At 42.9% G+C, this 69,861-nt stretch overlaps 2 protein-coding genes across 10 annotated transcripts; one reads left to right on the forward strand and one right to left on the reverse strand.

The window, feature by feature from the left end:
- Positions 1 to 15,641: 15,641 nt before the first annotated feature.
- zbtb10 (zinc finger and BTB domain containing 10) lies at positions 15,642 to 38,935 on the reverse strand. 3 transcript variants are annotated; one of them, XM_069175920.1, is made up of 5 exons: positions 37,933 to 38,933; positions 29,668 to 30,694; positions 23,819 to 23,884; positions 20,804 to 20,979; positions 15,642 to 19,038 (listed from the first exon to the last, which is right to left on the reverse strand). In XM_069175920.1, exons 1-5 carry the CDS (start codon positions 38,650 to 38,652, stop codon positions 18,757 to 18,759), a joined length of 2,271 nt encoding a protein of 756 aa, XP_069032021.1. In that variant the 5' UTR covers positions 38,653 to 38,933; the 3' UTR covers positions 15,642 to 18,756. The 3 variants fall into 3 exon arrangements, with proteins under 3 accessions (XP_069032021.1, XP_069032023.1, XP_069032024.1); XM_069175923.1 differs by lacking the exon at positions 15,642 to 19,038 and adding an exon at positions 27,263 to 27,300 and having other exon boundaries at positions 20,874 to 20,979; positions 37,933 to 38,935; XM_069175922.1 differs by lacking the exon at positions 23,819 to 23,884.
- A 1,964-nt stretch (positions 38,936 to 40,899) lies between these two features.
- tpd52 (tumor protein D52) lies at positions 40,900 to 60,206 on the forward strand. 7 transcript variants are annotated; one of them, XM_069175818.1, is made up of 7 exons: positions 40,900 to 41,021; positions 53,018 to 53,148; positions 54,018 to 54,166; positions 54,625 to 54,726; positions 57,100 to 57,141; positions 57,835 to 58,017; positions 58,931 to 59,010. In XM_069175818.1, exons 1-7 carry the CDS (start codon positions 41,003 to 41,005, stop codon positions 58,938 to 58,940), a joined length of 636 nt encoding a protein of 211 aa, XP_069031919.1. In that variant the 5' UTR covers positions 40,900 to 41,002; the 3' UTR covers positions 58,941 to 59,010. The 7 variants fall into 7 exon arrangements, with proteins under 7 accessions (XP_069031919.1, XP_069031917.1, XP_069031918.1 ...); XM_069175819.1 differs by having other exon boundaries at positions 40,902 to 41,021; positions 57,835 to 57,883; positions 58,931 to 60,206; XM_069175816.1 differs by having other exon boundaries at positions 57,835 to 59,024.
- Positions 60,207 to 69,861: the final 9,655 nt, after the last annotated feature.

Here is a 69,861-nt window from a genome sequence, read left to right on the forward strand (position 1 = left end):
TAAGTAAGTCAAAACAGTCATGACAAGTTAGAGAAAGATCAAAGTTCCAGTAAAAAAAATAAAGTGACCCAAATTTGCATTGAGACAGTAAACAGAAACCCTCCATGCTCCAACATGACCTCCACACTCGTACTTTAAACCGAGCCAAAGTTTGTCTTCTACTTCACATCAACACTGATCATTGCCGATGGATACAGATCGGGCCGTGTGGAATTGTCCACTATTAATGTTGTTTTCCTGGAATGTACATTTGGATTTCCCACCTGGACACCAAAAACTTGTGTCACTTTAAAACTGCACCGAATCTACGCTGGTTTCTGTAATTACATAATAAAATAAAACCATAGGCAAAGCACACTAAATGTCCGTAGTGATGGATTACTCATCTCAAGCACAAATTTAAACCCGTGGCTCTGAGCGAAAAGGGGAGAAATGTATTTATAACTTCAAAAGGATACGGCTTTGTAAAAGGTTCAACAGATACGTAAAAAAAAAAAAAATGTTTGGGGAATAATAAGCAAAACAAGCTAAAACACAGCTGTGGCTGAAAAATAATCAGTATTAACTAGCTGCATGTCACCATAACTTCTTTGCTTCATCACAGAGTTGATTTTTAATGCAAGAAGGTAGAGTGTTGTTTGAGTACAGTGAAGAAGTAAATGTCTTTAGTCTCATTAGGTTGGTTATAATGGGTCAATGAACACGCTGACCTTAAGGATCATCCTTCGATTGTTATAATCCCTCAGACAGCTGGGACCCCGAGACTCACAGATGCCCAGGCGAGAGAGGCTGAGGACAGAGTTGAGACTGATGGGGCAATGTGTGTGTGGTGAAGAACCTGTTACTGATACGCATGTGAATGTGTACATGCCTGTGTGACGCAGGTTTACGTGTGACCGTGAGAGTGTGTGTGTGCGTGCGTGTGTGTGTGTGTGTGTGAGAGTGAGTGAGTGAGTGAGTGTGTGCGTGTGGCGTGGAAGGTTTTATGCTCTGCATCCTTTCTTTGTCAGGTTGGCAGCTGACTGTGATTAATATTTCATGGCGAACAAATGGAGAACACAGGCAGCCCAGTGTGTGTGTGTGTGCGTGTGTGTGTGTGTGTGAGAGACATTACCCACACTGACAGACACTAATACATGAACAGCGCTCTCCACCTTACAACACGTATGTTCAAATGCTTAAAGTGAAAAATGCGTAACAGTCACATGCAGAGGAGTGACCACATTACGACACCATATCCACACGTCATCACTCATGCAGTGAAAATCACAGGTCAATGTATGATTGGGATATGTAGTGTTATTAATTCACGTTTACTTTGTGTTTTCTCAAACTGCGATTTTTTTTTTTTTATCAGTCTGATTATTTCATTTGTTTTGTTTCAGTTTACAGACAACGAGAGATAAAAGGTATCAATTCAAATATGCCTTCATGTTGCCATCCTTCGAATCAGCATCTTGACATTTGTGTCTGGAGCCATCAACATGTCAAAGTGGAAGTTAGCCAGATAAAATGTTCAGAACGGTCCGAGGTTTTTTTCTTAAAATAATAACTTTTATCATCATTATTCAAAACTGTGTGCGATATGAACATCCGACATTGTAGCACCATATATACATAAAGTATATACGCATTATAGGTCTTCTTAAAGCAAAACACAGTCTAAAATTATGATTTAATCACTTAATTATTAAAAATGATACCCAGCACTGGACGGACTGCGCTGTAAGCTTAACATGATGGGCTTCTAAAATTCTGATTAGAGATTCCCTCCAACATCCAATGGACATTGGCAAACATGACATTAAATAATAACTTCATGAAGGTGATTTATTTGACAATTTGAATGCATTCAAAAAAACAATTCCACTTTAAGAATAACAAACCCTTTGCTAACTTCTGTCAGTCTCTTTCTTCTCAAGTGAGTAATCACTTCACAGACCAGGGCGTCTCAGACAGGAGATAACTCATTTAGGAATGAAAATTAATGCCAAAGTTAAAACAGCTATCTCTGTTGTTTGCTGTTTTTGTACAAGTAACGACTTCAAAATAAAAATCTTCATCCCATGTGAAACTTCTCCCTGATGAGATGGCTTTGATGAGCGCTTTGAAGTGGAGGAGTCGTGGTAATAATGACGGTGATGGTAATTGATAAGGGTGAGCTGAATGGTAAATGGCTGTTCATCGGGGATAGGAAGTGCTGACTGTGAGCCAGACTGGATACTGCCCAGCCTCGGGCTGTGTGATAATAAAAGGGAGGGGTTGGAACAGCAATGATAAGAAAAACTGGCACTTGTGTGTGTGTGTGTGTGTGTGTGTGTGTGTGTGTGTGTGTGTGTGTGTGTGTGTGTGTGTGTGTGCGCGTGTGTGTGCGCGCGTGTGTGTGTGCGCGTGTGTGTGCGCGTGTGTGTGTGCGTGTGTGTGTGCGCGTGTGTGTGTGCGTGTGTGTGTGTGTGCGCGTGTGTGTGTGTGTGTTTGTATGAGTGTGTACTGGTTTTGGTGTTTGTGTCTCTATGTCTGTGAGAGTTGGTGTACACTTCCAGTACATGATGTGCCTCAATAAGTGTGTCCTTGTCTGTATTAAGCGCTTGTGGTGTGTGTTGGTGGTTGTGTAGGCTTGTTGGGGGTGTGTGTGTTAAGGTTAAAGTGAGTGTGTGTGTGTGTGTGTGTGTGTGTGTGTGTGTGTGTAGCAGGTGGTAGAGTGCTCGAAAAACAACACACTGTCATTGGCTAAGGAGAGAACTGGGAAAGAAGAAATTAAGGGGTGAAGAGAAAAGGAACATGGGTTGGGTATGCTTACATTTTTGTTTTATTCTTGTACCGATTCCAATGCCTTGACTTAAATGCCGGTTTCCGAACGCTACTTTTTTTAATACCAATTTTCTAAAATCCATTTCAACAGAAGGATTGCATTCTACATTATAGCACCAGTCTTTGTTAGTCATGCATTTTAGAGGCGGACACTGGAACCGAAGTTTGTTTTCTGTAGCTACAATTCACAGATATCGTCTAAACGCCTCATATTCAAGCGCTAGATGGTAGTTTACTGATGTTCCCTAAATGCCTCACATGTAAGCTGCTGACGCTACAGTTTACTGTAGCCTCCAGTTACTGCAGTGCAAGCAACACTGACATTATGGAGCCAAAGATTTGTTTGAAAAAGAGTTAAGTAATTCATACTAATGCAAGATTTACCTTAAATGAACTACTTGGCCCGCTATTTTTTTAAATTGTTTTTTACTACCCTACTTGGCTTGAAAGGAGAGTTTTACATATTTTGTTTATTATGATTTAGTTATAAAATGTAATTTTTTTTTTTTCCATATCAAGGATGCCTAAGGAACGGAAGGGTTGAGTATGCTGCACAGATTGTAAAGTCCTGAGTCAAGTTGAAAAATGGGATAGTGGGTAGCTTAAGGCAAAAGCAGGAAATAACAAACTTTCCATTAAGGTAGTGTTGAAAAACAACCAGAGAAGTGGATGGCAAGAGAGAATGTGACTCGAAAAGATACAAAAAAAAAAAAAAAACTAATGTCAAAAAAATGAACAAGTTTTTTTTTTTTTTTTAAAGGGAGCAGCAGCAGGATAAATAGGAGGAGAACAGCCTGGGCAGCTATTATCTGACCCTGTGTTACTGTCTACGTGTGTGTGTTTGTGTGTGATGCTCTGCTGCAAAGTAATGGAGCTGGCAGGGCCGAATCAATTCGAAAACCAGTAAGGATTTTCCCATAAGCTCGAACTAGTAAAAAGGAGGCGTTCCTCAACATGCATCTGTAGATGTTTGTGTGTGTGTGTGTGTGTGTGTGTGTGTGTGTGTGTGTGTGTGTGTGTTGTGTTATTGTTTACTTGTTTGTGTGTGTGTGTCTTTTGACCTTTGTGGGGACAAACAGCTCAAAACCATCATAGTGAAGACATTTCTGCATTGTGAGGACGGTTCTCACAACTTCAATTGCAAACGGCTGTTTGTGTAAGACTTGGATTTAGGGTTGAGGTCAGAATCAGATTTAGGTTAGAGAATAATAAATCACTGAGGGTCCTCACAAAGATAAAAAGACACACTTGTGTGTGCCTGAGGACAACAGCTGGCATGGTGTGGGCACATGGGAAAGGAGCTAGTGGGCTTTTAGAGGAGAAACAAGTTGACTTATAAACGAGTGACTCAGCATTCAGTAAAAACCTTGTTGTGTTTTTGTCGCTCCCATGAAAAAAAAAAAAATCAACTTTATTACACATGGCTTTTGATTTTACCCAAAACTTTACTACATAAATCCCACAGACTGGCTGAAGCGCACGAAGTTACAGATGAGTATAAGACTGAGATCCAAAACCACACATTCCAACACAAATGGGAGAATTTGAGAGAAAACGCAGATTATGTTTATGACGACATTTTTTGTGTGCTTTCTCTGAAAATTAGGAAACATCAACAACACACTTTTTATGTCAGAAAGATGGAAGGAAATTTTTTTTAAAAACTACAGTAAATATAGTATTGGACGGCAGGTTAGTGCAATTTATTTAAGCTGTAACGTGCACGGTGAAGTCGTAGCTTCGTTTCTAAGGTTGTGTATCCACTGTTGCCAATGATGGCAAGTTTACATGCCAGAGTAAATCATGTATGCTTCCATTGCTTGAATTTAATAAAATCAACAGTAAAATCATGCGCTTTTCAACAGTTGTTCTCAATTACTCATCTAAAGTGTTGTTGTTCGATTTCAGAGTCGGTCGAGCAAACTGTGAACATATTATTTCCACATCCGGAAAACAAAAAGTGGCACAGCGTCATTCCAGCAGCACTAAACATATGATGCTCACACCTTGCAATTTCGCTCCTGTTCCTTTCTCCAACACTCAGCCTTGGTTGCCTTTTTACCTGTCACCCTGGCAACACATAACCAGTCAGTCGTCAATGACTTTCTGTTGGACAATGAATCTTAGCCAAAGTTCAACTGCGAACTGCGAATCCAAATTTCTGGATATTTTCTTTCTTCATTTCAGACAATCTGATTATTCCACAGCCTCCGTTAACCAATCAAACTGCTGCTGCCGGAATCTAAAATGGTTTATTACCAGGCATCTGTCAGATATCATTTCAGTGACTTGAGTAGCCTTCACTTCTCCAGCTCCAGCATTTAACAAAACCAGCCTCGCAATATGTGACTGCTTCGCCCCACTCAATGAGCTCCTCGGGCATTCTGCTGCTGCAGGTCACAACCATCTGGGCCTGAGGCCACCTTTTAAATAGGCAGTATCTGTGCATACAATAATGGAGCCCTCTTATTCAATTCAAATGGAGCGAGTCCAGCAATGCAATTCTGGTGCCAGGGTAGTTTGACAAAAAAAAGTTGTACCTGGCTCGACTTTTGCTGCAATGCACCTCGGCATTAGCCAGCAAGAAGCTGCATTGGCCGATCACACGCAAGCAAGCGACACTACTCTTCGATGCAAACACCACATTCTGCTGTTTACCCTCGTGATCGCCGAGAGGAAAATTAAAATAGGTTGACGCCATGACAACTTTCTGATAACCGTGGGTAACATGAAACCCTGTGCAGTGTTTTGATATCGGTATGCGTGTTCACGTATCCGGGTGAGTCAGAGAGATAAAGTTCTCGTTCTGAATAAGAGGGCAGGAACACAGCTTCGTGTTATTGTTTACTTTACTCATGCTGTGAGTGTGTCTGTGTGTGTCTCAGCCCAATGTGTGCATGTTGTCGGCCTTTCATTTCTTTGATTGTTCTACTCCGTAATTGAAAAATTGGCTGCCGTACTACAGTGAACAACTGCAACAGGAAGCAGTGGCACGCAGGATAACATTGGCCTGAATGTAGGGCTTGGTGACCCAGGGGACACTGAGCCTGGTGACTCACACACACACACACCTACACACACAATTGGGAGCCAATAGGGCCGGACAACAGTCTCTTTGGTGGGTCTTTTAAAAACCAATCAAGCAGACATCTTGGCTCTCATCATTGTTGGCGGCTACAGTACTGCCGCCTTTGTTACCAGACACAACTACAAGTAACACAAGAGGGAGGGTATCACAGGATGTAGGGTGTTGTGTCAAAAGTTGGACATAGAGAGCGGGGAGTCATCTTGACTTGCATTCATAAACTAACGCAGAAGTATGCCCTTAAAAAAAAGGTTTAAAAATAGCCACATTGAGTAATTAAGTCTCTTTGCTTGAAGTACAAAGTTCATTTGTTGAAACGGTGTGAAACAGGAATACAAAAGGAGAAGAGCTGTAAACCCAGTGAGTTTACGGATTAATATCAGTTAACAAAAGTAACCAAGTGTCTGCTAATATTAGCCACTATAAGCTAATAGTTACACCACATGACAGCAAAATCTCAGAGTGCCCTGTAGGTCAGGCCTTTGAAATGAGTTTGATGAGTCGGAATATCTCGTTGGGATTCTTCTCTCTTCTTTTTGTCTTTAGGTTTGTGATTATTTTACACACAGACATTGGCAGCGGCGGTCTCGCCACACAACACTGTGTCTGTCCGTCTTCAGAGCAGTCAGCCAGGAGTTTTGAGAGAGACAAAATTGTGAGTGAGTACAGCCTGAGTGCATTAAATGTGCTCTCCGACTCTGCTAATACTCTGGTAATTACAAACGATGGGATTTTGTCTTAATTTAAGGGAAAATACAGACAGTGATGAATCTGTACAGTTCCAATTATTTTAAGTCCAGTTACATGTTGGCATAAGTATTTTAATCAGTGCACGTCAGGTCTGCGGAACATACAAGAATTTATGCTTGTCCAGAAGCAACTACATAATTCAAAATATATGAAGAATAGTTTCCAGTAACCATGAATATTTATTCAGGTTTAAATTACAATGTAGTATCAAGTGCATTCTTATTTCCATATAATTAGTACCAGGGTATGCTGTTCTTTCCACAAAACCTCTGAGGAAATTAAGCCCCGTGAAATTTTAAGAATATTTGTATCTTAGTGATTATAAAAACTACTTTTTGGAGGGATTTAATAATTAATATTTTTGCTGATGAGCTCCATCGATGGGGTGAAAATGAAGTGAACGAAGGTCATCGGGGTAAAGTCTGAATGGTTGATGTCACAGCTCACTGGTCCGTGTGCGTTTGTGTGTGTAAATGTGTCAGCAGACCTTTTGTCGTGTTTGGAAGGAGGAGCACATCATCTTATGTAATGCACACAACCTTGTGTTTATGTGCGCGAGTGCGTTTTTAAGCGAACGGATGAACAAGACATCAGCGACACCTTTAGCCACAGTAAGATCCCAACCGCCCATGGCTGAGAGCACACGCGCACACACAGTTAACACGCATTCCTCCTGCCCGGTCTACCGAATGCTATTCATTCAGTACACAATACGCACACACACTTGCATGAATACAACAATAACAAAGAGCTGAATGCACACCGGTGACTGTATTAACACTTGAACATTAAAACTCTCGGGGCACCAGCATTTGCATGAACAATGGCACGCACACACAACACACACACACACACACACACACACACACACACACACACACACACACACACACACACACACACACACACCCTCCCAGCCTGCCTGATCCCTCATGATGTTGTTTTGTGTGCGTGTGCGCGCGTCCTCCCAACGTGCACAAACACAGACACACTCTCTCCCACAGTCACGAGCTCACATCTGTTTGGATTTGTTTTCTGTCTGAAGCAGCCCCCCCCCCCCCCCCCCCATCCTTCCCTCCTTACTTTCTTTCCTCGGCAGCCGCAGCAGGCCAAAAGAAACTTTACTCAATTCACTCTCAGCTGTTGTTGAGTTGCAGGGGCGGGCACATACTCAATACACGAGGCTAACCTGCCCGAGGCCTTTCAGATCGACTGTTCTCTCATCCTTTTATAAATAGCGTCACATTTTTCAGAGATTATTGAAAACATCGCTCTCATGCCCGTGTGCAAAGGTCCCACAGGAGGAACAATCAAATCGACCAAGAACTCTTGAAAGTATTATTTTAAGACAGACATGACAAAATCTTATCACTGCAGTTTGCTTATGACTGCAGGTTTTACTATTAGATTTTTTTTTTTTTTGGGGGGGGGGGGGGGGGGGGGGGTTAGATTTTAGGGTTGCAAAAAGAGCTTTGAAAGTTATTAAGTGATAATAACATGTTCATATATGAAAAAAATGATTTGAATTGGAGGTAAGTATACTTTGGGGAATGTTTTTTTTTACACTGGGACCCTTCAAACATGATGGACTCAACAGGAAAAACGTACGGCAACATTTCATTTATCACTTAATTATTTTAACCATGTGTATTCCACTATAAAGCATACAAATTGTTGCTATAGTTACCTACAGTTCAAAGGTTAAACACTTTTAGTTGTCCTAGATTAGAATTTTGAAAGACACAAAACTAGCCAGTGATTTTTCTGTTGTCATGGTTTCAATCATATTCATTTCCATAAATCAGACCAATTTAATTTCTATCGCAGATGTATTGACGGATGTGTTGTCCGATATGAAAACTTATTTTTACAGAGCACTATGCAACAGAAGATGCTTACGGTCATGTAGAAATTGCTCTGTTTGTGTTTTATATTTGTAGTTATTTGTAATAATTATAAAATATAGATATCAAATTTTCCAATATCAATGTCAGCTTTGGTCCCAAAAACTCAGACAACAATATCCAAGTCCACAAGGCACATTATTGTTGACTGAAGTATATTTTTTTTTCTATAGGTTTCCAAGCCAAGTCTAGAAAGTAGAAATGCTTAGTAGCTGTAAACGGTGTGGAATGAGTTAATTTCTCATTAATTTTTGCTTCCTCCAGCAGTCAGATAAAGCTGAAATCAACATGAATGTGTATTCTAGCGTAACTTTAATCAGTGAACAACACTGAACAAGAAATCCGTCTTCACACACCACCGCTTGAACATAATTAAGAGATAACCAAAAAAAATAAAAAAATGTGTCCAATAAATTAAACTGAATGACTACTGTTATCATTAGTGAACCGGCTCTACATTCATTATCCTGTCTAAGAAACATTTTAGATGTGTCATTTCCTGCATTAAGATCTGCATATTAAGAAGGGATGTTATTTGGAACTTCTGTCAGCATTGCTCAGACAGAGTTAATAAATTAACAAATTAAACCTGAGGCTGTTTTTCTTCATCTTTTACTCCTTTATTTCGAGCTGTATGATACATGCACCAGCCAGCCATGACTTCTGATTAAGACTACTGGTGTGTATTTCTCTACATAATTCACTTTCTAAGACAGAAAGCTGTAAAGCCACTGAGCATTCAGACGATTCCAAAATTGCCAATTTAAAAAAAAGTATTTTCTAAAAAAAATCTTAATTTATCTTTTAATAGTCAGTACCAAATATCAATAAACAAAAAGCAAATGTATGCATAACTGGGCCCACAACAGGACTCATGAAGAATCTCTGCTAACAAGGCATTTCCGATGTCACCATTTTGTCATTCTTTTGCTCTTAACTTGCTGGAAGGCCGTGCGTTGTGGCTCATCCCCTCATAAAAACCGCCCACACATATACACAAACAAACACACACACACACATCATCAGTGTCCCATAACTTTCCAGATGTCTGAATGGTTGGTATAGAGTGTCTTGGTTGTATATATGAGGGTGAGTTTGTGTCTACGTGTGTGTGTGTGTGTGTGTGTGTGTGTGTGTGTGCGAATATGACGGCTGCTGCTGCTGCTGCCGTCAAGCTCCTGGCGTTGACACAGTAAACTGATCCTATGGGGTCTGAGAGGGGAAATGTCTCCCCGACACACACACACACACACACACACACACACACACACACACACACACACACTCCAGAGGGAGAGGAGAGCACTGGAGGGGCGGCACTCACACGGAGATTGAGTTACAGCTGAATTAGATCTGAGCTGTGGGAACCAGCACCTTCTCTTAGACACACTCTCTCTCACACACACACACACACACACACACACACACACACACACACACACACACGTGTTGTCACTTCTTGACACCATGGACGAGCTGGGACACACGCTGAGATGATACGGTATGTGTACACATTCTCACACATACACACGCACCGACAGATGCTTATAAACAAACAGTCAGGAACAGATGCAGGCAGACCCTCAGGAAAACACACACACACACAAATATGACATCAAAGAAAAACTATGTCATCCGGCAAAGAGAAAGCAAGTATGAACATGACACGGCAGAGTGTGTGTGTGTGTGGCTGGATTAACAGACGTAATCACAAATAGAGATCCTCATCTGTAACCATAACGGATTAAAAACACAAACACACATTTCTGCCACTTGTGGATAGACGAGAAAGGGAAGCCTGAGGTGGTAGGTTTAGATCCGGCACAAACACACCCTACACGGTGTGTTATCGTGTGTGTGTGTGTGTGTGTGTGTATAGTGTTGGCCTTGACTGGGACATGGTGGCCCTAAATAAAGCTATAGGCTGAAAAGAAAAGGACAGGAGAGAGGCCACAACACCACGAGCCAGTAAACTCTCCACATCTTAATTGCCCTTTCGTTTTCACATGGTAATGCCTATCCTTGTGTTTGTGTGTGCGTGTGTGTTTATTTGTGCGCCCCTGCCAGGTTCACACAGCAAAGCCCGCCAGTCCAGTAGTGTGTGTGTGTGCCTCCTCCTGCCATAAACACACGCACTCTGCGGCCCCGAGCTCCAAGCTCTATTGTGCACACAGCCGGATGGAAGGCTGGATGGAGGCTTTCCACCCCCACAAACACACGTTTTATTTCATCAACCGATGTTTCCCATCATACCCCTCACGCTCAGCCACTCCTTCCTGAAGTGTTCTGACATTTTAATGAGTAAATGAGTCCTTTCTGAGTGGTCTTTTTTTTTTTTTTTTTTCTCACTTCTTCCATATGAAGATCATCTTTCAAAAACTGACCGTTTCATCTGAATGCATTTCAACAAACTGTAGAAGAGCAAAGGTTGGCTGCACTTTTACTTTTGCTCCCAAGAAATGAAATGCTTTTACTTTTAAAGCAACATATATCATGTTGGAAAAGAAGGAGGGGGAGAAAAAGTCATAATTTTGGCCAGCCTTGAGATTCTTTATAAACCCTGCCAGGGCACTATGGAAAAAAAAATCCATCCACTGTGAAGGATTGAATAAATGCTTTATCTTTATAACTTTTAATATAGTTCTTTTGAAAAAAAAATCTTTGATACGCTTAATGTTTATGGAAAATTAAACTCACAACAGTTAAAAAAAAAAAAAAACTTAAATATCCAGCAGTTTAAATACTGAATATTTGAAGTGGTACTCCAGCATTTCCTTTTGAAAGGTTTGGAGAATTGCAAGAGGCTGATGAGAAAAGGAACGATACCAACTGGTGCCGCAGCGGCTGAGATATCCTGATTTTTAGTTCTGGTTTGGGTCAAGCTTCGAAAGTACTGGATCCTATATTTGTCAACACGCGAGACAAATGCAAACTAATCTTTAGAGAAGTGGGAATGACAAGACAAAAAGTCAGAAATGTAAAAAGTTTGGTTGGCCGTGACAGCGGTTCAAATGCACCACCAAACCTTACAGTATCATATCCAAGTCAGTTCTAAAGCAGCAGTGTAAATGCCGGGCCATGTGCAGCACAGTATTAAGCTGTCCTGCTGGGAACACTTTCCGCATGGGAGCCAGATTTGTCTCAACACCAGAGCGAGGTCACAGCAGGTCACAGAGGAGATAATGGTGATCAGGGAATTATCTATTCCATTAATGTTTGCTCTCCCTTTGATTTTGAGTGGCTTGCTGTGCAGCATCAAGGCATTCCGGAGGACCAGCAAAGGACTGATACATCGCCATGGTCAAAACCATGCACACGTGCACGTTTCATACCCACACAATGGGTGGCAATGGAGTTCCCCTGCAGCCGTGACCGTATGATTACCATTCTTTTTTTCTTTATTTTAATGTCCAGCCTGCTTCACAACACTCTAAACATCCGCTTACTACAAAGCACTCGCACACACACTTGCACTATGCCGCCATCCGTTTAGCCCCGTCCCTGGACACAAGCTCCAGGAGCACCAGGGGAGGGAAAGGGGAGTGCAAACAAACTCTGCCCAGGTCCGGGGCTCCGGTTTCAGCCTTCCGCCCGCCGTGGCTGGAGGGCCATGGGAACATGAAGCGCCAGGGGCCCTGTGTCAATAAGGAGCAGTGGTTGAACACAATAGGGGCCTGCCTGCAGACAACACTGCTGACAGACACCCACACAAAAGGGCCTGTGAATGGGAAGGAGGCACACACTCACATGCACATGAACACGCACATGCAGAAAAAAAAAAAAGAATAGGGCAGTGTGTGTTTGCCTACAATGCCAATGTTTGATGCCTTGTGGTGTGTGTGTGTGTGTGTGTGTGTGTGTGTGTGTGTATATATATATATATATACACTCATACATACACCAGCGCTCATGCCCACGAGGGCATAAACACACTGCGATAAACTTTCAGTCCAGTATGTACCACAGAAAATGCAACAAACTCACATCATCACTTTTAATGCATTCTTTGCATTTGTTTCAGTCTGTTTTCATCCCAAGTTTCAAATTGGTGGAATTTACTGCATTCAGCCCGTTAGATAACGTTAGATAAGTTGTAACGGAAAACTGTACCATCAAATGCTTTTACCCTAACCCCATAGATTTTATGGAATAAATGAGTTTACACCACGACCTGAGAAGCACTAATGTTTCTCAGGTCTGGATACAACGATAAAAGAGAAAAACAAAGACGAGCTTTAGCTTTTGCCGCTTAAGCAAGCTTTATAAAGGGATTTTATCTGTACTCATTCATCAGCCAAAGAACTTTCAACTAAATTTAGGAAGGGGTCAAATTACTCATTTTATTTGAAGAATTCCGACATTTAAAACACATTAAATAAAAATCTTGATGGCACGCTATTTTTTTCCCCCAAAACGGGCAAGGGAATTATTGCATCACCTCAAGGAAAAGCACAGTCACCAGGCTAACTACTGATGAAAAGCCACAACCCCATATTTCATCTATGCGTCAATCAATTGCTCCATCAGCAGTTACACTGAATAACTGGAACAGTGCAGGAGGAGGGTTTGACTTTTTAACTGAAGGAGAAAATGTAAAGTCAAGTGCTGCCACCTGGTGTCTGCAAACATGGATGTGAACCGGGCCCCACCAGCAGGTGGCAGCACTTCAGCTCTCAGGGTGAGTTCAAGGAGTAAATCCTCTGAAGCTATTAGTCTGTCCAGCTTTTGATAACAGAGTCCAGAACATTTCTGGGCAGGACTGTGGCAGTAAAATCAGGTCATGCATGATTAACTGATGTTGGATAATTCCAGATAAGAGGACAATTTGCCTCCAGTGTTTCTTGTTTTTCCTCCTAAGATGCATTGTGAGTAAATCTGACAGAAGACAAACCACGCAATAAATTGCTGACCTGAAGCGGAGCAAGGATCCGTACCAGTCTGAAAATATCATCTCCTCAGGAATAAGTTACCCTGACTGTCTGCTGTTAGTCACCTGTTCTCATACCTTAATCACAGGTGTGTTGGTCTGACCTATGTCAGTTCCACGCCGTTGGTTTGTAATTTAAGCAGTTCGTGGACACTCTTATTAGTTTTAATTGCACCTTTTCTGAAACATTACTGAATTTTGTGCAGCACAAAACTTCACATGTCCGGCAAAAAGCATTTCACTCAGAACATTTAACTTAAGGGCACGAACACACTAAGACAAGAAAAAAAAAAAAAAAAAAAAACAGCCTGCCATTTTATCTCAGATGGGCCCGAAACAATCGATCAACACATAGTCATTATTCTCTGAATATGTAGCCATGCCAAAACACTAGAAGACGTGTCATGAAGAAGAGGGAATCAAGGAAAGAGAAAGAAAACATGATAAATACCTTCAAGAAGTGACATCGCAAAATTGTACTCTGCCCTGCAATGAATCCTAAAACAAGCGGTGGCATCCTGTGTGGGTGAGGGATAGAGGGACAGAAAGCAGACATGATAAATAATTAATCAGATGACTAGTGTCTTCATGATAAAGTAGCAACGAATCAATTGTGAACTCACCAAGTCAAAGAGATCCCTGTGAAAATCTTGGATGCTTTATCCTTCAACATCAAGTGAGGGCATCCTGTGACTGTGAGAGTGGCAGTAAGCCCGAGTAAAGATCAACCAGATGATCACTGATGAAAAACAAACATTCCAGAAACTGTAAAGCCACAAAAAAAAAAGAAAAAAGAAGAAGCTGTCTCAGACACACTTTCATTTCTACGTCCCACAGTTGAACACAATAGCCTGATAAATAAAGGAACAAAACAACAAACACCACCAGCTCACTGTTAATGTTGATTAATGGTGGCTTACAACAATAATGACGTTCTTCCAAAAAAGTAAAGTTACATTGAAAGATGTTTTAGCTCACAGGGGGAAACTTGCTCACAAATGTTTACTCGTCGGTCTTAACCAATATGCAGTTTTAAACAAGCGACTGAGCAGCGTAACGTTGACGTCATAACAAGCTGGCGAACTACACCCGCCTTCATTAAAGTAGCAAACGAGCCAAATTGTGTGTGAGCCAATTTTGGGATATTTGTTTTATTAAGATTGTTATCAAAACACCGTTGCTAAAACCAGCAGTTTTTTTGTTTTGTTTTTATACTAGTTGCATTTTTTTTTTTTGCTCAGTTTTATTTTTCACAGCAGCTTAGCCTGATGCTACCAACGTTTCTCACTAACCCGTTATTAACTGCATGTTTTCTACACTTCCTCCACGCTCAGCTTCAGTTTTCTTCTTATCCGGATCCTGCAGCAAACATGTCGTTTTTTTTTTTTGTTTTTTTTTGGATGAAACATCATTTTTGTTTGAGGCCAGCAATTTCACCACGGTCCGCTTGAGTTTTGTCTTGCACGTTTTCGTTGTTTTGACGCACTGATTAATGACAGTCAAAAGGGGGCGGGGTCTAAACACGTGATTGGTCGAGCCGATGTACCTGTTTTACGGGCCGGTCAGAAAAAAAAAACAAGACTGGAAAATGCTCAGTGTACCAGATGGCCACATCAATTAAATATCGTGTCAAAATAACACAAATTGGAGAACAATTGGCACATCATTTTATTTACCTAATATATTTGTTTTTAGAACATATAAAAATGTGTTGACATGCAACACTGTTGTGTTTCTGCTGTGACGTCCTCACAGGAAGCACGTTGTCTCTATTATCCCTGTCTTTTTCATCTGTCTCCCTCAGTCTAAATAGACAGTCTGGTTCATTTTCCTCTTGTATGATCCATTTGTTGTCCCTCTATCATAGTAATAATAAGTCAGCCTGCTTTTGGAAGAGGATACCCACTGGTACTAGTTTGGTAAACCCACAACTCGTAGTGTACACGACAGTTGTGTTTTTCTTAAGGTAACTTGATCATAAACTGAAACTGGCTTACAGTCTGAGGTGCATCTCTTTTCTATGGTTTTGAAAAGTATTCTGGGTGTTTAAATGATGATGATGATGATGATGATGATAAAGCAGGTATAGATAATGGATGGATGGATGAAATAGGTTAATCCTGACATCAGATCTCATTGCCGGTCAATAAGTGGACAAAAAGGGTAAAGCAATATCAAAGTTTTATTCTTAAAATGTAGTATAGAGAGGAACAGTAGTACAATTCAGACAGAAAAAAGGAGAATGTAGTTCCATCTTCGAAAAACCTTTGATAAAAACGTAAAAAGAGTAACCTGAATTTTGCTTTGTGTTCGGAGGGCACTGAGGCGCGGCCCGAGTTTTGCATCACTGTTAAAGTTCGAGAGAAATTGAAAAATACAACCTTTTGCAACAGCGTAAAAAAATACAGCTGGGGAAAAAAAACCTCTGCTTTACATCTGTAGTGTTTTTGCTTTTGTTTTTCGTGTTTTTTTTTGTGTGTTTTTTTTTTTTTGTCCATATAACAAATACAGCATAAAATCTAAAATGATACATCATAGTTTTTGAGTTTCATTCATTACAGTAAAATCAGTAGGATGGTAAATAGTATCAAAAGAACAAACAAGACAACAGGTTGGTGTGATGAACAAGCACACAGCGTGAACAGAGATAGAGAGAGATAGAGATAGAGAGAAAGATAGAAAGCGGATGGTTAAAGTTTACGGAAATAAACCACCACGGCAGGAGGTTTGCAGCTGACTGTCAATGTGTTCCATTAATTAAATCCACTAGTTAAATAATATATTCTTCATATATATATATATACACACACATATATATATATATATATATATTTATTTATCTCATTCTCAACATATCTATATATATATATGTATATATATATATACACATATATATATATATCCATAATATAACCCCCTCGCACAGTGATTTGAAGGTAAAAGTGACACGAAGAGGATGAATATCTCTATGAATTAAAATATATCTTCTTCCACTGAGCGTAAAGGGATGTGACATATCTTCTGTATCATTAGCACTTTCAGTACATACTGTATATTCCACTGCATATGAACAGATACTGCTGTTCCAAGGTTTTAACCCGCAAACAATCGGTGTTTCTTTAGAAAATATGTGCTTAATGAAATAACAAAGGAGAAAGGAAACATCTGTGGAAAGGACAAAATTAAACAAAATATGTTTCTAGAGTAAAGTGAATGATTCTGTAGCATAAAAACATTTAAAAAAAAAAAAATCTCAACAATTACAGACACGAGCAAGGATTTTCTACACTAAGCAAGTATTCACCTGGCTTTTCTCATACATTATATTTCAACAATAATTAAAAACAACAATTTTGGTTGGACAAATAGAAATTAACAGTCTTGATTGCATTTTGGAGTCAATATATAATATTAAATAACAAAAACAAAACGTCTAATAAAAAAAAGTTGCGCATTGGAAGAAAGACAACAGTTTTTAGTTCCATTCAGACCCGCTTTTGGGGAAACACAGAAACAAAAAGAAAACTCTTTTCATGAACGCAAAAGTAAGTGCATGTCTATGAGGGCGCCATAGAGCTTCACTTTTTGTGGAACAAAGTGTTTTCTACCTGGCAGACCTAAAACAAACAAAAACAAATGTTTATCAAATTAAACTGGTGACATTTCTGTATACCTTTTACATACGAAAAATGGAGTTCTCTTAGACTTAAAACATCACACACCATGATTTCTGCACGCTTCTATGCCCCTCACAACCAACGTTCAAGTGATTCAAAATATATATATATATATATATACATATATATATATATATATACACACTGTATTTTAAACCTCAGTACCAAATATAAACAAAAGCATACAGGTATTGATGTCCACTTAGGTCCTCAAAATGTCAAAGTACTGCCGGTAGTTCTACAAAAAAGAGAGTGAGTGAGTGAGTGAGTGAGTGTGTGTTTGTTTTTGTGTGTGTGTGTGTGTGTGCATGTGTGTGTGTGTGTGTGTGTGTGTGTGTGTGTGTGTGTGTGTGTGTGTGTGTGTGTGTGTGCATTAAATAAAATAAAAAGCTTAATAACAATGGCAAAGCATACCTGATAGTCGCCGTAGCACAACAGTGTTCTATAGTTTAAGCTGATTACATATGCATAACTGAGTCAGTTTAAGCTTTATGATTATAAACATCATATATAGCCTGTAGGTCCAGTATTCTGCAACAAGCATTACAGCACCAAACGTTTCATCATTTGGCAAAATTCAAGCTTTAAGTGAAAGTCAAATGCTTTTTGTTTAATAATAAAGTGTTACTGTGACGCCGTGATTTGTATAAAGCTAGCAATAACATTTCCCCTTGTACTTTCATTTTTTAAATTTTTTTTTTATATATATAATTCATCTTTTTTCCCCCGCTTAACAACAAACCCATTGTTGTCTTTTTTTTTTTTTTTAATTTTTTTTTTTTAAGCATATTCAGTAGTTTTTGTTTCCTGCTAAATCTTGGTGTGCGGTCTGTTTGGCACAATATCACAGCCCTCTTAAATTAAACATAAATATGGCTGTGATACATTAGAGTCACAAAACAGATTTTTTGGTTCCAAGATTTTTGCAGGGAAAGAAAAAGAAAAGAAAAGAAATATATAATATTTAGCGCGTCTAAACGAGATCTACAGAGCAAGTCAAAATCTTCCCGGGGAAAACGATGCTCTTCTTCCGTGTACTTCTACAAGCACCAAGCAAATATACTTTCAGATTGAGCAGACAGCAGCAGCCTTTACTGTGCCTCTGCTCACAGACAAAACAGAAATACAAATTATAGCATTTTGATAAGACCATAATAACCTCTCTTCATAAATTAAATAATTAACATTTCTTTGTTTAGATGATTGGCCTACCTCAACTCAAAAACTACATCACCCTGCCCAAGCCCCCCCCCCCCCTCCAAAAAAAAAAAAAAAGGAAATAAAAATACATCACCAAAAACCTGATTCATCATATTATTTGTCGTTAGGATCGTTCTCTTGCGGGCGCTGGGCCCAGAGTTGGACACATTTGAATAATAATAAAATCTGTACATCTTGGGAGTTCCCACTCTAACAAAGCTTTTGTTAAAAAAAAAAAAAAAAAATCCATCTTTGTCATATACTTGCACAATTAAGTAACCTCGAGGTTTGATAGCACTTTGGAGTTGATTGTTTACCAGCTAGTTTTTCGTATACATATATATTAAACATCAACTTTTTTTTTTTTTTTTTGACTTTGTTTCTCAAGCTTGTTAAAAATTCTTAGTCCTCTTCTGGGGCAGCACCAGCGTTGCCCTCACCCCAATTTGATTGGTCGTTGTCGGTAGGTTCCTCCCCCTCCACGTCCTCCCCTTCTTCACCGTCAAAGTCTTCGTCGCGTGGAAACTCCAGGCCCTCCAGGCCCTCCTGAGTGGCCTGGTGCGAGTCAGCGCAGTCCGCGCACACACCGTAGCGCCGCGAGCCGTGACGGATACCGACGCTGGCGGCGAGCATGAAGATCTTCTTGCACACCATGCACTTGTATTTTTTGTCCTTCTTGTGCACCTAAAAGAGAGGGACATGAAGCGAGAAGGAGAGGGTCGAGATTTGATTTCGGTTATTTTCCGTTTGGAAGTTTGGATCCACTGGTTATTCGTCAACATGGCTATTAAGGAAAAGTTGCGACATTCGTTTCATTATTATAATGCCATTTGTTAAACCCCGACGAAAACGACAAAGTGGTTTTACGCGAGGATAACGTGGCAGATATAGTAACTTCTGGGTGTCTCTGCCGGTTGCCTGGCGACCTCCTAATGAAAGAAGGACTGTAGGGAATTACTGGTGTAATTACTGCGAGAAACCAGTCGGCCCCGTGTACATCGTCACACCAAGTTTTACATTTGTGTTTTTGTGAGAATGAAAACAACAAAATATAACCCGTTGGTGAGTTCAGAGCTGCTGATGCACCCATTTTAAAAAAGTTTAGAGAGATCCGTGTGAGCCGTTTTCCATCGTTTCCCGTCATTACGCTCAGCAAAGCGAACAAGCCGCTAGCAGTACCGCCAAATTTACTGTGCAGACATAACGGTGGCGTCAATGTTTAAAGTCTCAGCAAGAAAGCCAATAAGTATATTAACCTCAATAATAAATTATTCCGTTATGTAGCACTAGAGTACAGTTTCTTTTTTTTCTTTTTTTTTTAACCATTTCCAGACTTACTTTGCACTCTACTTGGGCTTTATTTGACCCACTTCATCCTGCTGCTTTGAGATATATTTCAGACTCAGGCGACAGGAATCATTACTGCACATTGTACGCTCTGGTCAAACAGTTTACGCTTGCTATGCGCAGGCTGCAGCACTGGTATATATATATATATATATATATATATATATATATATATATATATTAATGTGTAAAGCTATTCTAGGCAGATTACCCATTTACGTTTGCTGCAAATGTGTATTTGCACAAAATACCTACGACGTCCGATCCAACAGTGAGCTCGGCGTACAGGCGTCATCTGTGCACAGACTGGAAAAGGGAGTCTATATTATTGCAGCCTTCGGTCTTGGAATGACTTGAAGGCAAAACTCAATCTGGCCTCTCATCTCTTCAACCAGTTTTAAACAAACGCTAACAGTGGTTTTTACAACAAAATGGACTAGAAAGCATCATTTGTTTTGTCATACATTTCCGATGTACATTCAACCTTTTCTGTGAAGCATTATTGCTCCCGTACCACCTGTAATGTTTTGTTTCGTTGTTTTATTGTCAGTAAGTAATTGATGTGCACTTCCTGTGTAAATTTGCAGCCCTCTTGGCCAGCTTACCCGGTTCAATAAAAGGTTAAACTGATAAGATTATTATTATTTTTTTTTTCCATTTCCTCAACAGGGAATTTAGATGTGAACTCAATGTAATAATCATAAACTGAATACAGCACAAACTTTCGATCACGTTAACATTTAATCTGCCAATGCCCAGTTGTTCTTTCAAGATGTGCTGCCAGGACAATGAATTCGTACTTCTTTAACACGTGTAATGCGAGACAGTCTTACAAATCCATTTGTTTTGCACCGCTTTGTGAGTGACCCAATACCCCCAACGTTAGAAAATAGATATCGCAGCCAAAAAAAAAAAAAAAAAAAAAACCTCTACTTTTCTCACTTCCCTTGAGCAAAAAAAAAAGCTGCCGGACGCACAACATAAGGTGGAGCGCGACGATGTGAGGGTGGCCAGGACGTTGGGAGTGTTTGGCAGAAGTTGGAGCATGCACATCACGCGGCGGCGAAAGAGGAGAGCGGATCCTGTGCATATGGGGACTCACCAGGGAATGTCTCTTTACGTGCTCGCGGCGGGTGAACAGCTTGCCACAGATGTCACAGCTGAAGGAGCGCACACCCGAGTGGATGATCAGGTGCCTCTTGAGCGTGCGCCGGTGCTTGGCGATGTAGTTACAGTGGGGGCACTTAAGCTTATTGAGGGCTAGGTGTGACGACTCGCCTGGGTAAACAAAAAAAACACAACAAAATAAACACACACACACACACACACACAAACAAGCACACACGGAAAGGTCAACGAGAGGCAAGATTCTTCTCAAACATTAAACTTTAAGTGACATTTTAATTTGGCTGCGCTGAATGCAACTTTAAGCCAATAACGTTGAGATGGAACAAGACAATTATCGTAAAAGCTACATTTCCGTCTATAGATCTGCTGATGAGAGAGCAGGGTGTGTCGGGGACCAATATCCTGTCCATCAAATCACAAGAGTTGGGATGCAGTTACCGTTACAGAGAATACAAACCACGAACGTAGATGCATCAGACCATTTTGTCAAAGCTACACAAGTTTATCAAATGATTACAGTCGCAGCCACGTTAACTTAACGCGTTAACGGGGAGGCTGTAGCTCAGTCGGCAGAGTGGGTCGCACGCTAATCGGAAGGTTGGTGGTTCGATCCCCAGCTCCTCCTGTCCACATGCCTAAGTGTCCTTGAGCAAGACGCTGAACCCTAAAATTGCTCCCGATGGCGTGCCATCGGTGTGTCGTAAGTCGCTTTGGATAAGAGCGTCAGCTAAATGTGACGTAATGTAACTTCACAGTCCTTCTCTGTGACTGTTGCTAGGTAACAGGTGCTCGTCTTCAGCTCAACTTAATGATGTTGGAGGGCTCACCGCGGCAAAGAACGATCCATACGAGCAGTGAATGTAAAGCAGCAACGTGGATCTGTCTAGGTGGACATTTTATGGCAGCTTGTTAGGGGGGGAAAAAAAATTTTTTGAAGACGATACCAAAGTATTATAACTGGAATATCTTCTACTGCCATTCAAATGATGCTGCGGCATAAGCACTAACTTAATGTGTCATTAAATTCATACCAACTGTAACAAACTACATTACACCCGAATGTTAATTAAAAATATTGTGATTCCAAAGCAATTTTATGAACTGCTTATGTTGATTATTACTTAGAACCATTTAGCTTCAATTTCCCCAAATATTGACCATTATAATACTCAGGGACAAGAGCTTACGGTATCATCACGTGTGTTTTTCAGGGTGTAAAAGAAAGAAATCCAGATGACATGGCAACCCACATTTTCTACATTGTCCTTCTTGCGATGTTTATGCTAACATGCCGGTGAGGACAGCTGGGCTCACAAATAAATAAGCAATGTATTGATTTTGAAAAGGCTCCAAAACACAGTGCCAGTCTTCTCTGCTGACGGAGCGGGGTAACAGGGCCGATCCTTTTGTTTGAGCCAGGGGAGCGCACAACAGAGGCGTCGTCAAGGTAGGTTGCTAGGGGGAAGGAGCGAGGGGGAGGGAGGGTTGATGAGAAACAGGTCACCTGCATATTCCCTGCGTGGGTGTGCATGGAGATGTGTTGAGCAGAGCAGAGAATCACCTTGTGAAAGTGCAACAAGCTGTTAATTAAAAGACTTACATTTTCACTATCTGCCATCAAAAATACACAGCAGACGAAACTGCCATGACCAGAGAAGAATCGACTTCATCTATATTTCTTTGAAAAGGGAGATTTTTATTTATTTTTTTTATATGTAAAACTGCTGGCCTGACAATGAATGCAACTAAAGCCTCCTTTTCTTCTGTGCCAATGTGTTTTCAGGCGATGCCTCAACTCCCGCGTGCATGTAGTGCATCATTTGGTCAAACTAATAAAAAGATGCTGTACCGTATATAATATGTACTTAATGGTCCTTCCCTCCATCCATCCACCTATCCATATTCCAAAAGGAACTTTAAGGAACTAATTTCATTTGAGGTGATTACATTATCATTCAACTGAGCGCTATAAGCTGTAATCTTGAAACTTTTGTCCACAGGCCGCTGGCATCTGCAGTCTGGACATGGATCAAAACTCAAAATCAAGACGGGTGTAAATATCCAATAAGAAAAATGTCACGTCTCTTCTCTCATTTTTTTCAGTTCAGTTTATGTATGATTAAGTTCGGTTGTGTTTTAATGTCTTTCAATTTAAAGGGAAAAGCGGCTGAAATATTTCATACCGCATACTTATTGTACAAAGTATGGCGTATACACGCAGTACTAATCGCCTTAAAATGCTTTTTTTTTTTTTTTTTTTTTTTGCATTAACACTAATTTAACACACTTTTTACATGTTATACCAACAGGACAATGCTACATGTTTTCCCAAAGATTTAATACTTCATTTTCAGTTATGTTCACAAATCTGTTCTACCGTCAACCACTGTTAGTTATTCTGACTGTGAGCAGCTCGTCAATTGCCTTTGTGCAATGCATCGTGGGAAAAAGTGTCCACCAATAGCGAACTCATATTTTTTAGTATGCATACTGACACTTTTGAACTTTCTGCATGAAACGCTCGTAGAAGTAGGGTATTGTTTTGCAACCTACGAGATTTCAGACTGATGGATCAACGACAAAGTCCGGGCTTTGTTGTCCACTTTTGCAGAGGAAAAGAATTTGAGACAGTCGCGCTTTTGATACGTGAGTGGACTAACTTGCTAAAACTTCCCGCGGCTTTTGCTCTGCTGCAACTCTCAACCACTGGAAATTTACCCCCAGAGAAAGTGCCTGGACATCAGTTGTTGGGAAATTCCTGGACCTCACAAAAGGTCACATGCAGGGTCAACCACACCCTTAAAAACTGGTTGAACATCATTTCCTAAGTGGAACCAGGGTGTTTGTCTGCTCACCTACTAAGGGAGGCATGTTAAATGGACCCGCCCACCCTGCTTTGAAAAGATGCATATTTCCAAAAGATTTCAAGATGGACTAAATTGGCCTACACTGGTAATTTAGCTGCAGTCGAGAGAGTGTGGCATCTTACCATTCTCCCAGGACTCTCCTTGCTGTAAGTCTTGGATGATGCTATACTGGATCTGATTGGCCAGCTCTGGGAAAGGGGGAGGGGACAAGAGGAGCAAGAGGGAGAAAGAGAGATGAGAGGTGGTTGAGAGCCTGAGGGGGCGGGGGGGGAGGGAGGGGGAGGTGTGCACACACACACACACACACACACACACACACACACACACACACACACACACACACACACCTCACAATGTCTTGTTTACACCACTAACAGCCCCCACATGAAACAATGGACGTTTCAGTGAACCACACACACACACACACACACACACACACACACACACACACACACACACACACACACACACACACACACACACACACACAGGCCCCTACTGTATGTAAAGCAGTGTGTTCTCCGAGCCAGAGCAACAAGCTGACTCGGGCTCCAGCAGCGAGGGGGTTAATTCGAGAATGACAGAGTCGAGTCCTCACACGAGCTCGTCTTACACTCAGCTTTTGTTTGCACTTGTGCGAGCACCTGCGTGTGTGTCCGGTTCCTACAGCATCAGCGCTGCGAACCCATTAAAGATACGCCCCTGTGTGTGTGTGTGTGTGTGTGCGCGCGCCTGCATTCTCTCTGGGTCAATATTTGGAATAGTGAGGACAGCCCCAGTGCATTAGAGTGGATTAGGGAGGGAAGGGACTGGCGGCTTTGCACCTCTCAGGGATTTTTTTTTTTTTTTTGGGGGGGGGTGGGGGGTGGGGGAAGTGGGTGGGGGGGGAGTTGGGGGGGGGGGGGGGGGGGGCGCTTTTGTGTATGTGGGTGTGTTTGTGTGCGCTTCAACAGAGACTAGCGTGCGTGTAAATGCATGTCACCTGCTCTGTGTGCCTGTGCAGCAGCCACCCTTTAAACAATCCAACAGTCTTGTTTGGAGAAGACCCAAGAATTTACTGGCCACGAGTGTCGGCTGGCTGCGAGCTCAACGTAGTACGAGCAGACGGCGACGGCAAAGTACTTGTATCCTTAAAACCACGCTCACTTTCAACTGCTCTCGTTTTCCCGAACATGAGCACACCCGTGACTCTGTAAAGCGGTCTCCCTCCAACACTAGCTGCTGCTGCTGCCGCCACCACTGTCAGTTTATGTCATTACCAAGAACCGACTACTGCTCGTCGTAAACTGAAGTTTTGGAGCGTTTGGACTACTTCTCAGACAAAACAGAGACACAAAGAGAGGTCTAGAAAATTGCAGCAGACATTTTTCTCCATTTTAAAAAGGCTAGAGCAAGAATAAAATTCAACTAAATAATCTACGGTAAAAAATAATTGTCGTTTGCAGGCCGAAACATTTACTTTTTTTTTTTTTTGAAGAACTTCTTTAAAACAAGAAAAGGAACAAAACAAAAAAAATGTAATACTTTTAAAACAAGTAGATATTTTGAAGGGGATGGAAAACAAAATAGCAAAGTGAAGGCCACCATTTGGGCTACTATGTTTCCACCCATGGAGCATGACTGCACAGATCAAACTAAAGCAAAATGAAAGCCAAAAGTGTGACATCACTGGGACAGTTAATATTGCTGGATGACTATTCACAGGCTCAAAAAGAAAAAAAAAAAAAAAAAGAAAGGAAACTAATGCAAGAGGGCCGTGTAGTTTTTCCATCATGACGGTATGCAGTCTCATTTTTTGCGGCTTAAAGCAAAATTTCAGTAAAGTGTAACTAACATTTAAGAGGGCGTGTGACACGGATCCGGAGCGAGTCACTACAAACGAGCACTGTACGCAGCAAAAGGCTAATCAATGCAAGATAGTAGAACGAGACTGTGGGAAACAGTCACACGCTAATACAAAAATACAAAAATAAATAAACTTTCTGTCCATAAATGCTACTGGACCACTGGGGTGAAAAAATGGCATTAATATGCTTTTGGATGATCTATCTTTAGATCATTCCAGGATACAGCAAGTCTGCAACCAAAAAGGTGGCCACATGTTTCTGTAACATTTCATCTTAATTCAGCAGAACCCCAGTGTACAAAGGGCTGGCTCCAACATCTGATGAATCATTATCTCACTCACAATGGTACTAATAGAAATGAATTTTGACATTTGATAGAACGGGAGGGAAGGCGAGTAATCTTCCACAGAGAGTGGAGAAATGTGCGACTACACACCGCATTACTGTCAACAAATGACAAGCTCACATTTGTCCCAGCAGATATAATTTACATGTGACTCTACTTTGCCGTCTCTGCCCGTGTCCCCTGTTCTTTTTTGGACGGAGATGTCAGCCAATATCTTTGATGTAGTTCAGCAAAAAAGGCAAAGGAACCGAGAAAACACTTACAACTGGAACTGAAAAACTCTATGTACAAGTATGACGTCGCTGATAATCTACCCACAGAATTGAATGCAACTTCCTGTGTGCAACATTCCCACGAGGCCTAATTTTACATTTTTATTGCATTATATATATATATTTTTTTATAGTATTGATAATAGCTCATTTACACCTTCAGGTGTCATTTTGGTGATCGCGTTTAATTTCTTTGATGCATGTCGAAATAAAACTGACTTGACATGATATTATTAGGCCACTTGGTAATTTCTTATGGCTTACAAAAACAGGCCCCGCTCTCACCCCAACATCAAACAGCACCAGGATGATTTGTTGCACATTTCAGCCTTAAATTCTCTGTACGCCACTGCTCTCAGATGTTTGACAATGGAGCGTCCATTCGTTACAGACATTCACTGACTGTAAAGACTGGGATGTGGCGGTTTCTGGTGAGCCTGTCTAAACAGCCAAATCTTTTCAAGGCCATCGAGAGATTCATATTCACAATCTGTATCCAAACTGTAACCACTGCGTGAACATAATCCGGCATATGAAGCAAATGGAGCAGTTGGACACAAAAACAGAATTAAGGAGTAAACAGCTGCCTTGAAGCCTTTTACGTTGACTAACAGCCCACTCAAAGTCTTAGCCATATCTTTATCTGCAAAAGTACATTAAATAGAGACATGGAGCTAAACAACAAAGATGGCTGCGGACTCGGCCTACAGAAACACTTACTTAAGGACAGAGTTTGTCTGCAAGTGTGCTATTAAAACACCGCGGATCACGACATGCACACATTAAAAAGAGCTCTGCGAGGAGTTGGGAGGCACTAAGAGCATTCGAGCGCATTTAGGGAGTGCTGGGAGAAGAAATGTTTCCCCTGCTTCCTTCATTATCCTGCATCAGGGAGGGCTTCTCGGTCTCGGCCCCACACAAACACGCACAAAATGTAGTTCCATCTCTATTTCTACACACACTTTGTGCCTCTCACTCTCCCCCTCCCCCCCCCCCGTCCATACCACTCCACTTAATATGCGATATCATTATGGTTACATGGAGTGCCGAGCTTAATGGGACCAACAGAAGGAGGATGCTGGAGCTAAGAGAAGAGATTACCAAGAGCACTACATGTGTATGTGGACAGGATAGGATGGCTGGAGCAATGGATAGATTAAGAGATAGAGAGGGGAAGGTAGCAAAGTGTCAACAGAAAGAGAAAAGATGGAAAGGACAGAACAGTTTTTATCAAATTGGAAAAGGAGGAATAGAAAACTTATTGAATGCATGAAAGCTGCTATAAAAAAAAAAAAAATAAATAAAAAAAAAGGTCAAAGGGATTCAAGGTTGTTTTTTTTGCCACAGTGTAAAGCAGTGGGTTAAAGGCAACTGCAGGAAATGGAAAATTACACATTTTTAAATCGTACAAATAAATGATCTGTAATTCTCTTTAAAAAAAAAAAAAAAAAGAAAGAAAAAAAAAGACATTTTCATAACTTTTACTATAAAACACAATACACTTGTCTAAATCATTCAACTGCGACAGATGTAAATGAAGACAATTAGATATTTTCCAACATCTTTGTTTTTCTTGAGACAGAGTCTCGTGCAGCGACATGACAACACAGTTTTCACGCACACCTCTCATCTCTCCAGGTGAGCATTAACTTCTGGAAGGCTCCTGCTCTGCAGTGATTAGTGGAGATCACGCCTAAGACTGACTCACTTGTTAGCTATGCACAGCAGGTTAAAAGCTTGAAAAGCAAATATCTTCGCTTTGATGTGCAACAGCGAGGTGTTACAAAGGCGGTAAATCCATTTATTTATTTTTTTCATTTAATTTCATCAGACAAAATAGTGTTCACGCCGGTGTTACCCACTGTTGGCAGCCATCGACCATCTGGCGATCGTATATTTGACCCGATTGGATAGGCCGCAATAAAAGTGACAGCTCATTCATTTAAACGACGCAATGCTGTCCCCAGAAGTGAAGCAGGGTGACCTGATGGCTTTATCCCGTTCACGGACTCCTCCCCTCGCACATCGATTGACTGTCGTCAATAATTGTTCAAACCCACGGGATTTCGTTTCAGGTACTAGAGTATAGTTCCAAAAATATCAAATGTGAAATTTGGGGGTATACAGGTAGGAAATTGGTTACTGCTTTTGTGGGCATTATTTATTTTTAGAGCTAGATGTCAGAACTGAGCTCCCGTTTTGATTTCGATTCACAAAGTCCGGAATCCATTTGTTTAGATTCAGTTCGATTCTTTGTGGTTCACTTCCATCACATAAATAGCAAGGTTGCATGAGGCACTTCTCAGAATTTACCCTGGAAACTTCAATTTCTTCTTTCTGCACGTTATCGCGTCTCGCGAGCATTAGACTTCCACAAACTCGTATTTAATGACCAGAGAAAACATGCCAAATACGGAACACCGATAAGTGTGCGGTCAGTTCAGCTCTCGTAGCTCCAAGCTCTACATTAGCTATGAAATAATCCGATTGAGCAACTATCAAGAGTCACGGTAGACGCAACTGTTCACCGCTTACAGGAACTCCATGACTCAATGCCGACATTGTAAAATAATTGTTTATGCAAGTTGTAACAACTCGCTTAACACAAAGTAGACATTTTATGCATTATGAAGAACAAACTGAGCCACTTACAACAAGGTTACCAATAGTAACCTATTTCAACACCATTAATTAAAGAAGGTGCAAGTGCATACATTGATCTCAGGATTTTATAAATTGGTTATGGATCATTCAAATAAAGAGCGTGATCAATCAGAAAATCAATTAATTTGTCCAGGCCCAATCAGCTTCAAGTGTTGAAACTGAGTGTGGCATTAAATTAAAAACTTAGATTTTAAACTGATGGCGATGGCAGAGTCGATGACAAATGAGGCAGGGAAGCAGCTAACTAGTTTGTAATGCTGTCTGACATAACTGGTTATTGTTTCTGTAGTTTTAGACAGAGTTTGAAGATTTACTCCACAATAAATCTCAGAAGCTGGATGAGGATGGAGGGGTGGACAAAGTCCTAACATGAACTTCTATTGCTAAATTCAAACTTGTAGTCGAAGGACCCACCAAAAGGGCTGGCTGATTATTTATACCGCCACATTTCTGGTGATTCCTTCAGAGTCTCCTTTAAAAGGAGAATGTTTGGCAGGATTGGTCATCATAAAAAGTTACTATGACAACCTCTTAAAAATATTCTTGATTGATCGTGGCCGTTATGAAGCTTTATAAACTGGAAGCTATTTAAACATGCAACGCAGATTTAACTGAATGACGAAGTTACATTGACGTCTTGATCATAGGTTGCAAAGATCCTGCATGTACATCTTCGCCCATAAAAAGAACCATCTGTCTTCCTCTTCCAGTGAGTACGACTAACAAGAATGAGTCATTCGAGTTATTTATAATCGCCATTAAAAAAAAAAAGAAAAAAAAAGGCGAAGGACTGCGAGTCGAGGGTGTGCGAGGTGTGTACAAAGTGCAAATGTGTATCTTACCTGCATTTTCGGAGAGGGAGGAGAAGTCCTCTCTGGGGAAGGAGGCCGAAGGCTGGATGAACATCCCCTCATCGAATCCCTCTTCGGGTTCTGGTGGAAAGTTGTAGACAAAACGCCGTGTGGTGGTCTGCTTTTTCCTCCGTCCGCTTCCAGCTGCAGCATCCGTCGCCTCTCGCTTCATGGCAGCGGGCGCTGCAGCAGTGCCACCTGTGGTTGGCTCGTTCCAGACGAAGACCTGCGTCTGGCCACTCGCCACCCGGGTTTCATTGGTCTCTGCCGAATCCGACGAGTTGTCATTGTGGTGGGTCCAAGAGGCTCCGGGGGTCACCAGGGCACAGCCCTCACCCCCACCCACTGTCACCTCGATGTCACTGGTCTCCTCCTTCACCCTGCCGGTTTCCTCATCTTCCTCCGTTGCTTCCTTTCCTTGGTTGGTGCTGGCCTTGATCGAAAGCTTCGACAGGATGCTCGTGGCCCAGAAGGTGCTCTGCTTTCGGTCCAGCCCTCTGTGCCCCTCTTTGGCTACCATCTGCCTCTTGTTGTAGTCCACAACCACTGAATCCGGAGCCTCTTGCTTGATGCTGATATTCAGGGCATTCTTTATAAAAGCCCTACACGACTGTACAACCTCGGTCATCTGGAGATAACTAGCAACAGACATCACCTCAATGGCATTTTGGCTTGTGAGCAGCAGATTCCCAGAGTAGAGAAAGTCGAGGATAACCGAGAAGCCCTGCACAGCAGCAACATCCAGGTGCGTGACCGTGGCCTGGTCCTGGGCCTCGCTCTTGGTCAGACAGTAGAGGGTTTTGAAGTAGCGGCTGCCTGCGACCAGGATGTTCTTGTGCGCGCGGAACACCTGGCCGGAGACAACTATGTTGACGTCGCAGAGGATGCCACTTTTGCGTTGCTTGTCCAACTCCTGGAGAAGCTGGTAACAGTAGGAGTTCTCGTGGGGCTTGTTGCGGTAGTCTTCCTCTGAGCAGTTAGTGGAGGGGCTGGTGTTGTCTGAGGGCCTCACCATCTCCTTTTAGATGAAAGAGAGGAAGGAAGAAAGAAAGAAAAAAAAAAAAGAAAGAAAAATGAGCAAAAGTGTGTGCTCACACAAGTAATTTGCAAAAGCAAGCTCAAATGCAATTACGCACAAATATGTTTTCCCTTCCTGTAAGTCTGTCTTTACAAAAACACACATATACACCCTCTGGGCTGCTAGTGTGATACGGTTGCACCTGCCCATTGGGCGAAACAGGTTTGACAGGCTTCTGTTAAAAGAGGAGGTGGGAATGAGGTAATGAAAGGCATATTATTTTAAGGCTGGGCAGTATTATGGAGCCCTATAGTCATTTTGTTTCCTCATTCAATGTTCAGCTGCATAACTCTTAACACACACACACACAAACAGAGAAAAATGCAACCATGACATGCAAATAAACACAGAAAGGTGATATACACCTTCCCAAAAGGGAGCTCAACTATTTATATTCCATTTTTTTTTTAAATCCTACATTTTCCAGATGCCTTTTGATAGCAGCGGGGAACTTGTCCAAACTTGATGCATTCAAAACTCTTCGATGAGGGCGTGAGGTTGTGGTGATAGAACGATGCACATTTTAAAATAATCAAATGTGTAAAACAACAGTGATACCGGTTACTCCAAAAAACAACCCATTTGAAGTTTCATGCATGCTGCATAAACCTTAACACAATGCCTCTTTGTACAGGCATTTGTTCAGATATCCACAGCAACACAAAAAAATATATAAATACCAAACAAAAAACATAAACGCTAAAGATCATTAATCATTATTTTAGACGTAGACAAATAAGCAACAACCCACCATTAGATGAATGGCGGATTGTTGCTTCTTCAAAGATAAACATTAAGCATCAACGCAGAGACGCGGGAGACGCTCATACTTTATTTTGTTCGATAAAAACGATGTTCACAACTTTTTCCTTTGGAGACATAATATGCAGTTGAGAAAAGGTGATAAACGGCAATATATGTTATTTGAATACTCAGCATGTCAGAACATGTTTAAAATCAATAATACTGTAACATGACAATATCGTATCGTGGGGTAACTCTGGTGATTCCAATCCCTGATTGATTCAACTTCTTTCAGGACTTGTGGTCCAAATGGAGACAAAAACTAATGTAAAAGCACGACTGCGTAGAAGAGAAATGTACATGGAGCCGAGGTGCGACATGGATTATAATTCTGGTTTAAGGCCACGATCTTTCAGAATCCATCGTCCTCCATGGCTATTTTTTACGTGTTTAAAACATCTTGGTGGCTTTTATTTTCTTGAAGGTAACAGTAAAGAACTGGTTTTGTCATTTTGCCAGGAGCATACAGTATTTCAAGACCTCATTCCCTATAATACTAGAATTATTTTTTTTTTTTTTTTTGAAGACCAGTCAAAAGATGGAGGTCCATTTTTCATGATTAATAAATATTCTCTCCAATTTGTCTTTGGTTATCACCTCCAAAAGAAAGACTCTAAAAAAGTAGATTTGCGAGATTCAGCATGTTACACGCATATTGTGGGGGAGGGGGAGTGGGAGGAAAAAGTGCCAGCCTGGTACGGAGCAGAAGAGAAGGGAGTACACGCGCATGAGTATGCTTACCAAAAGCATGGCATCACACGAGACCCGCATAGACTAAACTGAGGTAAAGCAGGCGTGTTCACAGACAAAATACACGGGCCAATCAAAGCCAGAAATTTAAGTACAGTCAGAATATGTATAAAACAGTATTATAGTTTTTCCACGTAATACGCCCAAGCAGGGCATACATCTCTGGCTCATTTTAGAATTGCACAGCAGATGTCCTAATCCAGAGTAATTCACATTGCTCGAGCCCTGCATTTTTTTTTTTGCCCCCACCCACCACCATCTCTGCCGCGCGCGTACCCGCACACACACGCACACGAATACACAGAGACCAAGCTGCCTACACATGCACACAGCTGGGGTTTCAGCTCGAGTAATTCAGATTAAATCCATTTCTCTGGAGGTCCCCACCCAGCCCCCACCCACCCACCCACCACCCCTACTCCCTCCACACTGCAGCTCTTGTCCAGAGCAGCCCGGGCACACAGGACAGTATAGGGGGGCTTAACATCCTCTGCCACAGCTGGAAAGGGAGGGGGGGGGGGGAGTGGGGATGGAGAGAGATGGGATAGAATAAAATGAGAGGCAGAAAGAGGGAGAGGTGGAAGGAAGCTGGACACACTTTAAAAAAAATAAATAAATAGCGTGCGCAAAGACAGAAAATGCGAGGAGACGAGTAGAGTTCTGACAGAGAGAAAAAAAAAAGAAAACGTAAATACAGAGATGATAGAAATAACATGAAAAGAAGACGATAACTGCTCGGTGCACAGGCTGATAACACACAAGTCAGTCAAAGAAGAAGAAGAATAGCGTGAAGCGAAAGAGAGAGGGCCAAACCTTTGAGCATTGAGAAAAAGGGCGGAGGAGAAAATGTGGAGCAGAGGGGCACAGAAAGCAAAACGCAATAAAGAAGGAGTTGGGTCACCCCATTTTAGCCTTCACAATAGCCCGTGTTCTCCCCGAGGCTTATTGTCCACTCACTGTGGGCCTTTGTGAAAAGCCTCTGCACTCACTCTCTTATTACACAGCGGCTCCCACTCGCAAGCACAGAAAGGAGCCATGGTGCATGCGGGTGAGGCTAAGAGGATGAGGAGAGGGAGAAAAATGATTTCCATGATATACACATCAAAGCCTCTGGAGGGACACGGTCATCATGTTGAGTACTACAGTGGAATATATTGGTGTGGCGAATGGCAAGAGAGCCATCGCAGAAAGAGGAGTCGGATATGCTTTTCTAGATCGTCAGCGCTCGCACAATTTCTGCTGCCTCGTTATCGTCTACTGCTCTCGTCTTTAGAGAAGTTCAGACCGAACAAGCTTTCAACTTGCTCTTTAGAATCATGAGACAAAAACACCTTCAAATGCACCTTTAAAAAAAAAAAAAAAAAGGAAGAAAAAAAACAACAATATCTGAAAATTAAACCAATGTCAGAGATGCCATAAATAAACAAGAGTTGTTTGAGGATGTGGGAAATTGGAGACCCATTTTTTTTTTTATCATTTTAACCATGAAACCATCCCCTGACCCCCAAACGCCATGACTCCCCATAGCTTTTATCCACGCTAAAACTTGACAGCTTGCATGGCTTGCATGCGTGCACCTTTTTGGGAGTCAGGCTAGGACAGCCTGGTACTGGATAAGTTGCGCCATACTGGCCTCATCAGCAGCAGCATCATCCTTTCTCCAGATGTGCCACGTGTGAGCTGGGAGCTTAGAGAACCAGCAGATCAGCTCTGCACAGCAGATGCTGGAGGCAAAACCAGCCTGCGCCAAGAGAGAATGTGGGGACAATATCTACCCACCCCACCCCCTGCTCCCGCTCCCCAGTCATGACGTGGCTAGCTTTTTATTTGAGCCAGATATTGGTTCGGGGTGGAAGTATGAAAGGCAGAAGAAAGAGATTGCAAAATCCAAGAGGGTGCTGTGGAAGAAGAATCCTTTGATCTCCTTCAAACATTAATGCTTGAAAATCTACAGTGAAGAAGCCAGTAACAGTTGATTTACAGGTGGATTAAACAAACCAAGATGGCAATAAATTCTATCTTATTGCTGTGCTGACTACGCAGACAAGATATGCTGCAACTTGGAGAAAAAAAGAGTGCTTCAACAAAATAAACCACAAACCCAAACAAACCACAAAGCCCCAAGGCCAGCAGATCCATAACAAAACCCTCAGACACGCCTCTAACAGATCATGTGTTACAACACCGTCCCCATGCAACATAATGACCCACTGGAGCCAGTTTTTGTTTACCTTTTATGCATACGCGTCCCCCCACTCGTAAACCCCCCCCCCCCCCCCCCCCCCCCCGCCCCCGTACCCACCATCAATCCAGTCCCATGACCAGCCCTTCCTTGAGGCCATCTCCACCAGGCTTTCCCTAAATCCCTACATGTACTGTATCTGTGTCGTTCCCCCCCCCCCACCCCCCAACTCCTCATCCTACCCGTCTGTCCCCAGATGCTAGAACAATACCGCAGTGTGCATTTGGCCCAAGGTGTGGGAGGGCTGCACTGAGTGTCTCCCTGCCTCCTAACAATGCTAAAAAGCCAAGGGGAGGGAGTCACTGACAGATTCAACCAGAAGAATTCTCCCTCCGGCTCCACCCCACCCATTCCCCTGACCTGTGGCACCCAATAAACATCCCATCTATCTGCAAGGCACCAGGGCGCAATGGGTGGGTCCCCTTTCCGGTTTGGGGAGACGCTCTAATAATGAGTGTCTTAACTAACACGGAAGGGTTGAAAAGTACTTGTGATTGAATTTCCTTTCTGAGAATGAAGTGTGACGCGCTGATCTTACACCCCATTTAGACCGACACAGTAGTGGAGGTGTGACATTTGTTTGGCTGTCAGTGATCAACATACAGCAACTGACCAGACTACGTGATCTTAATCCTGACCAACGTAGCCTGCTGGGCTATGGTGAACAAGTGTTAATTAGAGATGGAAATTAAATGAGTTATTGATGCTCAATTAAAAAAAAAAAAAAAAAAAAGAAAGCGTAAAGAAAGCAAGCACTTGAGTAGTAAGACAAAACCAGATCGTATGGTGGGCTTTGTGGTGAACTGAAAGCGAAACCAGTTGTATGTGACTATTACACAATGTACCTCTGTGTAAATGCAGCTACAGTTGTAGAAAAGAATTCCTGTATGTAGCCATGACAAGAGACTACTCTGTGACAATGTGGGTTTAATGCATGCTCGGTTACCCTACGTCACGCATACGTCTTCTGCATTAAAATAGGAGTAAGAGTAGTTCTTTTTTTTTTTTTTTTGCATCGAAAAATAAGGGGGAAACCTTCTGAGAAAATAAAATGTAATTATGCCCGTCGTACATTTGTGAGCTCATATCTGATGTCACAAATCCAAAGGTCTACTCTTGCCTCATCATAACTTTTTACCAAATGAGCACAGATCACAATCTGAGCACAAGACATCATCTAGAGAATTAAGGACAACAGCCCCCTTCTCCAAGATACCCACATTTACCACAGCTGCCCTGGTGTGCTCGGACTAATTGAGTTAGCTTTAACAAATGCAGCAGAGGCCTGACTAACAGCAGGAATGGGTGGACAGAACAAAACGCTGCCTCATAACACAATAATTCCTCTTTAATGTACTGCTTCACAATGCAACCTTGCTTAAACTGCTGCTCATTATTTCAACAGTATTGTATATATGAAGATGACGGTTTTATGTTGTTGGTTGTTTTTTTTAACAGGCACTATTAAAAAGATAAAAAATATTAACTGGAGGACAGACTCTCCCAACAGCAAAAAAAAAAAAAAAAAAATATTCAAGACAAATCAGACTTGAATGACTTCTAATAATGCAGCAGTGGGAGCTCAGCTCTATCCTCCTATGAGGAAGTGGCCTGGATAACCTCTCAATACAGTGTCTGGGGTCCTTGTTGCTAGGGAAAAGCCACACCAAGCCCCTAATCCACTCCTACTGCTCTCCTTACCAATTAGAGATGTGTACAAGTTATTGGATCACTTTAAGTCATTCTGATTAGTGACTGCGTGTACAAAGGGAGGAACTAAATGTAGTAGTGAAATCCTCTTCGCTCACAAATTAGAGTCGAATAATAGCCCGCTCTTAATTCTCCTGACAGCTCAGACCATTGTCAGGATGAGGCTGGATGTGGCTATGCACAGAGGACAGTAAGTACGTTTTTTTTTGTTTTTTTTTAACCAATACAGGACTGATGGGAGAAATGCCCTTTGATACCAAAATGTGCTGCCAAGTCTATCCTCCCTGTTTTTATGAGGTCACTAAAAATGTACTGTAGAGGTGTGGCCAACGGTGCAATAAAAAAAAAAAAATGATGAACCAATAAAAAGAGCTTACGCACATTGATAAAAAAAACACACAAGTCAAATATAAAATCAGCTCGAGTGTTTTGAATTAAAAACATTCGACATACTGTTTACACGCCAATTAAATTAAGACCCGCAATTTCCAATCGGTGTGAAAATACTGTCTTTTGAACACAGGGCGAGTCATTATTTACAAGGTATGGCTGACACCAGAGCCAATCAACACAGAAATACAGATGACAGGTTCAGGTGATGCCGGTGTCATTCTGTTTACCTGACATCTATTTGATTCATTCAAACCTGTTCAAAAAGGTGGTCCCCCCCCCCTGTGGACAAGCCAAGCTGTCAGCCTCAGGGCGACATGATTTACTTCCCCTCCTCTCTGTCCAGCCCTCGCAAGTGACACCATCTATGGATTTTTGGGGGGTCAATTCTCGCACGATGCCTCTAATTTAGCCCTCTTCAAGGGAGGACGAAGAAAATGCGCCAGAGGTCACCGAGGACTCCCGGGCAGCACAACTGCATGAGAGGCGGGGGAGGGTCGGGCCGGGGGGGGGGTTAGGGGTGCGGTTCCCCAAAGGCTTACCGGGGGGGTCGAGCCCTTGCCATTGCGTGACCTCTATCGAGCGAGCAATCAAGACTACTTGCTGATGCGACAAAAAAAAAAAAAAAAAAAAAAAAAAAAAAAAAAAAAAAAGGGGGTCTGCTGTACAGCGTGCATCAAATAAAACGTCATTATTTGTTAATTGCCTTTAAAAAAAATAAAATAAAAAAAAGCCGGTTTAAAACGAGATCTACACGATATACTTCATTGAGGAAACTAGCAGGTGTCAAACTGGAGCAGGTTTTAGTTGTCTGTGTAACGTGACCGGTGGGGAAAATTAAAAAAAAAAAAAAATTAAAAAAGTACAAATGTAGGCTTCAACTAACCCACACTGGCGAGTTGTTCAGTTTTCAGGAACTCCCTCGCCTCACAAGGGGCTTTCCGCTGCCGCCGCTGGCCACCTACCTCCGGCTACACGGCGCGGCTACAAAAAAAAAAAAAAAAAAAAAGCTAGGCTAGTCGTTAGCTCGGGGTTAGCAGGGCTGATGCTAACTAATTAGCCAGGAGAAGGGATCGCGTGAAGCTTAAGAAGTAAGAGCCTATTTTCGCTTTAAGTTGTTTCAGAAGTGGGAGAAACTGCCATTACGAGCAACAAACAACAACAAACAAACAAACAAACAACGTAATATATGTCCTGACAAAGTGTGGAGGATATATTTAAACGTTACGTAGTTAAGTAAAAAAAAAATAAAAAAATAAAACCCGGACCGAGCTAACGTTACCTGTTTGGTGGGGTCGTTCCTGCCGTGCAGGGAGGACAGGTGATGTCTCGACAGCAAGGCCCGCTTGTAGTTGCGGCTGCCTTTCACAAGCTCGTCGCTGTTTTTAGTGGCAATGTTGTGACACCAAGAGCAGGACATGAGTCCCGTCTCCTGGCAAAATTTGAGCCATGGAAATTCTTGCAACCACGAAGCGTGAAACGGCGAGTGTTTTTGAAGCAGCGTCTGCGGTCTCATCTCGACCCCGGACCTCCTGGAGCCCGTCTCTCCTCCTCCTCCTCCCCTCGAGCCGTTTTCGCACTTCTGTCCGTCGGCGTTGTTCGGACCGTCCGCCGCCGCCGCCGGCAGGCTGCTGCTGCCGCTGCTGCTGCCGCCGCTGCTCCCCCTCTCCTCGGACCCGTCCTCCGCTCGCACCGAGCCGACGCGATCGTCGCCGTCCCCGGGTTCCAGGCTGCCCCCTTCCGGGTCCTCTTCCTCCTCCGCCTCGGGTTCCGTGCTGTCGCTGACAGACCCGGCGCCCTCCGCTCTCTTCTGCGACGGTCCTTTCGCCCCCAGATCCCTGTCCTCCTCTTGATCCGGCCTGTTCCCGTTAAAATGTCGGTCTTGACAGGCCGGGGCCTCCCAGCTGTTACAGTTCCCCCCACCGAGACCGCTGGAGCCCGTTAACCCAGCTAATCCACCTCCTCGGAAAGCCAACGACCTGCGGTTTCTCTCACCGGACATTTTTTTCTTAATATATATTAGAATCTTCACTTTCTCAACAGTATCCACCTCCGGCACAAAAAAAAAAAGAAAATATTGTATTTGTAAACGATGTGTTTTCCGAAAGAGATGGCCCCGTCGTCGTTTCTTTTCTCCGCTTTGGCCCTCCCGGTGAGAGTATGTAGGTTATGCGGAAATAAATAAAGGTTTTAAACGCATAATGAATTTCAGGGTTCTCGCTGCGTCCGCGCAGGCCCCGCAGAGGTCGAATGGCAACGACTTTCCTCCCCACAATGCACCTCGACCAGAGAACGGGGGGGTTGGAGCGGGAGGGGGCGGCTTTTAAAGGAAGATGGGGGTGCTTGTGGATCAGCAAGGGGTCTTTTGTGTTTGAAGGCTGCACCCATTTTCCGCATGCTTTTCATCTTTTGGTTTTCCATGTATTCTCAGCTCATGAACGCTGACTCGTATGCCCCACTTGAGCCCTTCAGCTAAGCGCGGGGGCCGGGGGGGGGGGGGGCGACTGTATTATTCTTATGCCATTTCAATATAGGAATTCTTGTAGGAACACTGTAGCAGCCCAAGTTCATTTTTATTTGATTATACAATATATATTTATTGCATACAATATTTGAATTCGACAAATATATAAAATATAGGGTACAAGATTAATATTTTCCTATAATATGAACAAGTGAAGTTTTTATGTACATATAAGTACGTTAATTGTGATACTTAATCAAAATTTAAAAAAAAATGTTTACTATGACCATTCCTTTAATTTAATATTAAAATTATTGTTCAATAACAAAACATTATCTTTGTTTTAAAGCATATGAGCTTCTTACAAAGTGCATGACATCATAGTTTGTAGTACGTTTGCATTTGTTGCACGTGTTCAAAACTAAATATAGTTAGAGTTGTAGCCTCAGAGAATTGTGTGACCGTGTTACTTTGATAAAGTTATGTGATGGCTTTGGATGTGAAACTGTCATTTTTCCTGAAGCCAGCGTTTTGCTGTAGCCTAGAGTAAACTATTCTAACAATTCCTGTTTCTCGAGTCTGTTTCTCTTCCTTGTCATCAAAACGAAGCCCAGCAGGTGGCACTCTCTCATGTGAGCGTCCCTGTCACTCTGTGTGTGCGTTTGCTGTGTGAAGCCCGACATAGTTGAGTGTATAGTTTCAGTGCTGTCTAATTAAGGGCTTTGCACACAGCGTGTGAACAAGAGTGGGATTTAACCCCGGTTTCGATTACAATAGGGTGTGGGATCGTATATCCCACTGTAATGGGTAAATTCCCAAAGGGGTGATTAGGTAGCCTATGTTGTGCACAATCAGCGTGTCTGTTTATTTACCCAGCTCATACAAGCATCACCTATCAAATGGGTATTACAAATATGTAATATGACAAATTGAATTCCCTGCAGAGTATGTCATACCAGGCATGAAATAAGTGAGTAAGCCATTCAAGGCTTAGTCTCTGAATTCTACATTTTACTTATTTAATTCTTTAAATAAATCTTGGGATTGTAAATGTAGGAATAAAGCTGATAGTCCAGTTCAGTGTGAAGTTCCTTAGATATTGCCTATGAACTTCAGTTTTTTTTTAAAAATTCGGACAGACATTTTTCGAAACATAAATATGTTCAGCCAAATACAAATAGTCACTAATTTTACTTGTATGCTACTGACAACAGTCAAAAAACAAAAACAGATTTGGATAGCAAGCATGAAATTAGATTCAATAATATAGAATCTCGAGCTACAACACTTAATTGATTAGTTATTCAGCAGAAAATGATTGCCCAATTATTTTTGATAATCGACTAATCGGTTTGAGTCATTTTGTAATAATAATAATAAAAAAAAAAAAAACTGGATTCCAAATATTATTTTTCAGTGTTACTGTATCTTTTGTATATAGTGCAGCAAGGTTTGCACACTTTTCTATATGTTGTGTGTTAAATGAGACTCGGGCTATCTTAATAAGAACTCAATTAGTTATTAAGAAAAGCGGTCCTCATCACTTAACTTGCGTTGAGTTTACATGTGTAAAAGTTGAATTCGGTGTGAAGCGTTTCATACTAAATAACAGACATGATATGCACGTTTACGTTCGTCTTGTGCTGTAAAACTAAGCCAAACAGCGACGTGTCACTGTCGCGCAGCAGTGCATTGTTGATAGTGTGAAACTTCATGCACGTGCTTGCTTCTGTTTACACTGCTGCGTGATGACGTCACCGAGAGCCCCACCCCGCGCGGCGAGCCGCTGCCTGGCAACACGAGAGAGAACAGGAAGATCTGCAGCAGCCGAGTGAACAACCTGTAGACTCTGGACATAAAACACCCAGAAACAACGGTCGGCCGTACAATGGAGGATGCGGAGAAAGGTAATTGTTTTTTTTTTGTTGTTTTTTTTTACTTTAAGCGTATCAGTGCGCCAGTGGGTATAACTGCTGTTTTGAAACTACTTTGCCTCACATTAAAGTTAGCAAGCTTGCTTACTTTTACGCCGCGACTGAAATGAGTCTGTTGAGAACATATGCTACTTTTCAAAGTCGAAGAAAGTGAGTAAAGTCAATTTTGTGACCGAGATAATAACGCCTGGGCTTTTGGAAGAAAAATTAATCTTTCGGTTACGTCAATACAGGAAAGTGTGAACGTTTACAAATGTAACACGGAAGTCCAGTATTACACAGCAATTGTTCCAGCGTGTCACCAACCTATGAGCTACTTAGTAGAAACATAAACGAGTTGTGATCACGTTGTGATTCATGTTGCTTTTTTCTTTTTTTTTTTTAAGTGGGAAAGAATTTTTTTCTGGCCGTAAAAAGTAGAAGAAATAATGCGCTACGATACGGACGTAATTAGACGTTTTTCTAAATGTGTAATTGGCTGGACAGTTCTCTGGTAATTTTTCTGATTCGTTTTGCACTGAAGAACGAATGCGACGAGTTTTATTTGAGAGTAGCACTCTACCAAGAAGTCAAAGTGGTAGTGTTGGTGAGGCCGTCATGTACAGTTCAGTGTGTTAACCACAGGTACGCTGAAAATGTTTCCCACCTGCCATTCCTGCATCTTCTCTACTCCAGCATCTACCTGGACATTTCCACTCATACTAACAAACCATCAGCTCTCCCATACCTCTACACCACTGTACCTGACCAGCTCCTTCCAATGCCACTGCATGTGCCTTTGCTGTAGTACAAGACAATTGGACATTAGCAACAAATAGATTGAATGTAGGACTCAGTTTATCAAAGACATAGTTGTATTTGCACATTACAAAACATGTAGTTCTTGTGAAAAGAAGAAAGTGACCGTTTTATTTGTTCACCTTAAGGGGATGCAAGGTAAAGAATATTTGAACTAATTTACCTTCCGGCAAAAGCAGTCTTCACCCGACTGGTTTCACAAATGTAATTTCCTGATGTCTGGATGTTATTTTTTTTATATTATAGAAGAAGGAAAACTCAAAATAGTTTGTAAAATGACACTGGATCGGCAAATGTAACCTGTTGCTGGTTGATAATTTGTGCTTCTTCGTATCGGACTAAATGAGGTCTATATCAGCCAGACAAACCTGCCAGTCTCTTTGTCCCTGTGTATGTGCTGGAGCTGGACACACCAGCAGAAACATTTTGCAATACAGTTGCCCTGAAGCTAGTTTCATTTGGTTGACAGGTAGGTGTCCTGACGGTAGTCAAATTGTCTTTATTCACTGTTTGTGAGCGGCTACTTTTCTTCAGACTGATGGTTTCCTGTGCTTTGCATGATACTATTAAGGTATTACCCTCCTGCATTACTTTATATATATATATATATATATATATATATATATATTGTGTGTGCAGCTGATGCACGTGCAGTTCAGGCATATCTTGTCTTTCTGTAGTTGAACTCCATGGCCTTGAAAAAAATGTTAGAGAAACTGTGAATGCCAAACTTCTGTTGAGGCCGTGCTTAGTTGTATTGCAGATTACTGTTAATCAAAATCAAAGTCTGACTTTCTTGTACACAAGTAAGAACCAGTAAGTGATGATTATATAATAAATAGGGAATTAACAAATATGCAAAACAAATGAAATCATCAGACAAAAGGGAAACTCTACAAGCTTCACTAAACTGTAACTTTACTGCAGCGTTGAGGTGTTTTTCTTTGCTTCTTCAGTCAACATCCCTCCTATCTGTCAATACATCATTTTAAATCATCATTTTATCATCATGGGCCACTGTTGTGTTAACTTTCTTTATAATCCAACAGTCATGGCAACAAACAGCAAAGTTGAATTCATCGTCAGCCTTCTATGACAGCTGTATCCTGCAACCGTCTGTAACCGGCATCCTCCCGTAAGCGTTCCCCTTGTCACTGTCACCTGTTGGATTTCAGTCGGCTCAGGCACCAATGTTTACGAGTAAAAAAAGGCCCATTGAACCCTTTTAAAATCCTTTTTGGTTTCATAAATTTATTTCACTCAGTGTTTGTGTGTGCTTTCACAATCTTTAGTTATTATTTCAGGTAAACATTGCAAATAACAAGATGAAAGGGAGGCCCGGTGAAGCGGTTTCAGAGGGAGGAAGGTCACTGCATATTGAGTGCTCTGACTGGGGCTTCTCAAAGGACTCTGTCCTCCTCTGATTGTGTGTCTGGGTTTAGAGATGACCTTGTTGATAACAAACTTCTCTCTCTTTGTGCCTCCTTTTCCCTGCAGTTAAATAGAATTTCCATCAGTGCCTGTAGGATTATACGAATCTTGTTTTTGATCGTCGTTTGGATGTTACCTGTTCTGAAGATTTTCTGCGCCTTCGATGGAAGTTTATGGTTTTGGTTGAAATCAGGAGTTCAAAAAAGGATACAGTCAGGCTTACCAGTCGATCTTGTTTTTCAACTCACTCGACTAATGAGATTGATTGGGAGCAGTGGCCAGCATTTCTGCTTTATTAGATTTCTATGAGACAGAAGTATCTGCTTTCAACTGTCAGAGGAAGTCTCTCAAACAACATCCCCCCCCCCAGCAATGTACAGCTGATTTGTTTGAGCCAACATTTAGTAAAACAAAGTCAGACTTTCAAAATATGTTATGAAAACATTTTTTTTTTTTTCATGATTTTTTTTTTTTTTCACGAAATTATCTTCATAAAATGAAAGATATGTTGATATGACAGTATCGTCGCAATGCTGACAAAGTAAGAGAGGGTGAATGAAAATATAGATTTATCATCCAGCCCTGTTATTTAAGACCTTATTTATCAAGGTTATTAAATAGCTAAATATTTGGTAACAATCACAGCTGAGATTTGTTGCACATTGTAAAGTTTCTTAAAAAATATTATAGTAGATCAGATCTTTCTACTCTCTATAAATTAGTTCCCTATTGTACTGTAAAGGATAGCAACAGCTCTGTATTTGCATGTTTAAAGGTTTGTCATGATTTATTGATTTGGTTTGCCAGCGAATGTCAAACTGGAGTTTTGTAACCGTCTCACTCTCGTCTGGATGTTGCACTAATGGAGAACCAGATGTTGGTTTACCGAGAGTCTTTTTACAAATGCATCTGTTTGCAGTCATGGGTGTTTTTTAAAACGAGGTCTTGAAGGGTTTGATGTAAGCCATTACTTAAATGAAAGCAGACGCTGCTCAGAATCTTTAGTCTTTCTGAAAAACCTGCAGCTTCAAACACTCGAGTCAGCAGAATTGCACATTTCATCTCGAAGATGAAAGGGAACCCCTGCTGTTTAGTTCAAAACATTATTCTGTGGGCTTACCTTGAGGAAAGTTAGCAATATCTTGTATCTGATTAAAACATAATATTTTACAAATGAGGGTCTGAATCTTACAGCCTTTAAAACTGGGACTCTTTGCTCAAGTTCACTGGCTTCGCAGTGTTACATTGGCAGAGACTTCAGGAAATCACAGCTTCTATGACAGGACAAGTTCAGGCAATTAACTATGCAGTACATCACAGTACCGCCTATTTAATGTTTGCGTAAATTGTTTGATGTTGCACTAAAGTATATTTTTTCAAGTCTTAGAAAACTGGACTGAAAACAGTCCTCCGAGGCCATTTAATTCTTCAGCTTTCAGAGAATTTTTCGTTAACCTGTGAGATTTGGCCAAGCAGCGCTCTCACCTGTCTGGTAGCTGTGGCATCACACACAGTATCTTCCAACATGACACTGCTGAGAGATACCTCAGGTTTCACTGCCAAATGGAGCACAGTGGGTGTATGCATTATCAATTCTAAATAACCCCAGATTTAATAAGCAATTGAGTCATTTTTTTTATAAATTATATCATATTTTTTTCCCCTAAGATGATATGGCTTGTAAGAAAGGAGATCTACAATTACTACGCCGAACACTGAGGCCTGCACGGATTCCAGGGAGACTGGAATTACTGGCCTCATTTTCTTCATCTCCCCATTGTTATGTCACATGACTGGATAGTTTTTCATCACTTCCCTATTTTTCAGATAGCTGCTATATGCCCCCTCAGCTCAGTTGTTCCAGTTTTCAAGGTTCCAGTTTTATAACACAATCTGGTAAAAAAAAAACACCAAAAAAACAACCTCTAATTTACTATTTAATTTCATGAAGTAATCATATCCGGTGGGACTTGAACATGAGCTCGACAGAGATGTGAGTGAAGCAAAGCACGGCCTACCGAGTTATAACTGGAGAAAATAATATGTTCTGTTTTTCTATATTAACTTGCATAATATACAGCACTACTTTGCTGTTACAGCATGAGCTGTATTTATTGGCCAAATAGAATCAGATCTGGAGATGAAGGACACGTGTCTGCAAAATGCCTTTACAGCACGAGCTTCCACTGCATCACTTTCATAGCGAGTGGGATTACAACCATGTCGACTCAGCCGTGACGTAACGGCTGTGGCATCGTGTACGTAGTATGAGGGGAACATTTATTACTAAGGCGTAAATAAATTTGGCACAAGTCTTCATATTGTATGTCAGACTATATGTTTGAAGAAAGACCCCAATTCAGTATGCTAACCCAGGGGTGTCAAACATACGGCCCGCGGGCCGGATCCGGCCCGCCAGGGGGTCCAGCTCGGCCCGCCGGATGACTTTGCGAAGTGTGAAAATTACAGAAAGACGTAAATTGCATTTCTACGAGAATATGGAGGTATATGAGTACAAACGTTTTGTAATTTATTTTTTTTAATCGATCCAGTAATTGCTTCAAAAACAGCGTAAATGCGACATCTGCTCCGGAGGCAGCAGCGCTCGCTGCGAGGGAATCTGCAGAGGAGAGCCGGGGCAGATAAACAGTGGACTGATGTCTTGAGTTTTTGGTCTTTATGTTTCTAGTTTATTGTAGAAAGACCTTAAAATAGGGTTTATCATCCAAAAAACCTTCACCAATGATTTAAACATAGAGAAATATTGTCGTTATGTATGCGTTATTATGCTATGATTTTACTGGTCTGGCCCACTTGGGATCAAAGTGGGCAGTATGTGGCCCCTTAACTAAAATGAGTTTGACACCCCTGTGCTAACCTGAAAGCACAGTTCAGCATTTCCTTTGCTTTCTTTGTGAGCTCGAGACGAGGAGATCAATGCCACTCTTATGTATGCAGCTAGCCAGTTTAGTGCAGGCCAAGAAATAATCAGACATTTTGTTCTGTAAAACCACGTTGGTTAATTTTCCCCAGTTCAGTTTTTGAGCCGAATTGAAAGTGTTGATCGGGGGCGCTCTCGTGGTGGCAAGCAGGCCGAATTTGTTGTGGAGAGGGCTCGGCTGCTGTTTCCAGTCATACGGTCTATAAGCCAACCCTCTGCTTGCGGTAGCTTTGTATTTAACTACAGGCTTAAAGCGGGTAGCCACCAATTATCTTATCTGACTCCTGACAAGAGGACAACGTTTCTGAATGTCAAACCATTCCTTTCAACAGTTTTTATCTAGATGTTTGTCCACAGCAGCGCAAGCGAAGAGCACAGATAGGATACACATTTCCACTATCTGGGCTCCATCTGAGGTGTAGCCACTCCACACCTTTCTTACTGTTTTCCCATGATGCACGTCTCATGGCAACTTTGTGGGCCCGGCCGAAGCCGCCGCAGTCATCCATGTCTCATGATTCTTGTTTTAGGCTAATCATGTGACAGGCTGTGCCTCGAATAGTAAGGTAATTGATCTCATGCTGTACTTCATTAAGCACTTTAAAATGACTGTTTGTTCCTGGGTGCAGTCTGTGTAGATGACGGGTGTTGTGGCTTGTTTTTTTTTTTTTGTGGTGTTTTTTTTTTTTTTATCTTCTTTGGTTTATAAATCAAATAGTGATGAATAAAAGAACATGCTGAAATTGTGCGGTCAAATTGGCTGTTTTGTTAGTTTGATTTCATTATATTTCATAACTTATCCAGTTCAAGCATTCTGGTCATTTTCTTTTTTAACCGGTGTCACATGAACCGAGCGCCTCATGAGTCAGGGGCTCCGCTGGTCAGGAGGGCTGCAGGGTGGAAGTAAGGTTGAGCTAATCTCGTCGGGAGTCTTAACTAAAGATGTTGGAACACTATTCGAATTTATCTTACCCTTAATAAACATTTCACCCCTGTGTCTCAGTCTGGTCTAAAAAAAAAAATAAAAAAAAATACTTTATATACTTTTTATACTCTCGCTGTGACGGGGGAGTCGTGTAGATGGAGAAGGATGGAAAGGATTCGTGCGTGTCCGTTTACCTTCGTATAACAACAATGTCGACCGAGGTGGAAGTCACTCTGAACAATCACGAATTAAAAAAAAAATACCTGACATCTTGGAGAAGAAGAGAGAAAAGACACGGGGGAAGGATTCACCGCCGTTGCGGTGGAACTATCGTAGGGCGTGTGAGCACGTCGACACGAAGAGAGACTGTAAGCGTCTCACTGCTGCGCTGTCCTTCCTGAAAAGGAGAGTTGTGCAATGGAGCACCCCCCCCCCCCCCCCATCCCCAGTGCTTCAGTGCTTCCAGCAGAGTGGCTGCACTTCTCTCTTAATGGACGGTATTTCCTGGAGAAGATCACGCAAACATGCTCGTGGAGCTCCTTACAACAGAAGAGGGATGGCTGCGGACGACTCGAGGGAACTCGATGCCTTACATTTCTGTTCTGATGTGCTTATTAACACGTCTTCCCTTTTAAATTTATAGCGCTGCTACCTTTTTCAGACTTCTATATCGCTACTACTAAATACCAGTTGGGTTGAGTTACCCTTGCACAGTTCCTCTCTGTGTGCGGCTCCAATCCCCGCCATACTACTCTCCTAAGTACGTAGTACAACGCGACGTAAAGACTCCTTTGAGAATTTGAGAAGGCCGTATGTTTTTGTGTGATGACGCTTTTACACTACGGGAAGCTCGTGGTTCAGTAAAAAAGTGTCAATGACCCAACAGTGATGTTTATACTGGCGATGATCACGCACGGTGGTTCGTGCACACTTGTTCTCTTTACCACACAAAGCACTTTCCCTCAGGTACACACACAAAAACGCTGCGTAGCCTCCGGCACCCTCTCTTCTCCTTCTGACTACCATTTACTGCTGCTTCAAACTGGACCGGCCACCCTGGATTAGCGCTGTAATCTGGGACACTGCAGATTATGCTTTTCATCTAATGCGCGTCCCCCCCCCCCCGCCCCACTTCCGCGCACGCGCACACACACACACACACACACACACACACTAATCACGTGAACTGCCATCACAAATGGGACCTCTCATATTTCCTCCGTGGATGACAGGCTGGATGACGGAAAATGAGGGAGGAAGGGAATTGACGGAGAGACCTGAGAGTATTGAAACCGGAGTGTCATGCAATATCGCTGCTGCACTAGATTGGCTAGCAGTTGCTGGCATTTGAAAACGGCGCTGATTGCGCAAACGGATGTTTAAAGGGTGGACTGAGTATTGACCTTTGGGATTACAATGGCGAAGAAGTGGGAGGGTGTGTGTGTGTGTGCAGAGTGTGCGCGGCCGACGGCAACAGCTGCTTGAGAGGACAGGTAACTTATTAACAGCAAGAAAGGAGCAGAGGGGTAATAACGCCCTGGCCCGCCGCCGAAATGGAGAATGAGGAACTCACTGACCTTCTGACTAGCTGAAGGCCTTTATCAAACCTCCTCCTCTGTACGTGCGCACACTCGGACATCAAGTGCGTCTGTCCATCACGCACACTAATAGAGTCCACAGGGCTGTAAACAAGGAGACGCAGACGGCCAGCACGCGGCCGGGTCACATGCAGGCAATCAGCACTTGGCCGGTTTTGCTTAGGTGGCGAGGAGGTGGTAGTCGCTCTGACACACAACACACTGCTGACTGAGAACATGGAGCCGCTGGAGGAATACCACTCTCCGTTTGACTTTGAACAAGGAGTCAACGCCAGCTACCTCTACCTCTCCCCAGCCTACAGCGACACATCGCCCAGCTCTGTCAAAACCAGAGGTAAACACCGGGAGGAAAGGGAAAGGCCGAGTGTGTGTGTGTGTGTGTGTGTGCGTGTGTGTGTTTGTGTTTGTGTGTTTGTGTGTGTGTGTGTGTTTGTGTGTGTGCGCGCTTGGACACAAAGACAAAACGTGGGTTTGGTTCATTGAGCGGGAAGAATTTGGGGGAACAGAAACTGGAAGTGGGAGGAAACAAGTGATAATTGGTGGTGGTGCGTGTGACTGCAGCCCTTTGCCAACTTTTATTTTAGTTGAATTTAGTTTTCAGACTTTCTGAATTTCAGACCATAATAATTCTATTTACTTTAGTTCTTTTAGTTGTAGTTGTTGTCATGATTATTCTATTACACAGAACTGTGCATTTTGCATTTTTCCCGAATTACTTTGATCTATCTCGCTTTCATCAGGCAGGTTTCAGCTCGTGTTCGAGTTTTGCTATCTTTTAGAGTCCACGTAGAAAATTGTGTGTCAAAATGGATAATGTTGTCTTTCAATATTCATTTTGTAGAAACAATCGACCTCCTAATTTCTGTGGTATAATGCTTTAATTTTATTTAGCTTCTTGAAACGCTTCATGTTGCTTTCGACCGTCTTTACATCAATCTCTGATCTGTTAAATAACAAATACAGTAGCTTCAGAGACATAGTATATAATGATTGAATTTATTACCATAAGCTTTCGGAAAGTCTAGCGCAGCAGATCAGCTTTACCTTATTATCATCAGAAGAGTTTGGATTGTCGAGAGGCGTAAATATCCTCCTATCAAATCTGGTGTCCCTTTGTGTTTGTGTTGAGTGCTCTGTGGTCTTACTAGGAGCAAGCTGTACCAAAAAAAAAAAAAAAAATCCCGTCTTTATGGTGTAGATTTGAGGTAAAATGCCGAACATCAGATCATGGACATGTTCATTTGTAGTTTTATCACTTCACTGGTTCAGATTTGTCATTTTACATTTCCACTGTATGAGTGCGTGATAGAACTTAGATCAGCTTCAAAACCAAGCAAATCATTTCCAGATTCCTTTGCGTGGCGTCGTCCTAACGACAAGGACGACCTGCACACTAACGCACTCATCAAATAATTAGGCAGCATTATTTCAGTGGACTTTAACAAAATCCCCGCTGAGCCTTTGATTTGTTTTCGTAGAAGAAGAGATGATTCAATCTCAAAAGTGACATAAGTAATCTGGTAGGTCTTTTACAATGTGCTCAGGCGCACTGCAGTTTGTAGCCCGGCTCTTTTAATGAGTTGTTATACGACACGGAAGTGGTTGGTCGCGGGGCAGAACTTGGTAAGAGGAAATGAGCTCAGCTAGAGGGCCTGGGCCGGATGGTGGGAGGTGGGAGGGTACGCCGTCTGGTGTGTCAAGTTAAACTTCTGCATCCACTCACACGCAGACTTCTCTATTGCTCCCACTCCTGTTGTGATTATTATTTTTATTTTTTTTTTAACATTTTTTGTCTCTTGCTTTCTGCACAGGCACTGATGGAAACACACCTCCCAGGCGTACGTACAGTCGATCACGCAGAGCCGCCTCCAGACTTAGACACAGAAATCTTGCACGGCCGCCTGCAGGAAATGTATTTTTAAAAAAAACTCGATATAACGGAAAACTCTGACGAGGTGTTTGAAGAAATGTAATTCCTGAGCGGCATATGGTACCAATATGGAAGAAGACCTGTCATATTAGTGACATAAGTACAGCTATTATGAGAGGAAGTAGTGTCTATTACACAATACTGTATTTTTTTAAACAGGTGCATATCTGTATATTGTGTGTGTGTGTGTGTGTGTGTGTGTGTGTGTGTGCGTGTGTGTGTGTGTGTGCGTGTGTGTGTGTGCGGCGCTGCTATGTCACAACTGAACAACTGAAACAGGGAGAGACGGCAAATGAGAGACACGAGAGAGATGAGGGGAAAAGAGAATTTCCTCTGCACGTCTTGTCACTTAATCACTCGAACTCCCGCTTCTGTTTCCACAGCAAAATGTCTTGTCACTGATTTCCACTTTTCACTCTTTAGTGTGTTTTGATATGTAAATATTTACACTTGAGAGATGTCCAATCAGCTCTTCTTATTCCCCCGATGTTAATTAAATGTAAATAAGCAATGGCGCAGGCCGGCTCTCTGCTTATGGTAATAATATGTGATTGGAAGGCCGAGGAACATGATTTCACTAACAGCTCTCCAGACAATTGTGGGGAAATTCCACCGTCTTTGTGGGAGTACGTATTGCTAGATGCTTGTGATTTTTTTTTTTTTTTTTTTTCGGTTTCTCTGTCATGTGAAGCATTCGTCCGCCCGTTGTTTCAAATATCGGGGTGAGAGTTGACGGAGACAAAAGGGCGCTCGGGGTCTGGGACGAGGTGGGAGGGGGAAGCTGGTTTTGAAAATGGATTTGCAGTGGCGTTACTTTTAGTGGGATTACGTGTTAAAACATCCTCTAATGCGAAATATGTAAAATAACACTCTGCAAAGAACGTCTTCGGTGCAATCAGTCATGAGGGACTGTGGAGGGAGATTAATAGTCTGTGGGGTCTGGTTATTATACTGACCATCACAACCACAATGTTACTTAATGCATGATTGCAAGTTGTGTGCTGTGAAAGATGCGTACCTGTGGCAACGCAGTAGCAATTGTACTAATCATTCCCTAATCTGAATGTGTCATATAAGGAACATTTTCAGAAACACAGGCAGCAGATGGCTAGTTTAGCTTAGCATAAACACTTGAAACGGCTAGCATGGCTCTGCTGCAGCAGAATCCGCCCACCTGGACCTCCGAAAGCTCTCGAAATTATAATGCGTCGCGTCTTCTCTGTCAACAGTCTTTTTTTTTTTTTGACTTGATGGTAGTGTCTCCCTAGGTTGCCAGGTAACCTCAGTTTTTAGTTTAGTTTTTTTTTTTTTTTTTGAGCCACTAACCTTCGTTTATTGGCTGCTGGCTGGTTCCACAGCCGCATTTGCACGCCGTTTTGTTTTTCTGAATAATGATCACAAGCGATGGCCGACCAAATGCCGCACTATATGTTTTGTTCAGTCTATGGATACGAAGCTGATTAAACAATGTTATTTAGATTCTGGGATACACAGAGCCGAGACAAATGATCTTACGAGTAGCACGATGGCAGTCGGTTCAAAAGTTAAATAACCAAAGTTCTGCCTCCTTTCATAACATGAACATAACAGCTCGGTAAACACTAAATACGGGAGGTTGATTCTCCCAGCGGTTCCTTTTGTGCCTTCTTCCCCTCACGCTGTTTTGTTCAGCTCTTGGGTTTCCTCTTTTTTTTAAATACTGCCCTAGTTTTGTCTTTGTAGTTTTACTTCCTTTGAAATAATTGGAGGGACCAGGAGCAAAGAAAAATGACCTCAGAGACAGATTTGTGTCTCTCTATTCCAGCTCATTTCTTGCCCAGAACATCCTCATCTACTGTTGTCCTTTTGACTCACAGATCCAAACAAACCCCCCCCCCCACCCCCTCCTCCACCCCCACCCCATCCGCACCCCCGTCGTGTTCACTCACACTGGCAGAGCCCTGGATGTCTCTATCTAGAAAGTTCTTTGTATTATTGATGCGCTGCTGCTCCGGCCGGGCGCAGCTCTGTCAGAGACGACATCAAAGAGAAGCGTATGTGTGGAAGGGGAAACAGGAGAGTGTGTGTGTGTGTGTGTGTGTGTGTGTGTGTGTGTGAGACGCGAGAGGTCGTTGTGTTCATCTGGACAGTAAGAATGAAAGCGTGCGTGTCTCATCGTGAAAAGCTTCCCCCTCGTGGTTTGCAGCCTGTAATTCAAGAGCGCCCAGCGGCTCTCTCACGCCACCTGTTCACCGACGCCGCACGGACAGCGTGGTCAGCTGCGTGTCTTCAGAGAGACGTCCCTCAGAAGAAATGTATGACGCGCCATGATGCATTTGTGTTTCCTCTCCTTCTTTTACCTCCCAGGTTCCCAGGAGCGTCTGGACTCGGCCCCGGAGGTGGGAGAAGACGCGGTGACGTCTGTGGGGCCCTCTCCCCCGCCGCCACCCGCCATCACCGAGGAAGAGCGTCAGGAGCTGCAGGAGGAGCTGGACAAGGTCAGGAGGGATCAGGAAAGAGGTTGAGGTTCAGGCAGTGACATCAGGGTGTTGGACGTGACTGGCTGTATGAAAGACTGCTGTCCTTGCAGATAGTGGAGAGTGGTGAGGACAGATATGTTGTGTGTATAGTCCACTTCATAGGCTGCCGCTTTTTCAGGATGAAGGGGATATAGAAAATGTAATATTCCACTTAGATGACCGTTTTCCTGCCTTGCTCTACTTCATATAGGTGCTGATTATGTTTGAAGCATCTTTCCTTTTTTTAAATAAAGCCAGACTATGTTCACACATAGAGTAGACTTGCGTTGTTACAGATGTTGCGTGTTTTACTTTCAGTTTTTAATTCCTATGCCAGTTGATATTTTAAGCAGCTCTTTCGCTGTGTTCGCGTTGACATGGAAACAAAACTTGGCAGAGTTTTTCAAATATAAAACAGCTGTTAGTCTGTATGTTTCTAGTTGTTAACAGTTCCCACGAAATGACAAGACCTGCAATGTCTCCGGTCACCCTTCACGACTTTCTAACCTCTAAAATGACATGAATATATAGTTTGATTTAAAACGATGTATTTGAAGCAAATAACACTGAAAGGAAAAAAAAAATATGGCATTCGTCACGGACCGCAGTTGGTCTCAGATTTATTGTGCAACTTGGTATTTATGACAACAGGACAGCAGCGTTTGTGGGATTGACACCAAAGAAATTTTTAATAAGCGTATCCCAGCGCAACCATGTGGTTCACCAATATTTGGTTTTGGCCTTTTCATAAGAAGAAAAATATTGAATGTCACCAGACTTTTAATATATCAAATATGCAATTTTGTAACTGTGTGTGTGTGTGTGTGCGTGTGTGTGTACGTGCTCAGGTTGAAGATGAGATCCAGACTCTGTCCCAGGTGCTGGCCGCCAAGGAGAAGCAGCTGGCGGACATTAAGAGGAAGCTCGGCGTCACAGCTCTCAATGAGCTGAAACAGAACATCACCAAAACCTGGCAGGAGGTCACCACCTCCATTGCGTAAGTACTCGCCCGCCACAGTTCGCACATGTTTGGCCCGACAACGTTTTTGTAGCATCTTATCCTTTTAAAAAGAAGCTTCGTGACGAACATCTTTGTTAATTCTTCAACGTGCGCGTCAGAGTTTCGTACTTTTTCTCCAGCCGAATGCGCTGAAAACGTGTCTGAACTGCGAGCTCTGTTGAGAAGGTTCCCGTCCCTGCCGAAAGAGGAAAAAAAAGATGTCTGAAATTGTTTGATGGGTTTTATATTACAGGAAATGAGCAGCATTCTGATGCTTTCTGGCTTTTTTTTTTTTTTTTAAATGAAAAAGACACTTGACGTTTAGTTCTGACCTTGATGCCTCTGTTCCCTTCTTTGATCCTTCGGTCTCTTTTCATCACATATCTCATATCCTCTCTTTCCTGCTGCCCGCCACTCCTCCCTCGCTCTCTGCGTCTCCCTTTTGTCTGCTTCAGCTACCGGAGGACATCTGAAACTCTGTCTCAGGCGAGTCTGAAGGCCACAGCAGCTTTCTCCAACATGGGCTCAGCCATCAGCCGGAAGCTGGAGGATGTCAGGTGAGTCAGAAGGGAGACACCGGCGTGACCACACATCCAGAAGATTAGAAAATGAATTGATGTTTTGTGAAACCTTTGAAAAAGCACATTGTTTCACTGTGTGTCAGCTCTAGTAGAGCAGCCTGATGAAATGCATCCTTAAAAAAAAAAAAACCCGTGTTCCTTGGGACCTTGAAGTTGTGTTTAGGAGGCCTGGGCTTTTTATCTCCTGCCCACAGACTCTACCCATCCTATTACAAGAAATACAGAAAAATGTGCTCGTACGATTTTCAACCGGAGACCACAATTCTTTGATTTACTAACGGCTTAGATATATTTGAACAGGATTCGGATGCTCTACTTTTAAGTTAAAAACTAGTTCCAAACTTTGGGAAACACAGACTTTTGCGTTTTTCTGAGAGTCACAAGAGAGGGTTGCATATTTCAAATGTGAATTATGAGACAGTTAGCTTACATATAGGCTGGAAACAACAGGAAACAGCTAGCCTCTTTCGGTTCAAAATCCACCCACCATCCACCACGAAACCTACAGGTTGACGTACCTTATTTGGAGCAGCGACTTTCATACCTCCTTTAAATCTATAATGCGGCTATTCTGTCCACATTCTTTTTGTCGTTATTGAACAAATTTGATACAGCATGATAAATTGTGGTCCACAGAGCCAACAAACAATTATTTTAATGTACATTTAGCAGCTCAGTATCAGACCAAGATGTGTAATACACCCTTCAGTCTACTAGAGGACCGAGTCAGCGTGTCTGGATGTGAAAATTAGACGCATGTCACATGACTCGGACCACGTGGCAAAGGTCCTGTGACTGAGGTCATGTGATGAGGCGCAAAAGAACTGAAGTCCACCGGGGGAGGAAGGTCGGTGTGGTTGGATAAATAAAACACCACACTTTCCCTCTTTAAACAATCTTTTCCTCGCCCTAAACGTTGTTTTTATTTTCCTAAACCTAACCGCACGTTTTTTTTCCACGCCTAGTTGAGGCAAAACCGTGACACTGACACGCCGTCCTCCGGAGGACGGGGCAGGTGTATTACACGCTTTGGGATAGTGGCAGGTTTGCATTTGCATTCACCACAAATGCCAGTAACTTACGTCGGCACTTGGCTTTCACAGGTTGCGGTCTATTTCTAAAATGTTTGGGTAAGACTACCAAAAACGTCTGAACTGTATTGAGGAACTTTTAATTCCTATTCAAAGATCATGACTTTCTTTTTGCTGTTCTGCCAAATGTGTCTGAATGCGTGGCTGCCGTGGTCTCTTCATCTCCTAAATATTTCTTCCCTACCGTCTGTTTCATCTTGCACGAATGCAGCTTTTATATTTTCACGCATGTTCATTTTCAAATTTTGCCAAATAAACTGAAATCAGAGGCATGCGTGTATACAAATTTCATGGTAATAACGTGTGTCTGTGTGCGCAGCTGCACGTCTGTCAAGTCATTGGGTACCTCAATTATTAACCCATTTTACAACCCGTACAATTTACATTTTTTTTTACAAAAGGGATAAATTACAGTATCCGTGGATCTAATGTGTTGATATTCCGTACAAGATGTCCCCCCAATGCCGCTGTCAGCGTGCCAGAGGCATCGACACTTGTTAATATTTCCTGATTAAACACGGTTTAAAAAAAAACCCAAAACAACAACAACAGATTGTTCCGGTGGAGATCTATCTAGTCGTTGACACCCCCCCCCCCCCCCAATCCCCTCCCCTCCCTTCCCGCCCCCCCCCCCCCCCTCTCAGGTCCTAATCTTGTCTTCCCCCTTGTCATCCTTCCTCTCTCTGGATTACTGAGCTGCAAACAAGATTATTAGCCCCTTCAAAGCCGCAGTGTGCTGAGAAATGCAGCCTCAAAGATGAGCCTAAACTCAGAGGCGTTTTTTTTTTTTTTTGGGGGGGGGGGGGGGGGGGGGGGGATGTCGGTAGAGAGTGACCTGACAGGGGTCGGAGGGTTGGGGGGAATGGGGGGGGGGGTTGTGTGTGTGTGTGTGTGTGTGTGCGTGTGCGCGTGTGTTTGTACGTGGTCGTTTTTTTTTTGTGCACGTCTGTTTTGATGTCAAGATATTCGGCCACCATACGCAGGATTAGCACGGGGCCTCCGTGTTAATACAATCGATCTTAACGGGATGACGGGGGATTTATAGGATTTACGCACTTCCCGGGAGAAATGAGGGTTCGTACCGTGCTGCTGTGTTTGCATACGTGAGCCCTCGTCTCTTTCCTGGTGTCGTTATCTTGTTCTTTTTCCTGTGTCAAACTGTACGCTACGCTATGAGCACTAACACCCCCCCCCCCATCCCACCCCCCCCCCCTTTTTTTTTTTTTTTTTCTTCTTCTCCCATCACGCTGTCGGACAGCACGCAGTCATTACAACACTCGGCTAGCATGCCCGCCATGAGGTAAGGGGCACCCGGATGTCAACTTAAACGCGACAGATGTCGGTCTATCAGAGAGGCTGCAGCTTTAATGACCGCCCTTATCCGGGGCCGCTGCAGGGACGTGGCAAGAAAATCTTGTCGAAACATATGGAGGTGAAACCCCCCCTCGCCTCCCCCCGAAACCTCCTGAGATAAAACATCCGCGTTCTGCGAGTCGAAAGAAGTTCTTTCTTGAACACATTTCTGGTTTCAAGCGCAGCAGCGCACGACTCTCTCCGCGCTCGCTCGGAACCAGACTCCGTGCTCGGTCGTGCAACACCTGAGGCGGTTCGACAAGGCCAGGGATGCGGTCGGATGTGATGAGCGTGCTGCAACGAACGGTTGTTTTTCTTGGAATCTGCGGATCAACCGGTTTATTCAGACTTTCTCGTTTACGTTACGATAATTTACTGCCACCGAGGACCGAGAGAACTAGAAAATATCCACGTCCAGCGGGCTCCTTTTCTTTCTGAATTTGCTCCATTTCGTTCTCATGAAAAACTACGCCTCTCGGCACCTTTCCCGTGGAACAGAGCAGGACACGGGGGTCACTTCAGAAAATTCCTGTATTGTGTGTAATCGGGTGTCCGATAAGTTCAGTCCGCGTCGGTCTTTCTGGCATCTTGTCACCCGTTTCTTTTCTTTTTTTTTTTAATGCTGTTTCCCCTCTCACAGGAATGCACCAACTTTCAAGTCATTTGAGGACAAAGTAGAGACACTGAAGGTAACGACTGCCAACCCTCCGAGGCGCGTAGACGAAGCAGTGGATAGTTCATACCGATGTGTCTGCGGCCCTGAATGCACGACGACGATGACGCAGACACCCTCCGTTAATTCCCGGCAGGACATTCCCTTCCCGTGCGTTTTGTGTGTTGCACGCCGACTTCACCCTTCAGTAACTCAAGTGAAGTCTGTTGACCTGCTCACGTGGGCTGAATTGTACACGTCAGCCTTTCAATCAGTAGAACCTGTTTGTTCTCATAGGATTATCAAATATTCCCAGAGGCGACAGAGAGTTCACAGTTCACCCTCCAGTTGCTTTTAAATCAACATTTAGAGAGAGGTTATGAACTCTTTTTCCACTAGCAGGTTAGTGCACAGTGTTCTGTGTCGCACACAATTGTGACAATTGTCTCTGACCAATCGGTGGTCCAGAAGTGTCGCGTCACCTTTTAGGATCGGCTCAGCTCACCTGGAACCAAAATAGTACCAGGAACCGGGCACTCCCTACTACTTTTACCCAATGGGAAACCAAAAAAAAAAAAAAAAGAAGTATAGTCGAGCCGGTAGCAGCAGAGGAAAAAGGGTCATACAGTATGTAAGGTTTGATGAAGATCAACTACTGTGGGCCACAAGCAGTGATCACAACGCCACATTGAATATCTCCTGTATCTTCATGTCATTTACTTCAAAGGTGTAATTTTTAGACTACAAACTTATATAGAATTAACATATGCGAGCTAACGTGTTTACTTTTTTTAATTCAACTTTCAATTTGTAACGGCACGATTGAAGATTTATTTAATCACCTTGCGTCACTCTTTTAAATTGATTTGATTACGAGCTAAATTGTTCTTAGTTTTTATTGACAAAATGATTTTTTTTTTTAACATTTCATTGACGCATTTTCAGTTTCACTGGTGTAATAAAGCTGCTCAGTGAACCTGGATTTAGATTTGAAGATTGTTTTTCACACGCGCGTCTGCATCCCTTCGTAAACGTGGGTTACAGGGGTAAATAATTAAACTATCCTTCCTCCTCTCCGCTTCAGACTAAGATGACCCCGTCCACCAGTGACCCTGTGGACGAGGAACGCGAAGATCCTCCCGCCGCCGAGTCAGAGGGCTCGCCCCTCCACGAGGAGCCGATGGACTGAGACCGGCCCCCCCGTACACCCCCCCCCCCCCACACTCCCTCCCGACACCCCCCTCCCCCCCCCCCCCCCCACACACACACCCCCCTCCTCACTTGACCCTCTAACCCCCCGCGGGCCTTCAGCACTCGCCCCCCCCTAAACTCTTGTGCGCCAGTCTCCCTTTATTGGAAACAAATGACTTCCCCCAGGCTTCCTTGTGATCCAATTGTCTGGTCGGTTCTCCTGACACGTGCGCTCACTTGTTAACCGGCGTGGAAAGTGAAAGCACGGGACGGGTGCAGCCATGTGGTCTTGTGCAAGGCCGTATATTTCGGAGTCTGTTCGGGCTCACTGTGGGAGAAATCCTCCCTGCTGTGTCTCTTCCCCCCCCCCCCCCTGCACTCCTTTATCTCTCTTGCCTTTGTCTAACCAGGAAAGCTCGGATGCCAAACATTCTCCAGTTCCGTTTTTCTTCAACAAATTTTGAACTTTGATGTTTATTTGAGTGTAAAAAAAAAATATAATAATAATAATGCACAGATACCAAAACATTTAGGAACCAGGCAGTTGTCAGCTTATAGCTTCTGCATGGCCATACATTATGTCACAGAGTTGTTATTATAAGCACTTGTTCTGCCTCCTTTTTGGGGCTGTTCTCGGTTTACTGCAGGTTACCTTTTGGGGGCCAATCTGATTTCTGTTTTCCTCATCATGTTCATTTTAGGACACCACGTGGTCATAAAGTCTAACACTGTTCACAGAATGAATGTATGCATTTTTGTGTCACATAGGTTCAACAGTACAGTGGGTTTAATCATAGTGTGCCATGAATACAACCCCTGACTTCAAACACATTTCAGAATAAAAACCAATCTCCCTCCTCTTTTTTTTTTTTTTTTTGTGTGTGAAGCGCCTGTTAGAAAATGATCTCTACGCTTCGATGGTCACAGGGAAACAGCCAAGATCAGCGGAACAGAGCAAACACAGCGTCAAGGTTCAGCCTTGACCCAAGGTGGGAGTGAAATAAACGTGTCTCCAGAGCCAGAGTCAATATTTAAACACTTGTCCATTGTTTCTGCGAGCGAGGTAACACCTAGCCTCCCCATACAACGTGTAATACAAAAGAAAAGGCAAAGAGGGTATTTCAGTCACAGGATAATAATGTAATAAAGAAGCCCAGTTTTGCCTTTAATGTGTCATTTCTTTTTACTCATTTTTTTTTGGAAAAGTTTGGGGAAAGTTGCACATAATGATGAAAATCATCTTATTTTGGTAGAGTCTTGGCAAACTGCAGGATTATATACAGTATTTCCTGAAAGTGCTGCATTCACAACAACCAAACCCCTTTTTCTAAATGCCAAATGGTATGACGGAGGTAAGATCAGCGTTACATCTTCAATGAGGACCATAGTTTTGAGTTTGCTTTCCAAGCTCATGCTGCTTCATACTGATGGAAATATATTAAACTGCTAAGAAAATGACTCCCACCGAGCGGTTCTAGAATTGATTTATCTGCACAGAGCTACTGATGGGAGATTAAATAAAAACCTGGAGGGCAAACAGAGTTCGTCCGACCACGGCCAAAAGTTTCCTCTGATACTCAAACTGAACTGAAACTAAAGGACCCACTTCACGTCTGCTGCGTTCAGGACCAAACGCGGTGCAAGTCGTCCCCTGCTGGTGGACGACCAGCTTAAAACACGACAGAGAGTCCGCTCTCCACGGTCACAACTGTTAAGTGATGCAACAGTGCGGACTGTGGCTCGGCAGCATTTCTGGTCTTAAAAGATCTGGTTTCATTCTTATCTTTAACGTTAGTACTCATGTCCACGTGAAACGCTGCTTCCCAGCCACGTCACCGAGAGGAGCCTCTTATCTCAGGATTTAAATTGAAGTCATATATATTCAGCACACAACCTATCTACTCTTTAATAGAATCGTGGAGATAAGAAACGTATTTCAAAAATTGAAACACTTTTGAAGTAACGTGACGGGAGTGCCGGCTTAATGTGGGAGGAGTGGGGAGTTTCTCAGGTGCAACATACCAGTGTGTCATTCATGAGTCGACGTGACAAGATAAGTCACTTTTAACGTGGGAGTGTACCTAAAGTCAGATAATGACAAAAAAATAAAATGGAATACCAAAGAACACTAATGAATGTAAACCTGTGATTAAAACCGAAACTGGATGAAGACGTTAACTTCATTCAGCTGCAGTACGTCATTTGAGCACAAGAGGGCAGCCAAGAACAGAATCTCCACCTGATGTGCTTTATTTTTCTCAATCCAGACCAGACCGCCTGGAGCCAAGGCTGACTGCTGCTGCTCAACTGACTGGTAGTCAGGACTGGTGGCTGTTATATTTAGTGGAGCTCAACGAGCTCAGATCCAGGAGGAGTCTGAGGAGACGAGAGTCCCCAGATGCTCTTAATCGGCTTCCCAGTGTAATCAACGGAGGGTCCTACATAAATACGGTCTTTGGCTGAATATGAACCAGTTTTGGGGAAAATGAGATCTCTTGTGTTAGCGTGCACCAGTCTGCATTTAAATCTAGTTAACGAGGCCGTTTCTTCTGTCTCCAAACCAACTGTTAAGCTGGGTTTTTTTTGTTTAAACAAATGTTGCTCATTATGTCAATCTATGTCATCAAAAATACATTAAAACACTGTTTATATCTTACACAATCATAACGTGTTTAAGTAGTGGCAAAGCCAGACTCCAAATATAGAGTGCATTGTAATATTATGGTTTATGTATGATTTAAAGTGAAAGGTCTGTATTAGTAATGTAGACACAGCTGTATCATGTTCACAGTAAAGGATGAAAAGTAATCTATTAGAAGTATTTCCCCACCATCACTGAGCGTGTTCTACAGTAATTCCACTAATATCGGGGTAAGATTTTTTTTTAATTTATTAGATTATTGTTGTTTGCTTTCAGGCTGTTTTCCTCTATGAGGTAATCGCTAATAAAGTATTGTCGCTACTTTGGACGTCATCACAGAAGTGGGAGGAAGCAGTAGTGGGGAAGGTATCTGTATTTTATACTCGGTTAAAAGCAGCAATATAAAAATATAAGTATATTATCAGTGTGTGCATAAGTAGGACCTCTATTCTTATACATTATATATTATCAGACAGCTGTTGGTGATGCGTTGTCCTTTGACTGACAGGTGACATGATGGTGCAGTGGTCAACACTGTAAGATAATAGCTGGACTATAGCCGTCAAGTAAATGTAGCGCTGTACAAAGTTTAATATCCACCTTTGACTCAGCAAAGATGAGAAAAGACACACTGACAGCAGCTAACAAACAGCTGCCAAAAAAAAAAATCTTTATTCAGTTCTGACCAGGTGCCTGCTTGTAGTCCCACAGATCACTCTGGAGGAGGTCGAAACTGTACACCGAGTCAAACAACAACAGCACCAGAACGCAATTTGTCAGTAAAACACCATTTACAACAAGAACGATGGCAGTTTCTACACAGAGATCAGATAAGAAAAGAAAAGAAAAACAAATGGTACAGGAGTTAACAGTCAGTGTGCATTGATCCTTCTCATCTGAGAAAACATCCTCATATATTGATAGAATTCATCTGATAATATCATGGAAAAGAGCATAAGAAAACATCATCGGTGCAATAGAGAGTATACATTGTGTGATAGGACAGGTAAATATTGCAGGTGCTTTGTGTTGTGGTTTGTGTTGGTAAAGAATCCCGTCGAGGCTCAGTGTGACACCGACTACTGTTTGTGTGTGTGGTGTGAAGAAGCAGTCCGTTTTAAATGTGCAGAACGAGAACATTCAGTTCAAACATGGCTCGTTGTGTGTGTGTGTGTGTGCGTGCGTGTGTATATATATAAGGTCCAGCAGGCAAAAAAAGACAACAACTCAGAAACCATAAAGACTTTGATATTTTGGGAAATACTCAATACCTTTCTTGCAGAGAGTCGGATGAGAAGATTGATACCGGGTACAACTCTTCTCGTCTAACTCTTTGCAAGAATCTGAATAATCATGTTTTCCAAAGTTTTGAACAGTTAAAAGTTTCAACTCTGCAACAGACAGGTTTTTTTTTTTTTTTTTATCCGTCTCCTTCTGCTGCGAAGACAGAAGAAGGATCACGCAACAAGTGCATTTCTCCAGGATCAGTTCTGGTTTCTTCTTCCCTCTCTTGACAGGTGAAAAACAGAGAGACCTTTCTGTTGCGGTGCAAACGTATAATCGATTTTCCCCTTGAAATGGTTTTGGCTTCATCGAAGCCAGATTCTGCTGCTGCGCCCGCTGAAAACCCTCCTCTGTCTCAGGTTTTCAGGTTTGGCCGTGTTGCTGGTCTAAAACTGAATCCACGTGTGTCTCTCTCTCTTTCTCCCCCCTTCCCCCTCCCTCCCCCCACACTCTTTGAACCTCCTGCGCCCTCACAGTAAAGGAGAAGCTACCGGTGTCACGGACAGCAGCGATTCTTATCAGCTGATGGTCACAGATGGAGCCCGTGTACATGTGCCGCTTTCTCATCGTCCTCATCAATTATTCAACGCCTTGGACACGCATGTGCTCCCTGTACGAGCGCTAACACGGCAAAAAAAAACCAACAACACATCCTCTGCGCAGCTTCACTCACCGAGGCCTCGATTCCCCTTGCTGCAACTCCGCCTGCTGCCCGAACGCGCCCTCCTCTCGGCCCGGACCGACGCCCCTGCGTCATGCGAAATGTCCCCGTGCTCGAAGCACACGCGGCGCGACCTTGTGTTTTAGCCTCATAAAACGTGAAACCCGCCTCAGTTAAGATTTAATTTCGGTCATCTGAACGGAGGGCGGTGCCCTGCAGATGCCGGTGGTCGTGAGGATGGATCACAGGCGCTTGGCATGTGTGAAAAGCAGCAGCGGGACGTTTATTGTGCCACGTCAATGGGCTCGTTGATAATGCATGAGGTATGACAGCTCGCACGTCGAAATGTGCATTTATGGCCACGGGAACGGCTTGATCAGGCTTTGTAGGGAGTAGAGGGGTAAACACACACGCGCACGCGCACGCACACACACTCGCAGTGAGCTTTTGTGTTCAACACAAACACACAGACAAACAGGAGGAGGTGTAAATGCTACACATTGAACAGATGGGACATACCTCGGGCGGTCATTGGAAACACACTCCATCATCTCACGCGCACACGCACACGCACACACACTGATGCTAACAGCAGAGCTTTTGGACCAGCGGCCTGGTGAGACATGAGCAGCCTCCATCAGCGAGCGCTTCACGTCCTCACGGGACGGCACCTGAAGCCTCGGGGACATATGTTGAGCAGCGAGGGCACATATTGCCCCGATGGCATGATCTAACGCCGTTGGCTTTCACACCTCTTTCACTCCTGATCTGCGTGTGTGTGTGTGTGTGTGTGTGTGTGTGCGCGTGTGCGCGTGAAGCGCCCAGGGTTGTGCAGCGGGAGAAGTCCTACCCAAAAGGTATCCACTAAAAATAAAACAGCCAACAACTTGGATGTTTAGTTGCGTATTCTAGATTAATAAATCCCGTTTGATATATCATGCAGACTCATTGAGATGTTGCAGTTACTGTCTGACCTAATTTGACTAAATCAGCTGAATCCCATCTTCATCTTTTTTCAGTGCAAAGTGCTTAACATCATCATCATCATCCCTCCGCCATGAGACACCAGGATCACGAAACCATTTTTTTTATTTTACTCCCGGTGACCCAGAGGAAGCAGGCCTTCGGGACCCACACTCGTATCTTTAAACACTTCCCCAGTCTTATTTTCACCACGTTAATATAAAAGCAGCAGAATTGTAAGGAGAAGCTGCGGGAGGCAGAAGTGTTCCCGTTAGAGCTGACACGTGTTTGAGATATCGGAGGTGCTCGCGCCGGTGGTTTTTGGGAATGATTCCTCAAGCCTCAGCGAAATGCGACGCTCCCGCGCGTGGGGCTGCCGTTCCAGGATCAGAGCTGTGGGAAAGTCAGCGACGCTGATCGGAGGAGACAAATTTAAAGGGGCGCAGCGCAGATGGTTTTGCTTGGCCTGCGTAAGGTGTAAAACATGGCGCCGGACAACATCTGCTTTTTAGCTCAACTGATGGGGGAAAAAAACAAAAAAAACTGTACAGAGATTCACCGGTCTGCAGATTTACATGTGAAAACATGTATATCAATTAAGTGTAAAGATCCAAGTTTCCTCAACACTTTGACACCGAACCCAAAGCTGAAACCGACTCTGTTCATTGAAACGACATCGTGAGCCTCTCCAGCGCAGAAATGACAAACACCCCCCGCCCCCAACCATCCTCCCTGTTAATGTCAGATAAGGTGGTTAACACCCGAAGCGCTGAACAGATCCGGAGAAGGAGAACGTGTTGCATCTACGGTTTAGTTTACAGTCTGGAAACACGTATCAAACATTTACAGTTAGAGGCTTCAGAAGGATATAAAAACGCGACATACTGCGGCGACCACGTCAGGGCGGAGAGCAGCCGCCGCCGCCGCCGCCTCCGCAGCGCCACGTCTTTCAAACCCTCCAGAGCTGCTCAACGATTTAGGGAAATGTTGTTATGAATAATCACCGCGGCTTCGCGGGTTGCTTCTCTGAAGCCGGTTGAAGTCAACAGCGTCGCGTTGCATGTGGTGTGGAGCAGTGCGTACACGTTTCTTAAAAAGGTTGACGAGTACCGCGTGAGGTTTTTGGCCTCCTCCGATCACACACACAGATGGAAAGCATCATCCATTTAAAGCTCTCCCGAGTGTTTTCGGGGGAGAGCTGTCGGAAGGGGTGGTGGATGCCGAGGAGGAGGAGGAGGAGGAGGGACGAAGAAGACCTCATAACGTCCAGCTGGCACTGCAACACTCAACTCTGAGACGCAGGCTTTAGTGCTCAGCCTCCCTCCAGTGATCCGTCTTCTACCAGCCTCTCCCAGGACCTGCTGTTAATGCACACAAGAACCGCGGCCCGCGCTCAGACTGTGACAAATTGGTGTGTGCCAGCAGGGAAACCACAGGTACTTTCAGACCACTTGATTTAAAAACAAGAGAAAGGGATTTCTTCTCTTATATCAATCTCTTAAGTTTTGTAAAAAAAAAAAAAAAAAAACCTTAAAAAACACAACACCGGCCGCTCTACACGCCCGCACAAATAGAGCACATTTATATAAAGTCATCTATTCCATAATTTCCTTATTTGCATGCACATGCAGTATTAAAAATACAGTTAGACCAGAGCAGTATGTATTTATACCGTTTTGAAAAAAGAGTGTAAAAATCCAGTGCGACAGTCATTGAGTTCTTGAGGTCTACATGATTGTAATCAGGTGAAACAGCCGGTGAGAGGGTCCAGTTTGAAGAGAGGGCGAGTCGGCGCTCTCTGTTGCATATTGAAGTTTAAAAGCTGAAGGAGCCGGGGCACGGATCCCCTGAAATAGTGACCGGACTCTCTATCGAATGTTCCGTCGATAAATATTCGGAGCGATTTCAAAATCCAGTAATAGAATCGAGGCTATCGGAAAGCGGCTTTTTCTTCCACCCGCCCGTCACAAAAACATGAATATTCACGCAGAGCGCGAGTGACGCTTTTTCCAAGTTTCTGTGGAAACCACTTAGCAGCTCCACGCTAAAAATGGATCATCTCACCGCCGGTTTCACACGCCGTTTGCCGAACGAGACTTCCTTGATTTCCCAAAACATCTCTAAATGGCACCACAACAGCGATTCTTCACATCGACATACATTTATCTACAAGCCCTTGCACAAAGGGGGAGAGAGGAGCTGTGTTTGGGGAAACGAAGAGAAGGACAGATATCGGACAAGAAAACACACCGAAACACCAGTTATCGTCATAAGGTTGGATCAAAAAAAAAAAAAAAATAGTTTACAAGTTACAGCAAAGAGTTAGAAAAAGACACTCTTAGATCTCGCAACATCTTCCTGGAACCAAGGGGGGGGGGCAAAAGGGGCCTCTGAACGCAACTCACGGGACGTTTTCTTTGTATCGCAAATCTTTTGAATTACAGATACAGAAAGCAGAACTCAGACTCGCCAGCACCAGAGACATTCCATCGTCGTCCGCATATCACAGCGACACACCTCCAGAGTTTCTACGCTCAACGTTCGCTCCGGAAACTCTACGCTCATCAAGGCACATTCATATTATCCTCGAAAGATAATGAGGATGAAGTAGATTCTGGAAACACAGAAAAAGGACTTTCTGTCTTTAATGCTCGAGAGAGAGAGAGAGAAAAAAAACCAACAAAAAAAAACCCTCTGAAACTGCCCGTGTTTGCAGAAGCTGCTCCACCCTCCTCCTAATTCACATTCCTGACAGAATAAAGGACCGAGGGAGCGCCCCTCCTCTTTTAATTGACCGCAACACCGCCCCCGCCGCTGCACCGGCACGCCCACGGGAGCAAAGGCGCATAAACCCGCCACTCAGCACGGTAGCCACGGAAACCGGCCACACGGCTGCCGGGATGCGGGCACTCTGAAAGCTCGATTTCCACCGAGGGGGGTCACGCAAGGCAACGCCGCGGCGTCTCGGGTGAACTCGACAGTCTTTTTTTTTTTTTTTCCAGCTATTTTCACACGACGCGTGACCGCACAGAGCGCCACCTGCTGTCAGCACAGGAGGAGTCCGCGTGGAGGGAAACGCAGACAGGATAACAGCCCCGCTGCAAGCGGGCGGCCGGCTAATCATGAGCCACGGAGGGGCCAAAGGCACAACCCGTCACTTGAACCTGCTGACAGGATGAAAAGAAATGGGGAGACAAGCAGGAAGTTTGAGAGTATTAAAATTTGGGGACGTCACACCAACACACGGATACACACTGATACTGTAGCTTAGATATACTGTACTGCAGCCGGTATACATTGTAGCACATATGGACCTATACGTGGATGATATAAGGTGTACGAATTGTCAGCCTCTTGTCACAAAACAAGTCTTGTCATGTATGAAATATTGATCTCGCTGAGGATCAGGTACCTAAACCAGGGATCCTTATAAAACTGTCAACACATGAACTGCTGTTAAAGCCATCGGTGCTCAGTAACTACGGCGACGACGTAACTCACACCGGTTGATTTTTATATGACACACAAGCAGAATAATGCTCTGTTGTTTTACTCGGCGTATAAATCTCTGCTGAACGCTCAGCTCTTTAATAGGCAGCGGCGGCATTAACACACCAGAGAACAAAAGCCGGATCATCTGAAAATAAAAAAAAATAAGAAAAAATAAAAAAAAACAGTCCTCATAAGTATTCATATCACAATCTCCAGAGCAACGAGAACGCCTATTGTGGGCCTTTGATGCTACAGTTTTAATTCTGCTGTGCGAACACATGTTGGTGGCTCTGAGCTCCTGTTTAGCTGCACACACCACCACCACCACCACCACCCTCCTCCACCCAGATCAGTTTAATATGAATAAGTTAGATGATCAGATCAGGAGGATGCTGCCATATGGCATGTTTGGCATCATTAGGATGTCAATTTGGGACGCCAAAAGACGAGCACCAGTTTTGCCCAAAGGAAAGTCAATCATGCCGAACATCTCGACGACGTGCGCGGGGTAAATATTGAAGCTCTCAGACCTCCTACACGCGCAGACATCGGCTAAAATGACTTTTTCCGTCCTTTGTGCCAAATTTTGTGTAGAAACGAATCTACAGATGCATTTGTGTCACCTGTAAATAAATCTCTTGTCATGTTTGATAAACAAAATTTCAAACGATTTAAATACTTGGTGGCAATAAGGAAAAAAACAACCAACAACACGACTCACTGTCATTTTACTCACTGCCCTTAGAGCTTTCGACTCCGTTACACGGTCTTCATCAGCAGCGGTGGAGAATACATTTAATCAAGTGCTCTGCTGAAGTCTCGTTTTGACTGTATCCATCTTTTTTTTTTTATTTCTGCTCCGTGACATTCATTTGACATTTATCTGTCAATTCAGTCACTTTGCATATTTAGATAATTAACACACAATATAATCAACTTAAATATTAAAGATTACACCACTTGGCTGTGCCACCAGGTATCACACCGAAGCCTGTAATACACTCGTCAGTCAACTACAGCACACTGTGGGACGTTTTGTCTCGCTTCGGCGTGAAAAACCACGCGGTTAGGTTTAAGAAAACAAAATTTTGGGTTTGGAAAAGTCCGCGTTGGTTTCTCAGGAACTCCAAACCTGGTCTACTTGTGTCGCTTTTGTCACATGACCTCCTTCTTCGACCGGGCTGATACGTGCGTGTTCTTTTCACGCCGAGGTGAAGCAAAACGTGACACTGACATGGTCTCCCTCTGGTGGACTGATAGGTGTATTACAGTCTTCGGCGTGAAACCGGTCCGGGCTGCACGTAACGTCGTATTATTAGTCCTGCGTTTACCGGCAACAACATTAGAGATAAATATGAATGAATCAGTAAACATGATCCAATAATGCAGGCCTACATTATTTTTAAATGACATATTCTCCACCAGTAGTTTTACTTTTAGCACTTTAATTATACTTTGATGCCAACACTTAAGCAGAATAAGTGTACTCAGTTTAAACATCAACAGTTCAGTGATGACTGGTAACACAATCTACTGATGAAGACGGAGTCGATGCTCCTCGACAGCTCCAGGACAAGCAGGTTAAATGGATCTTGAATTGAGACTAGTCATTTCCAAATTCAAGTACAACATATTTTTGTTGTTTGGGGTGGACAGAAAATACTTCCACGATCGTACATCAAAATTTGCCCTGAACACTGAACTGATTTAATATTCTGCAGGTATCAATTCCAAGCGTTTTGTTTGATTCGAAAGAGCTGATCGGCAGGAAGGAAGCAGTAAT

This window comes from Embiotoca jacksoni, unplaced genomic scaffold, assembly GCF_022577435.1.
Source record: "Embiotoca jacksoni isolate LCO1_2020_lvr unplaced genomic scaffold, fEmbJac1.0.p SCAF_7, whole genome shotgun sequence".
Taxonomy (NCBI): Eukaryota; Metazoa; Chordata; class Actinopteri; family Embiotocidae; genus Embiotoca; species Embiotoca jacksoni.

What these genes read in the sequence shown, in the direction of transcription:
- tpd52 (XM_069175816.1), top strand. An exon ending in GAGGTCACCACCTCCATTGC is followed by an intron (nt 54,167 to 54,624) that starts GTAAGTACTCGC and finishes TGTCTGCTTCAG; the next exon opens with CTACCGGAGGACATCTGAAA. An exon ending in CGGAAGCTGGAGGATGTCAG is followed by an intron (nt 54,727 to 57,099) that starts GTGAGTCAGAAG and finishes GCTGTCGGACAG; the next exon opens with CACGCAGTCATTACAACACT.
- zbtb10 (XM_069175920.1), bottom strand. Translation starts at nt 38,652, where the DNA reads ATGTCCGGTGAGAGAAACCGCAGGTCGTTGGCTTTCCGAGGAGGTGGA. An exon ending in CTCCCTCTCCGAAAATGCAG is followed by an intron (nt 23,885 to 29,667) that starts GTAAGATACACA and finishes CCCCTTTCCCAG; the next exon opens with AGCTGGCCAATCAGATCCAG. An exon ending in ACGTAAAGAGACATTCCCTG is followed by an intron (nt 19,039 to 20,803) that starts GTGAGTCCCCAT and finishes CCTCTCTTTTAG; the next exon opens with GTGCACAAGAAGGACAAAAA.